This window comes from Serinus canaria, chromosome 20 (assembly GCF_022539315.1).
Source record: "Serinus canaria isolate serCan28SL12 chromosome 20, serCan2020, whole genome shotgun sequence".
NCBI lineage: Eukaryota > Metazoa > Chordata > Aves > Passeriformes > Fringillidae > Serinus > Serinus canaria.
Window position 1 is genome coordinate 11698740 of NC_066333.1, and position 70987 is coordinate 11769726.

Consider the following 70987-nt stretch of genomic DNA (forward strand, 5'->3'; position numbering starts at 1 on the left):
GTGCCTCCCCGGCGCGTTTCAGGAACAAAGAGGGCTAATAAACAGCGTTTATTCGTCGCTGGAAAGCGTGGTTTGTATTAAGCGCCTTGTTATCCAGAAGCAGCGTGGTTTTTTAGGCCTCTACTCCGTTTGGCCTCAGGGCTGCAGGGGAAGCCCTCGGGCCCCTGGCCGCCCCTGCCCGGCTCCCAGCGCCGCCGACAGCTCCGGCCAGGCTCGGGGAAGGGCAGGGAAGCGCTCCCGGGAAAAGGAGGAGCTCCCGGGGCCGCAGGGCTCAGAGCGCAGCGTTACAGCGCCAGGGCAGCCCTGGGAACCGGCATCGAGCTGCAGGCAATACTCGCTTTTTAATGAATAAAACCAGAACTTCAGGTCATCTCAGATTTTAAGACATCCCTCCCTCCCTTTCTTAAAGGTTTTGGTTACTCGTTGGGGTTTTTATGTTTGTTTTGGAGTGGTTTGTGGTGGTTGTGTTTTGGGGATTTTTGTTTGTGTTGCGTTTTGGGTGGTTGGTTTTTACTACAATGTTTTAAAACATTTCTTTGAAATTTACAGCATGGTTTAATATAGAGTGCAGCTTTACTGATAGCCCTAGGCTAGTGTAATTACAGCAACGCTACGCTTTCGCTCCCCTTTCTCCTCAGGTTGTTTTAAACATTTGAAAAGTTCCTAAGAATTTATAAAGCATTCCTGTAACCTGTCAGAGGCAGGAGTTTGGGATGCCCCTCTTAAAAGCAGAAGTATGCTGGTTTTAAAAACTGGTAGTTTATGTACACTAAAAAGTATTAATTGGACTTTATACATACTGGACTTTCTACATACTGGACCTCAGGAGGAAATGCCATTTGAAGAAATAAAAAGATTCCAAAGAAAATTCATTTCTCACACCAGTATAATCTACATGATGCAGTGCACCTTTCCCTCACACAAATTCTTTGTATCCCGTTATTTGACTTAATAAATGCCAAAAATGCATAAGGTGGCTAAAAAGATCTAGAATTACAAGAGTGTTGTTCTCTTTCTGGCACTAAAAGCAATATCAAATGAGTGATGTGTATGTTAAAATTAACACTCCTGAGCAGGACAGTGGCATTCACTGCTCTGAGCACATCTGCAGTGTTTATACCACACCTTCAGCTGCTCCTGTCCACCACAATCCCTGTTCTTCTGCTCACGTGCTTTACCACCTCCCATCCTATTTCATCTTTTTTGTTCTCTATCGTCTTTCGTTCCATGCCAAAACAAACCAAACCAAACCCATACCTGTATTTAGTACAAAACTCTTAGTTTTGCATGATACAAGGGAAACCTGCCAACTCCTTCCAGCCAGGATAATGGGACTCATTTTTTAAAGCTTCAGCACTGCAGGGCAATACACTCAAATACTGCTCTTGTTCTTTAAATTCCTTCTCTTTTGGGGAAAGAATGGTCACATAACATCATAAAGGGTGCATTTTCTTTTACAGGAAACTAGATTTAGATGGTCTTATTATTTTTGTTCCTTGGGGAGATGGGGGGGGGCATAAATTTTAGCCTGAACTACAGATTATGTCATAACATTTTAGAACTCAAGTCAGGAGAGAATTGAGTTCATACTTTGCAGCTTTCTTGGCTGGTACTGTGGGAAGGTTACCTTCTTTTACCTAATCTCTTAACTTTTATTTTATAAACAGATTCTCTCTGTAAGCCAGGCAGTCTTGGAGCAGTAATTAGTAGAAAAGACAAGCTTTATACATATCAGTAAGTTACTTGCAAACTAACGGGCGAGGAGTAGGAGAGAAAGCTTTACACAGCATATAGTCATGCATAATAAAAGCCCTAAAGTAAACAACCATAAAGTGTTGCTTCCCAGACCTTTCCCAGTTCTACTTTTCCTGAAAGAAGTACAAAGAAGCCCCTGAAGCGTTATGATCCACCTCCTAAAGAAGTTGCCAAGATGTATCACCTTGCCCTAATTGGAATCTCTGAAAGTACCTGTTTGTATTTGAAGGACTCGCCCACGTTTTCAGCCAGGCTGAAGGCTTTATAAAGCACAGCATTGTTTAGGTTAAAAATTTATGAAGTCTAATGAATGTAGGTTGTCAGGTTTTTGTTGCATGTAAATAATGTGTGTACATTTAATGTCGTGCAGGTCAGATTCACTGAACTGGGTGTGCATGGAGGCCACCTGCAATACCCCATCCCCATTCCACAGACAGCTCTCACTGGGGACAATTCAGCCACAAGACTAAAAGGCAACTTCATGCCCACGAGGGTTTTTGATTAACAGGGGAAGATTGGGATGAACTCTGCAGGGAAATGCTGGACAGCACCTGAAAGCTTTGTACTGAAACAATTTTAAAGAACAAGTTCATTGGTTGCAAAACTTCTACTTAGGAAGCTGTGAAAGTGAAACATTCTCATTGTGTATGTGCAAACCAGGTGGTTTGCATTTAGTTCTCAGATTCCCTGTGCAAACATATGCAAATGTTTTTTTCTCTCTATTCGAGCATATTCCTTGTGTCTACCTTTCTTATGCTCTCCCTGATGCACATTGATGCCATCTTAGACAAACCCATCTGACACTATTCAAAAGCAGTTTGTTCACATCTAAGAGCATAACTTCAAAATTGCAGGTAACGAGAAATTTAAATTATTCCAGGTCTCTGTTAAACAAAAGATGACATGGTATGTGTTTCCTGCATAGGAACTGCAGCCACTTGCTTAGTAAAAACTTGTACCCAACCTTTTCATGTGAAAGAGCAGTTCAGAAACAGGACTTCATGTTTATTTAGCTTTTGAAGGCTGCCCTTAACTCAACGGGTTAGATATGCATCCCAGATTAAAGCAACCAAACCACATCTTTTAAGCATCATGTAAGACAAGCGAGTTAACTGCAGCCAAATCCGTATTTTTGAGAACTACTAAGCACCAGAGCAGTGGTTTAAAAAAAGCAAGCTACCAATCAGCTGGCTGTATTAACAAACAAGAGAAGATCCCTTCCCAGCACAACAGGCCCACGACACTATGCAGATATTAAAAGCACTTTACAGTTTTGATGGACAGAAACCCGGCCTAAGCAGTTGAGAACTGTGCATTTCATGCAGTCTAAGGTAAAAACAATGTATTAAGTAACTTGGCCCTGATAGAATTTGTCAGGCCTTGCCCTGCTTGACAAGCCTGTGTGTGGCCTGCAGTTTCTCAGGCATGGTGCTGCAAAGGAAGGAAGTGTTACACAAAAGCTGCATTCTCTCTGCTGTTTGCCCCCATCCCTTCTTTGCACAGGATCTTCTGCCTTTGTGTGTACACAGACCAGGGCAAAGCTCCAGTTTCTGCACACCAGTAGTCAGGACTTCTGGAAAAGCTATTCCAGTCATTTGTACGTGTAAGCTATTGCTTACATTCCTCTTCTATCATTATATTGCTACAGAGACTATTTTTTAAGATGTGGAGAATTTTGGAATCACTTATCAACAAGCCAGCATATTTATAAACAAAGCATTTTATTAATAAAATGTTTACACCTTTTTTTTTTTTTGCACAATACATCAGACTGGTAGTGATTTAGCATGTTATTACACTATAAAAGTTTATTATGAATACTTAGGCTGAAAAGGCTGTTTACATTATGTCAAATCAACATTTCTTTATTTGCATTCTATGCACTATACGGGAGTGTAAGGACTCAAACAAAAAAGAGAGAACAAAAGCCTGGTTTTCCTCATTAGCATCTACAAACCAACAATACAGACAAACCTGTACACGCTCTCAGGACCAGCCCAAGAGAAGACTAAAAAAAAAGTCTCAAAACATTCATAAGCTTGGGAATTCATCACTACAATATTTCATCACTAGTAATCTGACTACACTTCATGCAGTGAAGCAATGGGTGGGAATTTGTGCAGTTTACAGTGCTGCAAGTGCTCTGTAACTTTGAGCGGCTTAAGTTGGTTTTAGTAAGAGATAATATAGTAAGAAGGCACAGACCTTTCAACCCTTGTAACAGGTTAACCCATCCTAGAATGAAAAGGCAGAATGTTGTTATGAGTGACAAGAATTGCTGATACAAAGGTTAACCTTTACACATTTTACAGGCAAACATACACTGCAAGAGCTCTATGCATATCAGGTTATTTTTGTATCCTGAACACACAAATGCAATTTCTCATACAGAAAAAACCCTTTTTTTCTTCATTGTCCTCAGTGTGGGGGGTACAAATGGGAAGATTGCCAGGAAGTCTTAAGCATCTTAGCTACAGAAATGCAATCCATTTCTGTGCCTTAAATCAATTAACTCACCATCAAAGAGTCAGTGTTGGATACACAATTTCAGAAAGAGGAAGTCCAAGAAAGAAAGTTAAAATACAGAAGAGTGGACTAGAGGCTTACAATAACTTGCTCCTCCAGGTGAATGTGCTTTTAGCCTTCATTATGTGGTAAAATACAGTCATGGCACAGGTCTCAGCTGCTGTGACAGTTTCATAAGGCTGTGCTAATGAATTAGCTTTTTGCTTACAAATATTTGCTGCCGTGACAAATACTTCTAGAACTTTGTGGTAAAAGAGACACTCACCACCTATCCTTGTCTAAATCCCGTAAGGAAACAAAGAACAAATTGCCAAGAAAACATAATGGATTTAATAGGAATTACATACTGTAATGTGAGTAACAGTGAGGCAAGATAGTAGCAGTGAATCTATCAAGGTGTCAGAGTTACAGAATATTCAAGTGCAACAACTGGATGGAGTATCACACCCACAGTGATGAAGAGCATGACAGAAGAGTGGTCTGTGTCCTTCAACATTTGAAAAAGTTGGTTTGTTCAACAATACGTATGTGAAAACATCAACAAAAGCCAAGCAAAGAAAACCCCAACTTTCTTCAAAGAATATCTTTACAAAGGTAATTAGCTCCTTAAATAAAATTTATACTTAGTGTTTAAGCAAAAATTTAGGAACATCAATTTGCAGGTTGATGTAACAGGAACAGCAAAATTGTTTCTTCTAAGAAGTCTTGATTCTACACCAAGAAAACTCATCCTACTGCCTCGATTCTTCATGTAAAATAGGGAGTAACTCTGAGCCATTAGAACTTTTCTAAGTATTTCTGAATAGCTCTTTATAGCATGTACACTCTAACAACACTATGTTAAAAATCCAGGGTTGGGTGGGGGGGAGGAAATGGAGGGGGGAAGGAGGAAAAGAAGAACCTAAGAACATTTTGACATGTCAGAGGCTAAGCTCATCAGTATTCTCGAATTTCAGGATAGTCTTATATCCTTAAAAGATTTGTATCTGTGACACTTTAGGGATCAAGTCTGGTAATACTTGTTCAATTCTTTCCAAGTCGTGCATTTTTGACAGTAGCTGAGCAAGAAGTGGTTTGCATTCAGACTTTTGAGACCTCCAGAATATTAGAAGGGATTTTTCAGAAACAAACATTAGTGTCAGAAGGCCTAAAATAATTTTAGGGAACTATGTTTTGGCACCTGAATTTTTGTATGATATACAAATATGCATTTTCAAGCATATTCCTTTTGACAAGCTGGAGCCATATGACTCAGAGGAAAGCTAACATGACTATTTTAATACTAGAACCTGTATTTCCATCTTACATTGGTAATTCACACCATCATCATAGTTCTGTAAATCTTCTGTCACCTACCATCACTAGGCTGTGATCTATTACCAGAGATGGGATCTGAACAGGAAACACCAACAGTTTTCTATACAGAACTTTTTTGCAGATTTTTAGAGACTTAATTCCAAGTATACAATTCTTCTGCTTTGAGTAACTGACTTGTGATGTACAAACCCTCTCAGGTGGCTGTACAATGACTCCCTGCTAGAAAAGTTTGTCCTTTTCTCTCAACTATGAACCAGAAAGCCATTTTTAGAGGCTGTAAGTATTCAGGAGTGATACGTGAAGCCTTTTTACAAAATGAGCAGTCAGTGTGGAAGTTGAAGCCAGTGAATTATGCAGGTTCTCCTTGTGTTGGAGATGATTTCGCCCTGCTTGTCTGTGGCTATTGCTGCTGAGTGAGGTTCACTCCAGGGTGAGCAGCTCCACACTCCAGTTCTGACAGCTTCTGTCCTGTAAATCATCCATTCCTGTGCAGATTGCTGACACAGCTCACCACAAATAGCCTACACCATCCTTAACACACACTAAAGACTGTTTCACAAGCAAATAATTCAAACATCACTGCTAAAGCTTCCTTTTCCATCTAGTAATGTGTTATACTGGAACTAAACACTAGTGTGAAGGAATAATTTAGCCTTAACAGTGTAAAAAAAAGAAATCTTGCTGAGGCCAACTTTTAAACCATTCAAGATTTTCACCGTGAATTACTTTTTGATAATTAAAATGAAGCTTTAACCAAGATTGTAGCTCTCCCTCAACCAGGTTGAAGGATTAGACTTCCAAATCAATAAGTAGGTCCTGTCTCCTCTCCTCTTACTCTCTTCCCAAGCAAGTAAGCAATCCTTCTTGAGCAGGCTGGTAGCATTAAATGTAAAGCAACACATCAAAGACTCCAGTCTGCATAAAACATCCCTCTACACCATTAACTGTCTGATCCTGCAGCACTTGAAGGGTCTCACTGATGTCAGCAGGGACCTGGAGTGCAGTGATTTGTTGGACCTGAAATAAAGTCTTTACCTTCACAGTAACATCAAAAGTTGTTAGAATTGTCTTAGAACTTTTCAAAGCACCTATAACAATTTTCAGTAGTATGATTACTAAATGCTTAAATGTCAGTTTCCAAATTTCACCTAGTTGGGTATTTGATATACCAATTTTCAGCATGTGTATAAAATACCCTGCAAAACTACCTGCAGCACAGATTGAGAACCTGGCAAGTCAGCTAAGTGACTGTTTCAAGAGAGGGTCAGATAAGATACCTTCCAAAACCTGGAGAGCACATTCAGGTTGCTCCAAAGTTTAAGAATGAAACATTTATCAAATTTAATTTTTGTTCAATTCTATAACTTTCATGAGAAAGAAGTGGTGGTGGTCAGAAGTTGCAACAGTCATATTTTTTCAGCTAAAAATGCTCTGGATCAATGATATAACATACACCTCATTACATTTTTACATACATGACACTTTGCCCTTTCAAACGTGTTCTGCAGAAATTAATCTGTGCCATGTGCTCTGGGATGACCCTGCTTGAGCAGGGAGGTTGAACCAGATTACTCACTGTGGTCCCTTTCAACCTGAACCATTCTGAGATTCTGTAATCCCCTTTGACAGTATCTGAAAGTTGAGTCTCTCTGATGAGCTCCACTCATTAGACAGAAAGACATGGTGGAATAAAACTTTAATCCTGAGCTTTTTTAACAACTTACCAGGAAAAAAGTTATTAAAAATTTGGCTGGAATGGTTGATAATCTGCACTCCAAGCACTCCAATACCAATGTATCTCCAAATAGAGAAGCTATGTTAGGATAAAATATAATCAATTCCAGCAAGCCTAGTGCAAGATCAAAGCAGCTGACCTAACAAATTATTAATACAAACGAAACCACTTTTCTCTACCAAAAATGAAACAATGAGCATGTGCATCTCATGCAGGGAAGATTTCATTCCAGCATTCAGCAGGGCCAGTGATCAATAAACACTTATCTGGACTCAGAAGAACTTACATCAACTGTCTGTCTTTTTAAATAGTCAAATATTAAGAAGCAGCCTCACTCCAAGGCTGGCAGTTTGAATAATCTGGAACACTGGCTGTTACACTTTACCTGCAGCAATTCAAGATCAGAACTGCAGAAAGAGTAGGGTGCATACCCATGAAGTTGGATTTCTTGGGCTCTCTAGAAGCATGGAGCCTGTGGGGCTATGGCAAAGAAGGCAGAATTGGCAATGCAGGCAGGGTAAAGAAAAGGCATGACAAAAATGTAGTCACCAAATATCACTATATTTGGACACTGACCTGTCCAAAAACCTCAATGTACCAGTTTGCCTGTTCTGATCCAGCTCTCCAAAAATTTTCAGTAACACAAATGAATGTGAAGTACAAGTCCCTTCATTTCTTACAATTTCCTTCAGAGAAAATACTTGAGATGATAGAAAACCAGATTAAAAAAAAAAGAATAAGCATCATCATGAGCTCAGTTGGATACTATAGCTAACCAGCATATTTTAGTATATACTCAAGTCTATTAAGCTCTTTTTCTTCAAAAGTATAAAAGTTTCTCACTAGTGCTGGTAAGAAACAAAAAGTAAAAATAAATAAAATAGCACAAACAGGTATGGTCAACCTATAGTTTAATTGAAAGCCTAGTAAAACCCATACAGAATAAGCTAAACACCGATTTGCTAAAAACCCTCACAGATGAAAAACCCCCAGGAACCAAGAGGTAATGATCTACATTACCACATGTCTTAAGGTTACTTCCTATGTGTATTTTTGTGCCCAAAATAGGAAAGACTGGGTGCACCCCAGATGAAAGCTTGTTCAACAGACAGACCTCGTGCTGCCCCAACAGGATGTTCCATTGGCCCTTTCAAATGTCATTGAAAGAGAAATAATTTCATCTGCCTCTGGATGAACTCACAGTGACAATACCTAAAATGCAGGAAAAAAACCCTGATGGAGATTCCCCAAGAGTTTATCCCTAGGTGTGGAATGGAAGGAGTGTAGAAGACTCTATTATTTTTTACTGTTTTTACATAATTTATAACACTTTAAACACTGGTCTCATAAATATAATATGAACACTTTACACATGCCAAGCAATTAAAAGCTTTCCCCAAAACCTTGTAGGTCTTATCAGAACCACTGGCAGCATCTGTTTACAGCATCTCTTTTTAGTCAGTAACCATTTCATTTAGTCAGATCTACAAGTAATTTTCTTTAACCAATATCTTAATATTAAAAAAACTTGTAACAACAAAAAGATGCCTATAAGCATACCAGTTTGCCTTAAAGTGATTACAGTCAGCATGAAAAAGAAGATTGTCTGTGGTTTAACATCTGTTGCTTGTGTCCCCACCCCCAGTGCAGATCATCCTTAAATAAAAAGTGCAAATGGGATTTGGGGACTGGATGGACTGATTTGCCTACTATTTGTCTTCAGTTGCTTATTCTGTAGCCGTCTCACATCAACTGTCCCATCATACTTTGGAGTAGCTACACCAAAATTTAAAATAAGGCTCACTGAAGAAAAGGAAGAAATGACATCTAACTTCCAGACTCCTCCTAACCCAATCTCCCACAAAAGTGCTCATTTCCCTTTTTACAAAACCCTCCCAAAACCTTGTTTACAAAACTATGAAAACATTTCAGTTCTACCATCCACGTAGTCACCTTCCGATCAAGCAAGGCCAAAGAAGTGAAGATGGATTCCCTTAGAATGCAAGAGACACTGCACGCCATGGGAGCCAGCAGGCTGCCCTGACCACTGCAGTCTTTTCTGCGGGCGCACAGGTGTCCGATGAGCCGGTCCCTTCTTGGGGACCCCAGGTGTATGAACACCAGCAGATAAAGATCTAAGACTGATATATAAACCCAATGTCAACTATTAACTTCCAAGACCACCTACTGTATAAAGTTTGACTTTCTAAAGGGTCAGTCAACAGCAGCTGCGCTTTGTCACCGATGGCTGTCGTCGAAGTTTGAAGCCCTTCCCACTAGATGCGGGGTTGGTGTCAGTGGATGGAATTCTGCGACCTACAAGGAGGCAGGAAAAAGAAATATATAGGAAATGTTAGACTTGAAACTAATTCTAAGCATCCGGGGTATGCTCTGTATACAAAAATGTGCCTTCAATTAGCTGTAGGTCACTAGGGATGACATTCCTGCCCAGCAGGATGGCAGCAACCGTCTGTGTTATGTCTGTTAGAGGGACAGCTGCACAAAAGGACAGCAGAGGCAGTTTGAAGTCAATTTAGCAGCAGTTTACACTTCAGATTCATCCAGACCTGGACAGCTAAGCTGTAAAAGCACTTGGAGAATACTTTGCAAGATGCAATACCATCTGGAATAGCTTGAGAACAACCATCTTGACCTGGATTTCCACAGATTACCTGCATCAGGCTTAACAAAGGAGTGCTTGTAGAGAGAGCTGCTTTACTCATCTCATCAGTCTTTAAAATGGACTGTTCCTGGTTGAGCATTCTCTTCTGAGGAGGATTTATGACTTTTTCCCCCATAATTTATTCAAGATCAATTTTAGAGAGCAACTATTAAGTCAATAAATCAGGAAGCTAATCTACAGCACATAGTTTTTACATCAGCTTCAATAGCTGCTTCTATAGACTATTTTTTTCCTTAAGTCTGATGTTTCTGTAGTTAATACTGTTATCACAAACAGGCTGACACACCTGCACATTGGTGCTGCTACTTGACACATATCCTCCAAATAATATTGCGCAGAATTCACTTTGGAATACTGTCTGCTTTTTATTCACACATATAAAAAGTATCATTGTTGTCCTCACCACAAATGGGACAGAAAAGATTTGCAATTTAATTTAAAAAACCCCCAAGGTACTACAAACAAACTTGAGGAAAATTTACATACAGTGGTTGCTATTCCCCATGCAGTAGTCTGGCATTTATGAATTTTTGTATTTTTAAAAATACATTTTTTTAGCTTTAGTACAAGCACTAAGAGTGAGAACCTAATTTATTTTCTCAGATGTATAAAGTCTGGATCGTCCTCATGACATTTCCTTCCTCTTCCATAACCTTGGAAGTACTAATTGGAACATTCAATAAGAGACATGGTAAGATGACACTGACTTCTGACAGGAGTACCCGGCCTGCTATTTATCCAGCAGCATCACAGTATGCTGAAAACCTCTAGAAGGAATGTTTAGAGGTCATTAGGTGACCAGAAATTCATGCAGCTCATTTTGCAGTTTGTAGTCATGTCAGATTGTAATGACTTTATACTAAAGTCCGTAAATTTTCACCCAAACAGCCCAGAGTAATACAGAAATCAAATTTCTACTTAAGTTTTTTGCAGAAGAAAGCATTGTTTAAATACTTACTAATGAAACTGTTTAAATACTTACTAATTTCTATAAAGAGTTCATTAATGTTTATTGCATTTTTCGCACTTGTCTCTACAAATATTGCATGAATGGAATCTGCATAGTCTTTAGCATCTTTTTCCATGACTTCTCTGGGAAAAAAAAAAAACAAAGAAAAATTCATGAATGCAAAAAAAACCCATTACTCAAAACCTTAAGGGACAAATAAAGTTTTTAAGTGTCTCCCATAATGAATATTTTACCTGTTTAGCATCACAGTGCTCCCTGAAGCCAAAGCTGATGCTCATTCCTTACTCTGTCTCCCTGCCTTGAGGTATGAGCACAGTCATGAACTACCCAAGGCCTTAATCTATCTGACAACACGGCAGTGATTTTGTCTGCAGTGCTCTAAGCTTAGGTCTGCAATTAATCCTTCTGGTGTGTTATTCACCCCACCAGCTTTATACATCCAAAGCATTATTTCCAATCACGCTGTGCATTTCTTATGACTATTTACAAAACCAAAGTATCTCCCTACACTGCACAAATCATCAGCACAGCATTTACTTTGCATGAATATGTAGCTATAAAAAAGGAATTATTTTTATACTGAGCACACAGAGATGTACAAGTTATTCTGCACCCCAAAGTAGGCAAGTCGATGATTTTGTATCTTTCCTTAAACAAAATGAAAATTACAAACCCCAGTAGCTGTAGGGAGGTCTGGACTTTATGTTGTATCACTTCATGTACAATTTCTACAACACAGGCTACCTTCAGTAATGAGGGGCTTTAGGATATCAAGAGCATAGACTTTGAGCAGTGACTCAAATATTGCCTCTGACTAAAGTACAAGAAATCTTCCTCATTAGCTTGAAGAGCAATGTTTACACTTACGATGCCAGCTGAGCACATGAGATGTGAATTCGGCTCTAAATAATTTTACAATCTATTTCCTTCAAAAGACATGCTACTTCTAATGAAAGTTATTAGAGCTCACTAGATAACTTCTAGGTATTAACAATTTGTAAAACCATACTGAGAGCAACCTTTGCAGTGGTTCTTTAAACATATAACCAGCTGTCTCCTTTGAGACACCAGCTGTGGTGCCTTTTCCAGCAAAACCTAAACCCAAGAAGTTTACACACACCTTCTTTCTGAATTTTGGCTTACTTAACCAGGACATCAATAAAAAAGGCCTTCTTTTGTTTTTAGTACATGCCTTCCTGAAATTTTGGCTGTTCATAAAGTTTCTCAAGAGCTTTTCCCGCTCCCTGCAACTATTTTGGCCACAGCCAATTCCACCCCAATACTTAAGCAAGGAAGGAAGGCACCTGAACAAGCAAGTTAGAAAAACCTGCACAATGCTTTCCAACAGGCTTGGTATTTTTCCTAACAAAATGAGGTGCTACAGACTGACAGGGGCACTTCTTGTAAAGTGAGGTAAACAGCTTCTATTACACTATAGTTTCACAGGCAGTTTAGGTTTGTGTAACTTGGCACTGCCACCAGAAAAGGTAATCCTGTCTCCCTGTAAACTACTCATTCCTAACTCTGCTATCCCCACACCGTTATGCCAACAAGTGTTCATGGTGTGAGAAAGATAAATATACTTGGATCAGTTTTCTTTTTTTTTTTTTTTTTAAAGAGTTAGTTTTAATCTGGATCCATTTCACAGCCCAATTTACTGCCCAATCACACATGTACTCACACCAGCACAGGGGAGGAAGTTGGTGAGTCCATCCAAGGGCAGACTAACCACATATTCTGACAGCAGAAGCAGCTCAAACCCCATGTCCTCTGACAGCGGAAACAGCTCAAACCCCATGTGAAACTACAACACTACAGCAGAACAGCTTAAATTGTTCTATACCTTTCAGTTGCTCTAAAATCTTATAATGCTAGGGCTTAAGGAAAACCCTTAAAATTGACAGCACTATTTACCTGACATCATTAAGATCACACTTATTTCCTGCAATAGCTACAACAATGTTGGGAGGTCCATGCTGGCGAAGCTCTTTAACCCAGTTCTTTAGCGTTGAGAAAGTTTCCTAATGTGGGGGGGGGAAAAAAAAAAAGAAAGAAGACAGAAGGAATTAACAAATTAAGAGTCAGAACTGGCCCAAGACACAAATAAAAAAACCCAGAAATTGTAATACTGGGTCAAGATCAAGTTTCTTACCTCTTTTGTGATGTCATACACTATAATGGCTGCTGCTGACCCTCGGTAATACATTGGGGCTAAAGCACGAAACTGGAAGAAAACAAACATAAACCTGATCTTCCACTGACCTCCAGAACCTCACTATCATTAGTATTGCTATTGAAAAAAGGGAAAACCAAGATCACAGCAGTAAAAAACTTTCCTTTACAGTCCCAACTAGTCTGTGCAGTAGAGCACATAATCTCCCAGGAAGGCATTGTTCTCCTAAGGACCGGCAATAAATCGTGTGGGGCTCAGCAGCACCTACTGCAAACAGCAGGAAGGCAAACTTGATCTTATTTTGCCTAGATTAGAACCTCTCCCTTAGCAGACTGTCTACACAAACATGCATGTGCTCGACTTTAAACACCAAACAAGGGCAAAAATGCAGGGAGAAGCAAGGTCAACTTTGACTAAGACAAAAATGTTAAGAAAACTAGCATATATTAATTTTGATCTGAAACGTTCAGAAGCTGCTGTCAACTTCTAGCCCCATGGATCAATCATCAGTTTTAAATGCCAGAAATGTTGATTTCTTCAGAATCTAACTTATGGCTTTAAGGATTTTGCTTCAGTTTTCCCCTCAAATTTAGAAGCATGTTTAAACCAAAAAACTGCAAAAGCCCACAGCTGTGTGCCCTGTTAGAAGCAGAGCTTTAAGGAACACGCTAGATAAAAGGCTGCAGTAATTTTCTTGCAATTTTCAGAATTAAATTTACAGCAGGTCTATTTGCTTTGCAGGACCTGTGCCTTTGAGTGGACAGAACTTATGAATCCAGTGCTAAAATAAAGTGATAAAGTATGCAATCAAGTTGCATCAAAATATCAATGAAGCATTCTTAAGAACAGTGGGATATTCTGCCAACTTTAAAAAAGCCAAGACAACTAATCTAGCAACCAGAACTCTCCTTCAAAGTGCAGAGTAAACTGCATGTATTGGTTTTATGTAAGCATTATGATTTAGAGCTTTTGTGCATCTTATTACTCAGGGCAAAAGTAATGAATTGGATACAGTTTTTCATAAAGGCTTATTCATTTCTAATAAAATACCAATTTCCTTTTGCTTAGTACAGTTCAACTGAGAGCAATATAATAAATCATAAAAATCTTGCTATAAAGCAGGATTCCAGACCATTTACATTTGGCTCTAAAGTTCTGTTTTGAAAATAGGATTTTGAATGCAAAGTTCAGAATATAAAAATATTTAATAGTGGGAAAGGGAAACATGGGCAGGCATTCAGTTCACATTGGGACATAATCCCTCTCTTCCTTCTAAGTACTAAAATATAAAGGGAAACATATTTGGTAAACCACCACTTGGACTGGTTGCAACCTGGCTTTTTGATTATTTCACTATTTACATTGGGAATAAACCAACTTTCACTTGCTGATTTTGTATTACTCTCATTTCCTGTCTGCTAACACTTAGATACTTTTTTCCACCTAAGAACAGTCAGCAGATAAAATATATTAACAAAACAGATGTTACCAGAAACACTGGATTTTCCTTTTGCAACTTTACCAAAGACTTCAGCTTGCCCCCCAGCCTCCAATTTGTGTTTTGAGAGAATTGTTAATGTAATTATGCATAACGTAACTATGCAGGGAAACTCAAAACTGTTAGGTAAGAAGGCAAAAATCCTAATTACTGTAAGTGACCTCCTATCAATTGAACTTAGTGTAGAAGAAATGAGAGAAGAAATAAGGTATGTGTGTAAATGAGGTGTGTGAATGACTTGGTGCACATTTCCAGCTCTGGAACAAGGCTATCCAGCCACCCCAAAGCCACTGAGAGCAGAGGGGTGCCCAGTGCAGTGCAGCACTACTTGCAGCTGGGCTTTTGAAATGGGAAACAGCAAGCACTCCTCAAGAAGCCAGGACTGTGAATTCCATGCATTCCACATCATAGCCCAGAAGAGACATTTCAGTTCCAAGAATGGTGTGGACATTTTTAGTATTCCAGATCTATTCCACAGAGGGAATCCCTTCCATAATTCATTGGCAGATACGTTGCATGACCAGAAAACTGTGCTACAGATTTCAGGGCCAGGCAGGTGTACAGCCCATTTGTGACAGCAGTGACAATGCTGTCCTGCTCTGGAGAAAGGAACCTTTGTGAGGATACTGAATCATTTCAGAGTAAACATCCCTGCTCACGTTTCACTGATTTCCTTGGTTATATTGGGGTCTCAAGTGACTTCTCTCAGATATGGAATATAAACTCCACAGGTATCACAGCTCCTGGGTCAGAGTTCTGGTAAGACACCTTTCCTTTTTTTATTCCATAAAGATATCAAGCTTTATGGAAGAAAATTAAAGAGGTGTCTCTGAGAGTCCAAAAATAGACCAGGAACATGCTGGTCATGTACAGAGATGCTTCCTCAGATTAGATGTGCTGAAGCCAAATTACAGGGTCCTCCCATTGCTTGCACAGTTAAAGTGAACAGGATGGAATGCTAAAACGTAATGGATGTTTCCTGCCAAATAGTGGCAGGCATGTTTATAAAGCTTTTCATTTAAGAGTACCAACCTCTAAAAATTCATACTCTACCTCTCAGAATATCACTTTGGAGCAATAACATTCTAGAATGGGCTACGATGTTCACTTAAGACAAACTATTTACAGCAAATGCTGACTGACTGCTGGGAATGGAAGGGCTCAGGATATTTTTGATAACATAGATACCATTGGACATATTCCTGGGAAACATCCCTGACAACTTCAGTTTGCTTTATATGGTGCTGTTGGAAGGAAATAAATTGTCATTCAAAACTGACAGCACTAAATCACAATACAAATACACTTGAGTTACTTCCTAGTCATCAAGGCTGTAATCAAGCCAAAAAGCTGGCAACTCAGCTCCACCAGGAATCCTAAAGGTCAAGTGCCTGTGGATAGGGATGACTGAGGCTTTACAAAGTGTTTGTTTTGTTTGTTATTATTGGGGGAGTTGTTTTGTTGGTTTGTTTGTTTTTTTTTTGTTTGGGCTGTTTCTCAAGCCAATCCTGAAAAGCAGTACAGCTGTATTCGCCAATTGTTATCCTAAAGTTATAAGCCAGCCTTAGTCACAGTTACCTCACATCCTAAATAAACTCATCTTGAGTAATTGGCAGCTGCCAGTAGTTCACTTGCAGTCAAAAACCAGCAAGAATAAGCACTGTTAATACAGCTACTGTAATTCTACCACTGTTACTAGTAATCCATAAGCAAGCAAGTTCCCTAGCAAAGTCTTCTTTTAATTCCAAGTAAAAATCATTCAAATTAATTATCTGGTATTTCATCTGATTAGTCATTTTCTTCAAAGCTTTTGTTGCCTTCCCTCAGAACTATGCATGCTGCAGAGATCAAAACCCCAAACTACCAAATTAAAACTTAAATTTCAAAAGAGATTCCTCACACAGCTTCTAACACCATCAGATTTGATCAGTAAAACTTTACAAAAGAATAAAAGAGTAGTTATCACCTATAAGGCTGCTTGAAACTCTGCTTTGGAAAGCCTAAATCTACATCCTACTCACATTTACAACCCCAACAGTGAAGCAAAGAGAATGTGTTAGCAGTTGTATATTTTTCCAGAATCAAGGCTTTACTTGTACTATGAAACATGGTAATTCATCTCACTTTGATTCTTGCGTTGCTGCACTGACTGCAAATATTGCAGTTGAAGGTTTAAAACTCAGCTAGAAATGGTACTAGAGAGAGCTGCTGGCTTCCCTCAACACCAGCCTGGTTTGCTGTGGAAAGACCATTCCCTTTTGGTGAACCTAAACCCAGACTATTGTTTCAGAAACTCCTCTTAGGTAATCTTCGTTACCTTTACACTTAAATCATGACAACAATGAAAAATAAAAACATATCTACAGCACCCACATCTTGATAGGAATCTGCACAGAAAGAAGCATTCTAATACCTGTTTGTAAAACCAGATCACTTTGTGACTTCCAGCGGCAGAGTTGAAAACAACCCAAGCTCTGGCCCAGACTTTCTCCACAAATATTAATTTTACTTACCCGCTCCTGTCCAGCTGTATCCCAAATCAGGAATTTATGCAGCTCATTTTGATACTGTACAGTCTTGGTCATAAATGAGGCTCTGAAAAGCAAGACACGGTTCATGCTTTTTGAGAATATAAATACATCCTTAGAACATTCATTACCACCATGAGCTTTCAAGAAGGTTCACATTCCAATAAAAGTGAGCCTAACTGCATTTCAACAACATCAATTAGCTGATGTATTTCTGCAATGAGTGAAGAAAACCAAAGTGATAGGATATCTCTTGTAAAGCACAGCAGAGACTTTCACTTCCTTTAAGACTGCTGCAAATTATGCATCAAATCTGAATTCTCTGGTCAATATGGAAACAGCTTCCTAAAGCATAGATTCTCACTAAATTTATCTTACTTGGTTCTATAAACCAAAACATCCCCGTACAGTCAATCTGAACTGAAAAGTTGTGTTTCTGTAATTCACATCACAACTAAACCATCCCCAGTGGTACCTGACAAGAGGCTAAATGCTTCTCAAAATCCTTTGACAACTGGGTCAACAAAACCCTTCGAACTGGAGTTATCCTTGATGACTTTTAGTAGAAATAATGTCTGTTTTGTTATTAAATTTCCCAGCTGCTTCTTCTAGCCAAGTAGGCACTATAATTTGTTTGATATTCCTTTTTGATGCTATAATGAATATTCTGCAATACCTAGAAGTATATACTCGTTAAATCTGCCCTCAGCATCCTGAGGGGAGAAAAGCTGCAGAATTCTGACAAGGCTTCTGCAGCTGCCCATATCAGAAATTGAGCAATGAACACTGACAACAACAAAGTGTGATTGCTCAGCTGATTCTAAGAGGAATGAAAACAGGACAGGAAACAAGATTGTATCTCATGAACTCAAAGACCCAGGGAATAAAGTTAAAACATTCTCAGCTTTAGTTTTGCAAGATGCTCAAAAAGCTCTTATAATCCTTACTTTGTCCTTTCCACCTACTATTCTCAATTGGGAACTAAAAGCAAGGCATAAGAAAAGGTAAAAATTAATTTACTTTAAGTTTTTGGAGTGTGTATCTTGTTGGAGCTTTACATAATCCCTACATCTGGGCAAGTTTTGATTCTTTTATATAGCAAATTACCAAAATACCCGTTCCCAGAGCAGTGAATGATTTTAAGGCTGGTAAAAGATAGATTTTCAGTCTGTCACTTCAAGCAGCTACAATGATCTCAGTACTGTCAATAAACCTCTGTCAACAGAGAAATTTAAACAAAAGTACACTTCTACAGACCATTTTGCAGTTCAATGTCCGTATTTATACTCAAAAAAATAAAGGGGGGTGTGTAAGAAAGAAGAGAGATCACGGAGACCCCAATTTTTCAGAAGGACAGGATGAGACACAGCTGATCTTTATCAGCAGGATCTTTTTTGGTAGAAGCTGTAGCAGAGCCTGTGTGACACCACACCTGAGACAGGAAGTTGTACTGACACTCCCACACACCTCTTGGCATCAAGCAAAGTCTGTCCTCCCCTAAGCCAAAAATTGATTCTGATCAAAGCAGCTCAAAACACACCTGCCAAGCTAAAAAAAAAAAAAAACAAAACAAAACAGCAAAAGAAATAAAAAGATCTAACCACTCCAAGAATTCCTGATGCTTGCCCTTCCTTCTATCCATTCTAAGATTTGAGATCAATATGTTGATACTCTGAGGCTCAAATTTCAAATATCCCCCTTACCTATGAGACCAACTGCAAAAACAGTTTCATCAGTTGGATTTGTGTGTGCATTGCATACAGATGTGTAACAATTTAACTAATTAATGGTGAGACCTACCTAAATTAGTATGTTAACCACCCTCAAAAACCTAGGAGACTTAGAGTACTTGAGTCTTAAAAAAAATGAATTGGAAACCATGGAGTGGCATAATGATTAGAATTTAAATTTAAGGGTTGTGCATGAGAAAAGCATGCTGTTCCTTTATAAGAAGCATCTGAAGTGTAATTTATTCATTGTTAGCTTAGATTAACAATACAAAAATGGGTCCAGACCTTACATATGAAAATGGAAGCTGCAGGAGTGCTGAGAACACTCCTATGTGTCCTGAGGTAGCTCACAAGCTTAATTAAGGCTGCAGTTATGTTTATTACCACATTCAGCTGCCACACACGAAGAACTCCCAAGTGATCTATTCAGGTAATTTCATTTTATTCTTGCATAAATCACATTTACTTCATTTAGTTTCTTACCCTATTGTTGGGTTGATGTTGGGATCAAAGCTATCTTCAACAAATCTCCACACGATACTTGATTTGCCCACACCAGTGTCCTAAGAAAAGAACAGAAACAATTGAAAGTGGTAATAATTACTATAGACAGAGGATTCTTTTTGTCCTCAAATCCTGCAGTACACTGCACTGAGTAACACAATCCTGCAGAGAATCTCAGAGAAGTTGTGAAATACTTCAGGTATTACAATAAGTTAGTAGAAAATGAAAGGTCTGTAACAAGCTAGTCTTCTAAACAAAATTGTTAAGATTTATTTTTGAAGAACCACAAAAATCTGCATTTACACTTACTATTACTCAAACTTTGGGCTTTTTTACAAAGCTATGGACACCTTCCAATGGAACAGCAGTGGGAAAAGACCACTTTTGGTAAAACATACAGCAACTGAGTACAGCTTACCAGGATAGAGGACTGGTGGAGAACATGAAATTATACAAGTGTGACACATGCATTCAACCTCTGACTAATGCTGTCCCACCCTGCTTAATGAAAGACTTGAAATTTCTTCTGTGACACACCTGAAACAGGTTACTAATGCAACTTCACAGTGCTAAAAATGGTGGAAGAGGAAACAAACCATGAAAATTCTGGATTGTGTATCTTTGCACCATCAACTCCATGGTTAAAAAGCAAAAGATATAGAGAAATCCCATTTGGAAGTGAAATTAAACTTTTAGTGATACAATGCTTCTCAGTAGAAGCTGGACATTTGAAATTGTATTTTATTTAAGATGCGTGAAGATAAACTTTTTGCTTTACATTTCCTGAGTCATAAAAACTTTAAGAAATAAACCCCTGAGGAATTGCTTCACTGAAAATGAAATTTTACACCATTCATGCTTTTTCTCCCAAATCTCCTGAATATTGCAGTAATTTGGGTACACTATGTACAACTATGTTCATCTTACCAAGCTATTTTCCTCTTGAGAAAAAGCACATTATCATAGCTCCGTATCTTACATTGTTTGCAGTCTCATTAATCAGAGCAATCTTAGAAAGATAAACACAGATGTGGTTCCTGGCTCAGGGAATTCAAGGACAAGTTTTCCTGGGTGCTTAGTCTCCTTTTCCTCTGTGACAAAAGGTTTCTCAGGCCAGGCGAACACAAACAGTAGTTACCCCAAATACCTTCACAACACGAAGGGCACGCAAACACATAATCTTTCCCTCTGAAGGGCAAGGTGGCCATTTAAAAGCAGAAATCGACTCTGAACAGAGGGTTTCGATGCCGATGGTGACACCTCCACCTGTTCACTGTGGGGATCTCCAACCAAGCCAACAAGCAGCTTCATAGCCTTCAAATTTTTAAACTTCTGCTTCGCTTCGCTTCACGTCTCCTCCTTCCACCACCTGCAAGACTTTCCTGCATACGTTCCTACAATATAAGTTCAGGCTCCTCCCTCTCTCCCACCAGTTTGATTTAAGGTGCTTCTATTTATTTAGGGGACTCCAAACCCGAAAGGGCCTGGGAGGAAAAGGGAAGCAGGCATTGGATATTCATGCTTCCTCTCTATTTTTTAAAAAGGAGAACAGGGCAGAAAAGGAGCGATATTGACCCATGGCAGACGCCTCCCTCGCAGAGGGGAAGGCGCGTCCGCCCGCTCCCCTCAGAGGGACGGGGCGAGGGCCGGGCAGCGCCCGGGGAGAGCGCCCCACGCTCGGCACCTCTCCGGGCTCCGGCAGAGGCTCTCCAGGCTCTGAAAGAAGCTTTCCGCCACCGCCACAGAACCATTCCAGTCTCTGACAGGGATTCTCCGCCATCACCAGAGGCTTCCCGGTGCTCTGACAAGAGGCTCCCCGCCACCACAGAGCTTTTCCAGCCAGCCTCACATTCCGCTCCCACCCTCTCTCCCGCCGCCCGGCACTTACCCCCAGAAGGCAAACTTTCAGCTCCCTCAGAGCCATGGCCGGGCAGGCAGCGCCTTCAGCGAGCGCCTGAGACGCGGCCCAGCACGATCATCGCCGTCCCCACGGCGGCCGCCCCCCGCCCGCCCCAGTTACCCGCACACCGCGCTCCTCCTCAGGCTGCGCGGACGCGCCGCCATCTTGGGCGGCCGCCGGAGTCCCCGCCCGTGCCCCCCGCCCGCTGTTGTCCCCCTTGGGTGCTGAGGGACCACTCGACCCTCGGCAGCCGCTGCTCCTTCACCCGGTGGCGTTTCGGGGCTGACCCGGCGACAGGAAGCACCCGCGGCTCCTCCCTGTGCCCTCCCGCTCCTCCTCCTCGCCCATGTCCATTTCAAGATGGCCGGTAAGTGGGGCCGGCGGGCGGGCGGCTCAGCCGGAGCTGCCGCCGTCCCTCCGAAACCAACCCCCTGGTATCTCTCTTCTGTTTTTTGTTTGTAGGGATCCCTTTGTATTTTGTGGATTTGCAGGATGACTTAGATGATTGTGAGTAACTGTTTTTTATTTTTCCGCTCCCTGTTCAGGCCCGCGCTCCCACCCTGGGGTCCTCCTGTCGCCCTCTTTCCCTCTCCGCATTTTCACCCCGGTGAGGGCGAGGGGAGGATTTTGTGGCAGTTCTGGCAGGTGAAGGGTCCCGAGGCGCTGGGACCATCCCCGCTGGTTCCAGTGGCCGCTGGCCACGGTGTAAACAGCAGCTCCGGCAGCGCCCGAGCCTGGGAAAGGCGCACGGGGGGACGAGGGGATCAGCCCCGCTCCTGTTGTCAGTGGGCATTAGGATACTTAGCCCAGGGATTGCTCAGCTGAGCCATGACACTTTCCAAAGCTGTAGAGGCTGTGAGGACGCGTTTTCCGCTGCTCCTGCATCCCGGGGATGTGCTGCGAGCGCACCTCGGGATGAAGGGAAGATCTCCGTGTGTGCTCCGGTTGGATCGCACAAACCGGTGGGTTTGGGCTGAGTACCGTGCCCCGGTCCCAGAGCAGGGAACGGCTCCATCACACACCCGTGTAGTCCAGGGCTGTGTTCCAGACGAGCTGGACACCTGTCAGACGTGAACCAGCCTGCCAAGCGCTGTGACTTCAGGAGATAAAGCTTTGACTAGCAGTGATAGGAACTTCTGTTGCCTTAGAAAGCAGCTAGCGCTCACCCCACCTCTCTCTGTGGGGTGGCTTCCTCAACACTTTGGATTGACTTTCCATTAAAAAAGAAAGATGTTGTATTTGTTTCTTGTGTGAAACTTTGTTTCTCACAAGACTTTTATTGTTTGATACTGCTTGGAAAAGTGAAACAGGTGGACCTATCCCACCTGCCTTCCCAGCTAAGCATGAGAAAGGTGGTTTTGGGAACACCAGGGGAAATGTTTGAATACAACTGGGCTCGAAAGTCTTTCGTTTGGAAGATGTGCAGGGACGTTGCCTCTGTGGGAGGAGCTGGTTCTGTGGAATTCTGTTGGATGTTGCTCTCAGTCCTTGAGGTTTCTGCTTTTCCCTAGTAGGTAGCAGTGTGTAAAGCGTGAGAAGCAGAAATAAATGCAAACTTCAAAGTAGTTTTCTTATGGGTTTTGGCCTTGGACCATCCCTGGGAGTGTTTGTTGTCCATTAGTGTTCACTCCTTGGCTGTTCTGTTTAGACTGTAACAGATTTGTCTGCTAAGTTGATTAAGAAGCTTGATGCTCGTAAGGCAAAACTCAAATGAGTAAAAATGTCCAGATAAAGACATTTTTGCCATAAGTGGTAATTCATAAAAGAAGTTATCCATTCCAGGATGAGCATGTAAATAAATGTACCTTTTAGAGCTTTATGAAAATTGAATTATGTGATTTAAAATTATTCTTTATGTTAATTATTTTGACATTACCTTTAGAATTGTGGAATCAAAAGCTCTCTGTTGTAGCAGAGTTCAGGTGTCCCTTGACTAAGATACTGTTGTGCAGAGACTAGGCTAGCAGAGAGTTCAGGATGTGTTTTAGGAAAGGCTCAGTGAAATAAATCACTGGAACTGGATTCTTACTTGCTTAAGCTGGTGAAATGGTGTCATGCACACTGAAGATCAATTGTGTTGAAACAGGAAATCTAAGGACTTATTCTGAATGTGGAAAAAAGCTGTAGTAAAATCTAGCTAAATTCAAGTGCAGCTTAAAACTTGTTTTTCATAAGGTAATGGGTCATCTGGAAGAAAGTATTAGCTTATTTCTGCCCTTTGTGTAATTAATAAGAAAGTATTTAAATAATTTGGTTTTCCTTCTACAAACACCAGGAGGGAAAATTACCTTCTTGTGCTGATGAAACCGTTGTGCTGGGTGCTGGTATTTACTGGTTTGTGCTGTGAAATCTGAATAGTGACACTGGGTGATGACATTGAATTGCTCCACTAGGTCCTGTGACCCTGAGTTTGTCACACCTCTGAGCAGCTTTTAAGCACAGTGAACTCAAGTTCATCTGTGAATACTGTCACATTTATTTCTGTTTATAGGTGAACAGATTTCAAGCTCACTTGTTTGATCTAGTTAGAGGGGAAAAATACTGAATAATAGATGTATCTGTGAAGGAACATTAGATAAGAAATAATAGTTCAGTATTTGGGGTTTGCTTTATAATACTTGGTGTATTCTGAAACTTGTGAGTATCCATGGTGTCCTATTTTATGGAAGAAGAAAGCTAAAATTCTTGAGAGAAGACAAAATGGATTCTGCCATGATTATTCCTTACTTATGTGTAGTGAGAGTGTATGGAAAAAATTTCAGGTATTTAACTCTCAATCCTGAGCATAAGTAGTGGTGCTCTGTTTTCTCTCTGCTCTTGGAAGCACTGGTGTGTGCTTAAGTACTTTAAATGAATAATGGAGCTGCTCTGTGCAGTAAGATTAAACATGTACATCATGTTTACAAAATTAGTCCCAGGTGTGGTATTGTAGTCAAAGTTAGAACTGGGATTTATTTCATTGTTGTTTGAATTTGTAGTAATTCTGAACTATTTGAAGAGAACTAATAGCTTTAATTGTTAAAGTGTTTCTAATTAGGGACAGGTGGGAACTAGGCAAAGCTAATAACAAGTATATTGATTCTAATCAGTCTTTCTTTGTGTAACAAGTGACTAACCTCAAAAATCAGCTACTAAGTGTCTGGTCTGTGTATTTCAAATATATACACTATAATTGCACAGATGTAAGGATGGCCGGAGTTTGTTGCAACCTCAGAAGGGAAATCTACAATGCTACAGACACTGTGTAACTCCCCCTGAGCTGTCAGGGACACGGCAAGTTTCTTCTGAAGCAGCAAATCTGGATGTTCCCTCTTCAGATGCCTTGACTGGGGGGAAGTCCTGGAGCAGATTTATCCCAGACAGACCTGGGCTCTGTAAATTGTTTACACTTGTGCAGAAAAATGTTTTGAACTAGACAGACCCTTGTGTAAGGAGCAGGCATGAGAAACAATAATGACCAGTGGAGGGGAAATAAGGGCGTCAGTGCAATATGTCATCATTTTAAAAAGCTGGGAATAATTAGCATCTGTTTCCTATTGTGTGGCTGTGGGTTCACTTGTAGTATCTGTGTGCACAATTGAAATGTTGATGTTTAATCTAATCCCACAGTTCTGTTTGTTTGAAGTCTGTTGAAATTGTTGAGCACGTTGTCTGTGAGAAAAGCAGAATTTTGAACTTCTGTAGTATTTTAACTCACCTGGGTTCCTTGGAGACCTTGAACCAATCTGCTTTTTTCCCCTGGAAACCCAGATACAGCATTTTTCTCCAAGTATGTTCAGATGACTTCCTCTTTTACTGAGCTGTATTTCTGAGAGTGTTTTGACTTTTGCTGAATAATTGGAAAGCAGAGTTTTACATAGGAAATGTTGGGGAAAAACTGAGGCTTGGAACAGAGGATTTTTTTAACATAAAAATTGATTTATAATAGGTATTAATGGAGTTTAGGCCAAAGAAGTGGCTTCTTGTCTTCAGTGGTTGTCACTGTCAGCACATGTGCTGGTTTGTGAGATACTTCATGCATGTGAGAAGCTGTGCTGGCAGAATTTGCATTTACTTAAGTGTGATCCCAGTTGCTCTATTTGTGTGAAAGAAATGTGCCTGGCTCTAGGAGTGCTTGGGACAGCTGTAAACCCAGAGCAGCAATATTAACTACTCCAGTGCAACTCTTTCTGTGGAGTTCCTGTATCCAGTAGATAAGAACATTTATGTGAAAGATTTGTATTGCAGGTACATGATTTCACTTGGTTGTAGGGATGAAGGATTAAAATAAGTTTGCAACAAAGTTCTCCCGTTCCCTTTCCTTTTCACAGTCATACCTCCTGCCTGTGGTCTGTGATGGTGACTCTTAGACTTGGTAAGGCACGTTGTAACAGTTGATGTAGTAATATTTGGATAAAAATCTGAAGCTGCAAATAGAAAAAAGATTCAGAGAAGAGTGGGTTCACACATTAAAAAAAGTCCATAGTTGATAGGTGCAGCAGGGAGCTCCCAGCACGTTCATAAGTACTGTGAAGTTGAAGTTTTTTTCCCCAAGTCTGTTTGATTTAAGTATATGGGACCCAGTAACTACAGTGAGAAAAATGTACCTCAGGAACTTTGAAACAGACATAAGAATTTGCTGGTTTGCTGGTTTAAAGCAATACAGTTTGAAATTTGCTATGATTATTAAAATTACAATTTCTTCTAATGGGATTTACTTTTCTTTTGAATGTGTGGGTCGGTTTGTGATGTGCAATTGTGTCAGCTGAGCCCTCTTAACTCAATGCATGTGGATCCTCCATTGAAAGGGCAAAGTAAAGTGTGTTTAAAGCCAAGGATTTTGACAGTTAAATTTTAAAGCTTGAATTTACACATCTGTATGCAAGTGTTGTACTCAACTTCATTAGATACAATTTAAGATAATTTTGTAAGCTGTTTGCAGTGATGTGCAATTACTTTTCTTTTAAAGAAATAGTTACTGGTTTCTTGTATTTTATATTGTAACATCTCTTTCTGACTCTTGTTTTTTTTGTTTTTTTTTTGTTTTTTTGGGTTACTTTTCATGTCTTTCAAGTTGGCTTTGAAGATTATGGACCCGACTGTGATAGCATGAGGATAACAGCATTCCTGGATATTCCTGGACAGGATAACTTAACTCCACTGGCTCGTCTAGAGAAATATGCCTTCAGTGATAATGTATTTAACAGGTAAGGGCACAGCAGGCACTCTTGGTGGTGCCTGAGTGCACTGTGCATGTTTAGATGTTGCTGTGTCTTTCATTGCTCTCCCAAATACATGCCTGATGTTATTTCTATTTGAATAACTTGTAAAACACTTCCATGGAAAGAGATTTTTCAATCTTGGTTATCAAATAAGATCTCTTGATTCCATCTTGATTTTGTTGGTATGTGGAATGTTCAGAGAACAGCTTGATCTGTTTTATGGTGACATTTACATTTGATGAGTTCCCCTTGCATCCCATCTAAGTGTCACTGGCTGGATATTGAGGCAATTGTTGTGTTCACTCCACAGGCAAATTATTGCCCGGGGTCTTCTGGATGTCTTTCGAGATTTCAGTAACAATGAAGAAGACTTTCTGACTGTAATGGAAATAGTGGTCAGGCTCTCTGAAGATGCAGGTTTGAAAGTTTGCTTTTGTTTGTTTTTTAATTTGTGTAAGTTATTTTAGGTAAATTGCAACATAGGAAATGCTGACTTCCGATTTTGAGAAAGCAATGAATGAATGAAGGAAGTTGAATCATCTAGCAGGAAGATCTGTCAACAAAAAGATTCATTTTTCTCTTGTTTTTGAAATATTTTGTATGGTAAATGTTAAATGAAAGGCCTATTCTTAGTATAGGGCCCAAAGCAACATTTTTCAAGAAATTTGTTAAATTTGATTTGTTATATCTGGTGTAAGTGGCACAGAGCAGTTGTGTGTTTTAATAGTTCTTGTGCATACATTCATGGTGACTGGATTTTCCAGCTTGTGATCTCATTTTATTGGATTGATTTGGGAACTGATCCCAAGTCTCTGAACTGTGATGATGTATGTAAGGCTATTCTGTTTTATTCAGCTTTCCTTTAAGAACAGGCAATCTCAGTGATTCTATTTCTATGTTTTGGTTATTTTAATTTTCCTCTGTTGTGAAAACATAAAGAAAAATGCCACCTTTTTTTTAAGCTACCTGATCTTCATTTCATATTTACCAATTAATCTGACTTGTATTTCCAGAGCCAACTGTTCGCACAGAGCTGATGGAACAGATTCCTCCTATTGCCATCTTTCTACAAGAAAGTCGACCAAAATTCCCAACAGCATTTTTTGAATACCTTATGCCTATAGTAGTGAGGTACCTCACAGATGTTAACAATCAGGTAGGAAAAACAGACAACAGGAGTTGAATCCTTGGAAAATTCTGTGTGGTTCAGTGAATTTAAGGCATGAGAAAGAGATAAGAAGAAATTCCACACTGGTTGATATCTGGCTTTTATGTAGTGCTCTGTTTATTGGTTTCAGTACATTCTGCTAGGGAGGTCTTATTTTTTTTTTTTTTTTCTTTTTTTTTTGTATTTTTGTTTTTAATACTTCCCTTAGCAGATAATGGGAGACTTCAGGATTTGCCTGACAGCACATGGACAGAATCTGTACAGGAGTCATGACTTGAAAACCCTGTCTTCTACTTCATCTTTGTTTTATTTTCAGAATGTGATGAAATGTCATCTAATGATTACATTAAACTTTAGTATTTGTTACTAATTCTTTATGGTAATAAAACCAAGATTTTTTTTTCTGGGTTTTATTTTTATTTTAGCTTATACCTGTGTATTCATTCAAAGGATAGAGGCTTTTGTTGTTCTTGTATCTGTAAATGTTGTTTTTATAGTGACAAACTGGTTTGTGTGTGTTTGTTTATAGGTCAGAAAGGCAGGCCAGGAAGCACTGCTGATATTGCTGGAACAAGATCTGGTAGCTCAGAGTGACATTGAAAATAAGGTGTGTCCAATTCTGCTGGACCTCTCTGCTCCTGACAGTGATGACGAGTACAAGGTGGAAGCTGTCAATGTAAGTTGATAACATAAATTTATAGTGGTGATTAAGTTAAGGTCCAGGAATAATGCTGACATTAAAAAAAGGAAGCCATCAAACTTTGTGTTTATTCAGTAAGATATTTGGATTTTTATTTTAACAAAACAAGTCTTTAATTTTTATTCTGCATTTTTGAAAATATCAGATTTAAAGAGACCATCTTTATCCTTCAGGATGCTAAATAATGTCAAAATAGCAGCTGAATGGCTTTAAAATACAATTGGTCCTTGGCAGCCTTTTTTAAAATTCTTGTTAGGATTGTTACATTCTCCAGAGTGTTCTTTACGTTTGCTTTACCAAGTTTCACAGTAACGTTGTAGAAATGTGACCTGATCTCTGTTCTGAAGCGTTTTGAAAAAAACATTGCCTGGTGACTTTCAAGAAATCAGTTGACTCCACAGAAAAGTGCTGGTGTGTAATTACATTTCAGCATGGATATCTGACACTTGACCTGTAAAATATTTTACCAGCTAGATTTTCCTCTTCCTTGTTTGGGAGTTGGGAATTGCTTAGGCAATTTTCCAGGATGACATCTGAGCACCAGATGCCTTTTAGGAGTTTGAAAATTTGTAGGAAAGTCCTTGAATGGTTTCTTCCTTAGTTGTTTAGCATTCTATTACAAAGGCAAGCAAGGAATAAAGCTTATTTTTTGTGAAGGTAGAAAGCTTCAATATTTTTTGAAAAATAAAACCAGAAAGATGAGGACTGTAATCTGATGATGTTTGTGTAAGCATTAAAACCCTGGTGCATCAGAGCCCCTTGCTTTCCCCTTTTGCAAATACAAGAATTACAGCAACTTCTCCCAGAAAGTGGGAGCTGAAAGGAAACACCCAACCCAAAGCACATGATTCTCACAGCAGAAACATGGTTTGTGTTGGTAGAGGAAACTGATGGTTCCTCAGAGAAAGCTGAATTAAGGAGTGTGTTGCTTACTTCCTTTAAATATACACTGTTAACTCCTAAAATTCCTGGGCATCGTTCCTGAAAAGTGTGCAGTGGTTCACATAAATAACTTGTTTTTCTTGCACTCCCTTTTTTTGTCTCCTGCTGTATGGCAAACTTCTATTTTATTGTGGTATCTGAGCCTCCAGAGCTGGGACTGTGCATGTTTTAAAGCATCTGATCTGCTAAAGACCAATCATTTTCTTGCATGCTGAAGCTTGGGATAATTCTAATATGCTTCAAGAGTATGGATTTTGTAGGATCCTAGTGCAATGGAACTTTTGTCTTCTTTATACAAAATGCCAGTGTTTGCCACATTGCAAACACCTTGAAAACAAATCTATTAGTAAAAAGTCTATTTAAGCAGATAAAGACAAGGAAATAAAGGCAGAAATATTATATTCTGGCATAGAATGATTTAAAGTAAAGCTGTGTTTGTGCTTTACATAAAACAGGTGTATGGAAATACAAATAATGGGTAGCAGTTTCATCTGTTTGATTGTAATCACTGTCTTGCTCTCTGAGGTAATTTTTAGGAGGAATATTTAGCTGTGCTTAAAAGGTTTATAATTTCCTTCTCCTTACTCATATTCCTTTCCTGATTTTCAGATAATCTGTAAAATGGCTTCTATGTTGAGCAGAACAACAGTTGAGCACCTGCTGCTTCCTCGTTTCTGTGAACTGTGCAGTGATGGGAAATTGTTTCAAGTCCGAAAGGTTGGTGTGTGTCCAGTCCTAAACCACCTGCAAATGAGTTTGTTCTGCTGTTCAAATGCTTTCCTGCATGATTTAGTCATAACTCTAGCTGATGGACTTTCAAAGCATCTGGAAGAGAAGTTTTGGTTTATTGACATGGTTCTAGTTTCTGTGGTTCAGTAAAGAAACAGGTAATAGACTTTGGCCAGTAGGTTGGGTTCAGTAGTTAAACGAGTCTTGCCCATTTAATAGTTTTGCACAATGTTTTTTTGTAAGCTGCTGTGCTTGGTTATAGGATAGTAGCAACTTTTATAATTTCTAGCATCTTATTTCAAAATTCAAAAGTTATAGACATCCTTTCTTTAAAAAGAAATCTGTTATTATTGAAAGGAGAAATTCCCAAAGTGTAAGACTTATTTTAACTCATGTTTGAGTACAAAAGGAAACTTGTAGCATAACAAGTATTAAAATACTTGTGTAGACTTAAGGATCACACCAAGCTTCAGCAACATAAGCTGCAACATAAGCTGCACTTGCTGGAATTTGAGCTGCTTTTATTGCCTTCTAAATAAGCACAGAGAGTGACTAAAATGTGTATGAACACAGCTCTATCTTAAATTATTTCAGATTTTGCCAGCATCTTTTTCCAGCCTGAGGGGATGTCCCTTTTGCCTTAATTAGAGCTTCTGTAATGGCCTGTAAATGGCACGAACTTGAGACCTTGATTAAACTTTGCTTCAGCAAAGCACTTAAGCCACCTTGAGCCAGGGTAGTACTGTCAGTACACCTAAGTCCTGACCCTGGTATCATGTTCTGGCCTGCTTTGGGTTTGACAGCTGCTGCTCAAAGTGATTTAAACTTTCATGTGGGTTTATTGTCCCTTCTGGTGGTTACTGGAGCAGATGATGCTCCTCATGCAGAAACCTTTATTACTATTGATCCCAGAGGCATGTGGTGTATGGACACTTGCTCCAATGAGTCTTTGTTTGGATGAGTTAATATTACATGATGCAGTTACAGGCCTGAAATTGGAAGAGTCAAAACATGTGCAGTTGTTTGATGGGATAAATAATGCATGGTGGAGTTGATAATCAAACTAATGCCCTTGAAAGAGACACAGCTTATTAATGACTTTTTATTTCTTAGATTTGTGCAGCTAATTTTGGTGACATTTGTAATGCAGTTGGGCAAGAAGCCACTGAAAGACTGCTGGTACGTAAAAACCAAATCAATTTGCAAGACCTGTATTTCTCAGTTCAGAAAGTTTAATAATGAGTTCCTTTAATGTCTTCTCTATAAATTAATCAGTGTGCATGCATTTTTTAATTGATTTGGCTAAGTCTGTGGTTGCAATTACAGAGCAAAACTTGGAATTAAGAGAAATGCAAAGTTCTTGCTTTGCAAAATGTGTTTAACAAAGTAATTGACAGCAGATTTTATATATGTGTGTGTGTGTGCGCGTGTGTGTATATACACATATGTTTATGTATACACACACACTGTAGAATTACCATTTCATTTTTCCCTGAACTAGATCATCAAATCAATTCTGATTTCAGGGAAAATAGGCCATTAATTATTCTTTCTTTCTGCAAATAGTTGTACACACATTCCTAACGGAATAAGTGAGAGACAGATGGGTTTTATTCCAATTCCTTTAATTAGTGTGTGCATTTAACCTGTCCCTGTTTCGTCTGTTCTTTACTTATTGTCTCCAGTTTTCAAACAAATACTTTGATATTGCTGCAGTGTTTGTTTAGTCTTTAATTAGTCTTGGATTGGCTTATTTTTGGCAGATTCCCAAGTTCTTTGAGCTGTGTTCTGATAGTGTGTGGGGAATGAGGAAGGCTTGTGCTGAATGCTTTATGGCAGTGTCTTACACCACATCCCCAGAAGTTCGCAGGAGCAAACTGTCCCCACTGTTCATCAGCCTGATCAGTGACACCTGCAGATGGGTGAGTAACTCCCTCTGGAATGGATGCCTTCTCCCAGGCAAATCCTAAATAAATAATGGGCAAGTTTAGTAGTGCTCTGAAGTGCATTTGCTGAAACCAGAGCTTAATGTGCTAAAACCTAATCTCTAATGAGATAGTTTGTGTCCTCTCTCTCAACAGTTTATAAAAGTAAATACTTTTCTGAGAAAATTTTGCTCGTGTTAAATAGATGAGTTGAAGGTAAACAGATGTCCTTCAAATTTATAACTTCCAGAAGATTTCTGTACAATGATTGTAGATATATGCTTAGGTGTATCACCCTTTGCTTAGGTGTTATTTATTTGGTAATTGGTTATATTTGGTATTAAATGAAGCTTTTATATTAAGAACCAATTGGTTCTTACTGAAAATTGCACCAAATTTAGATTTTTCAACTTTGTGAGAGTTGCATGAAGCCTGACTGTTGTTCTCCACCACCACAGGTTCGTCAGGCTGCTTTTCAGTCTCTTGGCCCATTTATTTCTACCTTTGCAAACCCTTCAAGTGCTGGTCTTTACATTCGAGAAGATGGGACGCTGAGTATCCGACCACCAGCACAAGATGTGAATTCCAATTCCTGTCAACCAAGCAGCAATACCACTTTGATGTCTTCCAGTGCAAATGCTGCATTGTCCAGGTAAATCCTGGGAAAGGTGTGATGTAGTGGAAGGGGTTAAAAAAGGGGGGTTTTGTTGCTTGTCAAAGCTAAAAATTCAGTTTGAGAATGCAGTTCCAGAAAAGGTCTGAAGACTGAGATCACCCATTTTGAGTGTAACCACATTGCTGAAAACCTCACTTTGGCTTCACAGGAGGGCAAAGGGAAAACTGGTGAAGCAAAGGATAGTGGTAACAAATTCTGTCTTTCTTTAGAGAAAATCTTCTGTTGTTGCTGCTGTCTTTTATGAAGTTTTTAACTGAAAACTTCTTGTTACAGAGTACTTAAAATTTACTTTCAATAACTTTGTTTCTAGCTCAGAACAACCAATGGAAATCAAACCCGAATCATCGACAGAGGACACTTCAGCAGAAGTTCATACAAAGCTCTCTGAGGACCTAAATAAAAATTCATGGGAAGAAAGTTCAGATTGTTGTGCCAGCCCTGGAGAAGATGTGTCTGGCTTGTGTCAGGGTGACAAAACTGCTGCTGGTGCCACTGAAGGCACGAAGGAGAGCAGTTTTCCGGGGCTGAGCTCAGGGCTGCCGTCTGCCGAGGACGTGTTTAGCACGTTCCTGTACTGGCGCCCTCCTCTGCCCGACATAAGTCAGGACCTGGAGTTGCTGCAGTTCAAGGCTGAGAAGCACAACGATGCCTGCTCTGTGCCATGTAATAACTGTGTTGCTAGCAATGAAATAAAAAAGGTTCTAGAAAGCTTACAGGAGCACATAGATGATCCAGATGTTCAAGGTGAGACTCTAGGACAGTAAAATTGTGTTTTCTCTGAGCAGGTTCTCTGGCCTTTACAAAACACTTTGGCTGCATTTTAATTAGCTTGATCTTCATAGAGTGATGAACCTACCTTGAGTAGTAAATTATATAAATTATATTATATTCCTGGCTTCTGTTTGCATGAAAAATAAATTGATGTAACTACAAAAGGGAAAACAGCTTGTTAAAGACAGTTTTAACAGGTTTTGAGTATTGTAGGTACTGTGGGTTTAGTGACAGTGCTACTTGTTACAAGCTGAATTCATCTAATATTGGCTGACTGAGAATGGCCCTAATTTTAAGTTCTTCCTCCTTACCCACCTGAAACAGGCCCTTTGTCAAAAGCATTGAGAGGGTATTGGCCTGATAGTGGGATCTGTGCTTCATGGACCAAATCCTTGTCACCCATAGTCAGCTCAGTTTCTTGTTTTCACCAAGACTCTTGAGTGCTCTGCAGTAAAATGCCTTTTCTTTCCAAGAGCAAATGTTTGCTAATACAGCATTTGTGTGCAGCTCCTACTGGGCTACCTTTTATCTTTTCAGATGAGTTAATTACAAGTTTAATGCTTTTAAATGCAGAAAGGAGGCTAAATAATCAGATTTTGCTTTATACAGCCCAGGTCCAAGTGTTGTCTGCTGCTCTCAGAGCTGCTCAGTTTGATTCTGTTGGTGACTGTGATGCCAAAAAAATGGAAGAAAGTGGTGACGATATTCAGAACAAAATGATTTTGGATGAAAGAGTGGTTTCAGATGCTGCCTGCAACCAGGTGCAGGGGGACACTCTTTCATCCCCTGCCTCCCAGGATGACATCAGTGACCAGTCAAGCAGCAGTGTGCTGAAAAGCATGGTAAGTACACGTTGTGCTCCATGTCTGAGCTGTTTGGGGTTATCTAGTCCTGGCATAACTGACTCACTTTTGATCCAAAGCCTTTGAACATTACTAGACCAAAGCTATCACATTCTACTTACTCTAATTAACAAAAGAAAAGCCATTAAGGGTTATAAGTTCTGTTTGCACACAAATGACCCAGGAGGTAAAGTTTTGCAGTAGTCTTGTGCAAGTTTTTTTTCTGATTAAATTCTGCTGAATATAATTTAATTTCAAGAATAAAAGCTATTTAAAAGTAACCATCCAAAATGTGTATGAGTGTTGGGTTTGAGATGTTAGATTGCTTTTTTTAGAAGTGAATCTTAACTACTGCTGCCCTTCTTGCTGCTACAGTCTGTTGGCCTCAGTGTGCAATTGTTGTCTCTTTGTACTTGCATTAACACACTGAACAAGGCTCTGCCTGTGCAGGGCTGTTCTGAATCTGAGCTCTGTTGTTTTGCACTGTGATGCTTTGAAATAGCCCAAACAGCACCTTCATTTCACTACCTGGTACCTTCTTTTACAGGACTCAGAGGAACAACAAAGAGGAACCAGTGTCTTTTTGAGGAAAGAGCAAGAAAATAATCCACCATTTGAAGATGACAAGTCAAAATTACAGGTGATTAAAATGGCATCTAATGGATTTAGTGGAGTAATTCAACTTACCCTTAATGTAGTGGTACTTTCTGCAATGGATCAGTTGCAGAATGTGGAGGAATGCTCCAGAATTCAAGGAGAACCCTGTTTTAGATGGGAAAATTAGGAACATTTTGTTGCCTTTTTAGTGCCTTAGAGGCAACTTGTGCAACCAAGGTGGGCACTGACTGTCCTGCTCTGTCACTGATTCACCGTTTGGCATCACCATAGAAGGAACTTTCAGCTTGGTGGATGCAGGGTGTTGATAAAACTGTAATGACTGTTCCTTGCTGACTGCTCTGTCCTAATGAGAGGACAAATAACCATTGGAGTCATGTACCCTTGGAGAGGGTAACACACACAAGGGGTGTCGTGTCTCTTGTTTTGGTGCTGGCTGTTTGGTAGAACTGTAGCAGCTGCTGTACAGCAGCTGTATTTTCTTTCTGCTCTTGAATGGAAGTGTGTCTGTCTGTAGGACATCATTCCTCAGCCTTTACTGGACCAGTACCTGTCCATGACTGATCCTGCTCGGGCCCAGACTGTTGACACTGAGATTGCCAAGCACTGCGCCTACAGCCTGCCCGGGGTGGCCCTGACACTGGGCAGGCAGAACTGGCACTGCCTCAAGGACACCTATGAGACACTGGCTTCAGATGTACAGGTAAGAAAAGAAAGTTTTGTTACAAAAAATCAGAATTTTGAGGAGGAGATTTTTTCTTAAGTCTGTACTGTAGTTATAAGATCACATAATTTCATATAGAGGAATAAGCGTGCACTAAAAATATAAAATTCCAGATTTAAAGCAGACTTCATAAATACAATTAACACTTTCTACTAGCCCTGTTTGTCCTGCTCTCTCAGTCCTCACACAGGGGTAGTTTAAAAGCTTGTTTATTGTAGTCATGGTGCCTCATGGTTCCCTTGCTGGCCCATTTGCAGTGGAAGGTGCGGCGCACTCTGGCTTTCTCCATCCACGAGCTGGCTGTGATCCTGGGGGATCAGTTAACAGCTGCTGATCTGGTGCCAATTTTCAATGGCTTCTTGAAAGACCTGGATGAAGTGCGTATCGGTGTCCTCAAACATCTCTATGACTTTCTGAAGGTAGGAAAACGTAACAAATTTCTCAACATAAAATTCTTTTCTGTCTCCATTATATGAAGAGTTTTTGAATGAGCTGTGCATGTCTCAGTATCTAATCAATGTTTAGTTTTTCACCATGCTACAATTTTGTGTTTGTGCCTCTTTTCCTTCTTTTAATGTGCCTCACTTCTCTTTTCTCCATATCCCAACAAAACACCAAGCTGAAAACCCTTTGTAAATGTGGTTGTAAATGCTGCTGGCTGTTGTAAACTGGGAAAATCGACCCTGTAGCAATTTGTGTTTGGGGCTGGGAGAGAAGAGAGCAGATCCTGGTGGGCTGCTGTGGAATGCACACAGATCCTCAGCTTTTGGTTACTCACTCTCATATCCAGAGATGGTGCTTTGGGTGTTGCTAAAGGGATGACTTCTTGTACTTTGGATGCCACTGGTGTGTGTCCAGGCACTCAGCTGACTGTGCACAGTTTTTAGGAAGCACCTTGTCATTAGTCACTTGCTTTCAAGTAGGAAAATGCACACAGGTGTGAATAGTGACACACCAGACAACTGCAAGTCTGAAGTTTTATCAGTTTTATGCCAGTAATGTTTTTCCTTTAGCTACTTCATGCAGACAAAAGGCGAGAGTATCTTTACCAGCTGCAAGAATTTGTGGTGACTGATAACAGCAGGAACTGGAGGTTTCGTTACGAGCTGGCAGAGTATGTAATTTTGTTAACTTCTGATTTTTAACCTGTATTACTAACTTGGAAATAAGTAATTACATTCAGAAGTTAGCACATCTCGATTAGAAGCTAAAAGTTTACAGCCTTTCTTTAGGAAGGAAAAAGCCACTGGCTGTTAGGGTTATCTGGGGGGAGTTGAGGATGTTTGGGGTTTTTTTGGGGTTTTTTGTTGGTTTTTTTTTTTTTTTTCCACAAGTTGTCTTGTAATGTGTGAGTAAAACTTAAATGCCTGTGATTTACTAAAATGGAGATCTGGTTCACTTGCAGCTGATGAAACATGACAATCTGATAGATACTATTCAATGAAAATTTATTAGTTCAAGACTCTCTTGCAAAAATTAGTGAAATGCATGTAAAAAGTAATGTTTTTAATGTGTAGGAAAGAAAAAACAGTTCTTAAAAAAAGTAGTTGGTTTTTCTTTTGGTACTTCTATAAGACTGGGTATATAACAAGTAGATTAACATCCCATAGTTGTTTTTCTAGAAGCCTTGTAGATATTTGCAGCACCATTGTAGCCATAGTTTGCAGACAAAGTCTGACATTTGTGTTTATTTTGTTACTGTGTTTGGCCTGTTGAGGACTTGCTCTCCCTTTGTAGTTTGGCACAACAAACTCACAGTGGTACAGAAGTTACACACACCAGCTCCCTGAGCCCTGCTGGGGAGCTGCCACTGCCTGGGCTCTGTGTGGCTGCTGGTTCTGTGGCTGGAGTGAGTTCTGTGTGGTTCTGGGATAGGAATTGTTTTCTGAAATGTAGATTTCTACACTGAGGTAAATATTCAGTGTTTGCTTTGCAAGAATGTACAGGGTATTGGTTTGAAGCTAAAAAAGGCTTCTCATGCTTCTGTTTGTAGCTTTTGTTTATTCTTTTGGATAATGTTGGTACACTGGTGTAGTTTGGATCACAGTTTCTCTGGGCCTCCCTGATGAATTAAAGCCTGTACCTGTAACAAGTGAAGAGAAGAACAAACTGCTCAAGGGCTCTGTAGTAACCCTGGTGCTTTGGTGCTCCTTCCCCACCTGTAAGAGCTGGTGAATGGCAGCAGGCTGGTGCTGCACTTGGTACAGTTAATGGTTTCCTTTGTGTTCCAGGCAGCTGATCCTGATCCTGGAGCTCTACAATCCCAATGATGTCTATGACTACTTAAGGCACATTGCACTAACTCTGTGCTCCGATAAAGTTTCAGAAGTTCGGTGGATCTCCTTCAAACTGGTAGGGGTTTTAGTTCACTTCCTGGCAGGAGAGCAGGAAAATGGTCCTGGAGAGGGTACATGAAATCATTGTATTTTCAATCAGTAGGGTGAATAGGGATGTTTTGATAAACACAGGAATCAATGTGGAAAAAAGCAAAGTGGAAAATTTATAAAATATTTTGAATTGTCAGACTGCCACAGGTACTGAAATTTTTCTCTGTGGTTATATGTGAATGAGAAGTCCTTTGAAGTGAATGAAAGCCAGTATGTGTAATTTGGAAAACCTTTCCCCAGTTCTGGGGGGGAAAAAAAAGCCACAACAAACACAGAACAACCAATTACTGATCTTTCCTCAAAGTTAAGTTAATTTGTTATGAAGCCTACAAGCAGAGCTGACTACTTTGAATACAGTGTCCCTTGCAGAATTCAAATGAAATTGTCTTTTTAAATCTAAGGGCTGAAGCTGAAGTTTCATTTCTTCTTTTTGTTCCCCTCCTTTTCCCATTCCTTTGGCTCACAGGTTGTAGCAATACTACAGAAGTTCTACGCAAACAGTGCCAATGCCCTGGGATTAAATTTCATCAATGAGCTCGTAGTGCGGTTTCGCCACTGCTCCAAGTGGGTTGGGAGACAAGCCTTTGCCTTCATTTGTCAGGTTGGAATGTTCTCTCTCTGTTTCTCTGTGTACATTAAATTTGGGGTTTTGCAGCAGTGTGGGCAAAACTGAAATTTGACTCAGTTCTTTGGTTATTTTTGGTTTGGTCAGAGTCAGTGTGGTCTCAGTACTGGCATCAGGCTTTCCCACCCCAAGCTGGATCCCTGTCTGGGTCTGTGCTTCCAGCTGCCACAGCTGGTCCTTGGACTGTCTGGTATCCCAGTGGCAAAGCCAAGAGTTAAGTCCCAAGCAGAGATGCATGGCCAAGAATTAAACAAATGTTAGGCTAAAGGATCACAAGAGCTCTTCACAACACCAACGGCTGCTGGATGCCAGGAACTATTTCCCTCTTTATTGCCACCACTCAACCCCTCCAAACCAAAAATGCTTACTTGGGTAGCAGTGAGGAGCAAGGGTTGAACATTAAAAGGGAAAAGGGTGATGACAGACAAGAGAGCAGCATTCCTTAAAATATTCTTGAAAGAAATTAATTTGCTCTTCCTGGCCCATCTTTGGCTGAAATTCAAAATGGTGAGATACAGGGTGAGGTGTTCTCATTCAGAGCTTTTTTAACAGGCCAAATTAAGGACAAGGTGAAAAGTAATGAAAGGAATGGCAAATAGTGTATTTTTTAACATAAATCTTGCTTTTTCTGTTGTGTGTTTGTCTCATAGGCTGTAGTAGAAGAGGAGTGCATGCCTGTGGACCAGTTTGTTGAACATTTACTCCCCAGCCTTCTAAGCCTTGCATCAGATCCTGTGCCAAATGTCAGGGTCCTGCTCGCCAAGGCTCTCAGGCAGACATTGCTGGAGAAAGGTGTGGTCCTTCTTTTCCTTGGAAAGATCCAGCACCTCGGGCTCTCCTCTGTCAGAGCAGCTCTTGTAGCTCAGTAGGTGCAAGGCTGTAAAACAGAGTCACGCACTGTAATCTAGGATTTAAGTTCAGATTTGAGAGTACTCGAGTGTCTTTGCAGCCTCGGAACGTGCGGCGCTGCCTTGGCCGGTGCTGCAGGTGCCGATTGTCCCCACACGGGGGCGGTGCGGCCCCGCGAACCGCGCCCGAGGCAGCTCTGCCTTCGGGACCCAGCCTTCCTCCTGAGCACCTGTCTGGGCTCTTCTGGGGTATCTCAAATGTAATTTGGGTACTGCCCTCTGATTATTCAGAGGAAGAAGCACAGAAATCTCCTATCTTTTTTGCAGAATAAAGTATGGAGAAGTGTTTGCAATGCATTGTACAGTAGCAGTTCCTGTTGCTCATTGATACATTTCTATTTAAGGCTTGGCAAAAAAGTTTATCTTAGAAGTATTTAAGTACCTAATAAGATGAATCAGAAGCAGCATATTTCGCTTTCTCTGTCAGCTTCCTTAGTTTCCTGTAGTTTCTGTAAGGAGACTGTAAGCTGGATAAGCTGCCCCAGATGGTTTTGGCATTCTCTGTATTTCTGCACTACTTATGCTCTAGGGTTTATTCCTTTGGATTTGATTAAAATTGTCTTTTTTTCTCCCCTTATTCCAGCTTATTTTAAAAGTGTTGGCAATCCTCATCTAGAAGCTGCAGAAGAAACCATTCTAGCCCTGCAGTCTGACAGAGATCAAGATGTGTCTTTCTTTGCCACCATAAAACTGAAACAGGATAACATGGACAATATCACCATTGAAAAACAAAACTAAGGAGTTGTTGTGCAGTGAAGGCTGAACAGCAGGAATGGTTTTTCACCTTGTTTCTGTTAGTGTGAGTAATGAGGACAGATAAAGGTGGGTTTTGTTACCTATTTGAGCAGGAAAGGGGGTGTTGAGAAATGTTACAGTCTTCATTTCATGACCTTGTTCCATCTACAGCAGTGTGTTTGATTCCTGTGAATAATTCCTTCCTTTTGATTTTCCCTTTATAAATGGAGGTAATAACTCTGACCTCACCTGCACTTCAGTATTGTCTGTAAAATCTTACACCACACTGTGTTTAAGCCTAATTGGAATTTACATTTCATTTTTTTAACAAAATATTTCCATTAGTACAAGTTTGCTATAAGCTTAAAAAGATTGCTAAATCTTAAAACCTGATTATAGCAAACTTTCTTGAAGTTATTTCCTCACTTTTATTATAATCTTTATATTGTTCCACCTACTGCATTTATTTGAAAAAAAAAAGTGTATATATGTGAATAGTTTTGAATTGTAACAAAAAATAATGAAGAACATAGTTCTGTATCAGTGGAAATAGTTCAAAAATAATTTCATTTTTTAAAGTAGTTACACTGCTAGAATTAAGCATTGGTTGGTCATTTTATGTGTGATATTTTTCAATGCACAGAGAGCTCAAGATTCTTTGTATATTGTGAGGTTTCTATTAATTTGTTCCTTCTGAGCTATACCCTTACAGTGTTAACTGATAATTATAGCAGCACTTCTGACTGCCCTTGCAGGTGTTCACAGGTCAGGTTTTGTTGCTGCTGCCTCTCCCAGGAGCAGGCAGACCTGGAGAGTTCCTAAGTGGAAAATTCCTCCTTCTGCCCCAGCAAAGGTCACTTGAGTTGAGAGATTCAGTTCTGCAACAGGAGCTGGAGCTGTACAAGGGTATTACAGAGAGATACAGGCTTGAGTCTGTTTGTTCTACATGCACACCTCATTTAACAAACACCTTTTAACCTGCCCAGTGGTTAAACCCCAAACAGCTATTCCTAAGAAACAAAGGAGCTCTAAATTCTGCAAAACCCCAGTGGGGAAATGTTCTGGGGAAAGGTGGTGCCACAGTTTGCTCTGAACCTCTGTGGGTTGTAGGGCAAGGTGTGGGGCAAACACCAAGTCAGACATGTAAGGTGATGTGGGATGTCTCCTGTCTGTTGGAACAGGGGCTTGGAAGAAAGAGCAGAATTGTGTGAGTCAAATTCAGTAGCCTCAGAAAAATTATAAAGCTTTTGCTTCTGCTGGACCCTGTCTTCTTTTGGATCCCAAATCTGCAATAATGTGGGTCCTGGAAAAAAAAAACAGTTTTTTTTTAATTGTGGGTTGAAACTTTGTCCTGCTCAAAAACTAATGCTTAAATACTAAAGAAATGGTTTCATGTGATAACAGTTACTTTCTTTCTGAGAGCAGAGTCCTTTCTCCTCAGCAGATCTGTGTAAATATTCACCCTTATTTCATGTTCCATAGTAAGTAGTTCACATGGGGGAAGGTTTTCACAGAATACCAGTTTTGGTTTTGTGTGAATGTGGCAATACAGTGAGTAGGTTCCTCAGCCAAGTTCTGTATTTTGGGAGGGCTCACTTTTGTATGAGTTAACCAGTCATGTATTATAATATGTACAGTATTTGTAGCAAATTGTTTTCTTGTAGGGTCACAAAATGCTCTTTGGAAGTTGCAGGCAGAAATACACCACTGCTATTGCAGCAAAATGTAAACTCTGCAATATTCTACATTTAATTTTTTACATTTTTTTTTATAATTTAAAAAAAATGCTTCTTCAGTACAGACTTTTTATGATTGCAATTTCTTAACAAAAAGACCCCTCAAGTTAATTTTTTCTAGTTCTAATATCTTTTTCTAATGCTGGCATTATACTGATATTTTCTAACAGTTCAGATTTTCTAAGGCCTTTCTGACAAGGTTTCACTTCTGTTTTTTATTATCAGTTCATTAAATTTCTCGGCACTGAACAGATTATTTTAAGTGTGTGTATATGTAAGTATGTTTGAAATATACTGTATATAAATTAAATACCTTGAACATTAACCCAACCCAGGTTGCTGTTTGTCAGATCACCTTCAATAATTACCTTGACTTGCAATAATCCACTGGAAAACACAAGCTTCCATAGGGTTTAGCATGTTTGGTTAGTGTTCAGTAGGAGTTTTTAACTAGGATGTGTGTAAAGGGTAAGCCACCAGCTATAAAAGTCCATAAAAGGCTGAACAAAGTTCTTTGTTTTTTAACAATATTCTGGTACCTCTCTGGCTCCCAAATTCAGGTCGGTTTTGAGCGAGGTGATTTCAGTCAAGTTTTTAAAACCTCTGTTACACCTCCACAGTAGCATGTCCTCATGGGGGCCAGCATAGTTCTAGGATGGGTTTTTTGTAGGCAATGTGCAGGTCTGTTACCCAGATTTACCCTCTGCAAGTTTGTCCTTTTGGTTTAGTTTTAAACTAGAAATGATTTCAGCATGACTAAAAGGCTGCACTTTACGTCTTGTCTAGACAAATGTATGCAATGAGTGTGTTCACGTGCAGTTCTCTGGGTTGTTTAAATTATGCAAAAATATGTATTTAAAAAGCCAGGTGGAGCAAAGTTAGGTAGTCCATCCACTTTCACAGCAGCAGTCTTCTCAGCATTTCTAGCTAAGGAACATGACAATAACAGTAGTTGGTGCAATATTGCTGGGATGCTGTAGGGAATGATCCAGCACTTGTGATCCAAAGCATGTTGGTCATGTTGCTTAGGTTTGAGCCTCACTTGTGGTCCTGGTGGGATGAGCATGTGGCAGCTGTGTCACTACACCGTGGTGTTTAGAGCCCAGTTAAGTGGGGACACTCTGGAAGTGTCACTCATTTGTCAGAATAAAGAATCTATGTAACTTTCTATTTGTATTTATCTCAATAAATCCTGTGACTGTTTTATAAATCAACTGGTGGTAACTGATTTTTGTTGTGAGAGTGCATTTCGTGGTTAATGAAACCTGTCCCAGGTGCAAGCACTGTTGGCTGTCAGACCAGGGCTGAGTGTGGAATTCTTTGTGCTGTGTAGTAAAAGAATCTTTAAAATGTGCCATCAGTTGCTGGAACTTCCCCTGCCTGTGGGGATCTGGAACTTGCAGGGAAGCCTCCTTCCAGGCTCAGGCAGCACCAGAGTTTTGTGTTCTTGGCAGCTTCACACCACGGCTGGTCTTGTCTTACCTGTGAACTCCAGTCTGCTGCACATCTCCCTGTGGAAGCTGAGTGTTGGAACTTGGGAGCAGAGACCTGTTCTTGCTTTGGCATTGCACAAACAGCTTTTTAGCTCGGGGAATTTTTAAGGAGAAAGAAAGAGAAGCTGTTGTTACACCTGTTCCATATTTATCAATAGACACCAGAGGCTCAGAACGCTGTGGCAATTGTTACATTCCCTTCTTAAAGTGAACCAAATGAACAGAAATTGTTAAATGCCAGAGTACAATACAGCTTATAAAGCCCAACAGACATCAGGAAACTGGTGCTGATTGGGCTCTTACATGTTTTCCTGTTGCTTAGGAAAAGGAATTGTAGTCAGCTTGCAATCTCCCTGACATTGTTCCTGATGGAAGCAGACAAAAAGTACCAATGAAACAGAAGGGCTGCAATTTAGTTAATTTATGCAAAACACAATCAGTATTCAAACTGGGAGTTACCAAGCAGAAATGTATTGATAGAAAAGCTAAAATACTCTGTGCATAAATTGTGAAATATTAAAACGGGATTTCAAAGAGACTCCTGGAATTCACATAACTCTAGGCGAGAGAAGATTCAGGAGGGAATTTTGTCAGTGTCAAATTCATGAGGAGGGGCAGAGGGGCTGTGATTTAGTCCTCAGCACTCAGGCCATGCCTCCATGTGCTGCTCTGCTGTGGCACAGGAGCTTGGAGCCGTAAAGAAAAATAGAAAGAGCTTTTTCAGAAGAGTGATTAGCAGGGAGGATGATTGCTTATGAGGGGTGACTGCTAAGGAGCCATGGCAGGGAGAGGATGGGGAGGGAAGAGCAGTGAAGAGATGGCAAAGGACTGAGAGAAATGGAACCGCAGATGAACTGGGGCACACAATTCAAAGATTGTCTGTAGCATGTCCACACATTCTCTGCCTTCATTTTCTGAATTTGCAGTGTTGGGTTGTAACCACCAACTGTGTTCAAAGGCAAGCAGAAGCCAGCAGTGAGCTGTGCCTGAGGATCTGCTGACCAGTAAGGTTTAGGGAGGGTGGTGGTTTGCAGAGGGGAGCCAAAAGTTATTAATTTCCTACTCTGCCTCCAGCAGCCTGTTTAGGTTGGTTTGATGCCTAAGCCAGGCTGCAATTGAGGTTTGTGCTTTGGTTTCCCTTTGGGTTCCAGTGCTCTGTACACTGTTCTGTTTGCAGCATTTGCTGGACATGACTGTCTGGTGTGGGTTGCTGGTGTTTTTCTGGAATTCCTGTGTGTACAGGAGCTAATAAAGGAACTGTCAGCTCACAAAGCCCATAAATACAGTTCTACTGGCTTGGGATAAGAAATGCAGAGATCCCTTGGCCAAGCCTCTTCCATGGAATTTCTGATGCTATTTCAATTCATTTGGTTTCCAGTAGCCAAACAACCACTGGGGTCAAGCAGAAGTCAAGATATAAAAATTGATGGCTCTGAGCCCCCTTACCTATGAGCTGCCATATGTTAGAGGAATGATCTAGACCATAGCAGTTGTCCTCTGTCCCCTGATGAGTGTTTGTATGCATAATTCAAATGTGTGCATGTGTTTGAATTCCAGCTTTTATTGATTGAATTGGACTCTGATAATAAACAGTATAAATAAATCAGAAGGGAGTTAAAGGACTGATGTGCTGGGGGGTTGGAATTAAAATGAGTGCAGTGACCTCGAGCAGGATGTAATTTCAAAAGTGCCTGAAATATGCTGATGGTATGAAATAAGGCTGGGGAAGTTGGAGGGAAAGAGGAACAAAACAAACTCATTCCAAATGATTTGGATTTATCAGGATTACAGGCAGGTAAGTAGCTCATGCAGTTTATTGTAGGGAATAACTGAGGTAATGAGACCAGGGACCGAAAGTAATGACAGTGCAGTCAGAGTGAGAGTGGTGTGGAATGTGGATCAGAGCCTGTGGGAGGGCAGGTGCAGCACTTGTCATTGGTGTCAAACATGCAGGAATCCTCTCACACTGCCCTGGCAAAGCACAAACCTTCCAGAGGCTGAGATGTGTCTGGTGGTTTGTATATGAAGAGAGGAGAATCCAGCTTTTGATGTTACAGCAAACATGGTCTGTTACAGAGCTGCCTAATTGGTCATCACACTGATTTCAGACTAGAAAAGTTAAAAAATGCATTGTTTTGGGCTGATGAGGCACAGGAAAGCAAAGAGAAATTGGTGAATCCTTCCAGTTGGCTAATCTAGAGGTGGATTCTGTGGTTTTGAAAGTACTTGTTTTCTTCTGGTTTTCTTTCCTTCTTTTTAGTCCTAATGTCTATTTTAATTTTTTTTTAATGTTTCATTTATCTCCTAAATTGTAAGCTTTGGATTTTTCTCAGTTGTGGCCAAGCAGCTTTTGAAACCAAATCAAAGGCAGAAAGAATAAAAGGAGAGCTCTGTGTTGAATTCTGTCAATGTCCTCACAGCTTTTATTGTTCTGATAAAGTCCATATTAATTGTTCCTGTTTAAAAGGGCTTTCTCTAACTTGACCTTTTACACTTATTTTTCACTGAAGAAATTAGATATTTGAAAATATAATTTTCCTGTTTTACCTTTTAGTGCCCCAGTTTTACATATATCCTGGAAGATTCCCAATAGTCCATAATTTCCAGTATCTTAATGCCTATGATTAAGGGCATATCAAAACACAGAGACTTCTCTCTTCCTTTGAGCTCTCCATGCTGCATCCCATGAAATCCTTTATTGTCTGGGAGCCACAGCTGAGTAAGACAGTGAGGAGCTACAGGGAAACCACAACTGGAAGGACAGAATCTCAGGCAAGTCACAATTAACAATCTCCTACCCTGTCATATCAGAATTAAATCAGGAGTGGGGAAGGAATCCTTGGGGAAGTAAGAGATGCCCTTGGGATTTTTCTTTTTGGAGTATTTTCAGGGGTTTGTGGCCTCTGGTTGACATGGTGCCCCTGCCTGGGATACTGGGAATGTGCTGGATGCCCTTTGAGATGAGCTCTCCCCCTGTGATTTTGATGTTGTTACAGTAATAAGGACAGAAGGATGCCCTCCATGTTGTGATATCCATTGGTTCTCCACAGCAAAGGATCAGTGTTGGCTACAGTCTGCAGCCTCAGAGTTCTGTTGTCAGCTTGGGCTGTTGTCACACACTTAGCTAATACCCTCCAGTAATTTTATTTCTTATTCACATGCACACTTAATGTCCTTAGTCATTAGACTGAAAAATGTTAACCTTGTCATAGTTAGTGACTGGAAGCAGAAAAGTCCATTTAATTCTCAGGGGAATGAATTCTAATTTTCTGCTTGTCAGAAAGTGGCATTTTACATATTTTTCTCTTTTCTTCCCCACCAGTTTAGTGCTAAATTTAAATGTGTATGTCATAGGAATAGACCTTTAGTCAGTGCTAAACACCCCAAAAGCCTTGGCAGGGTTCCAATGTATGAGAGTCTTGACCAAGAGCTGCTGCTAAAGCTCATTTCAGGCACTGCAGAGAATGGGGGGGGGTGAGAATGAAAAGTTGAGATAAGAGGTCAGCTCAGAGGGCACATTAACATTGCATGTCAGGATGCATTTTTCCCCCAGCAAATATGGATGGATGAAAAGCAGCTCATCTGGAATAAAATGTCCAATGAAGAAATAAATTATGTTAATCAAGCAGACTAGTACTAATATTTGTCATTAAGATGTGACATCTTCTAATTAATGTCACAAATTACTGTGAGCCTTTAAAAACCACACTGGTGGAAAGGGAAGTTCTCTGCAGATACTGTGTTCCCTGATCTATGAAAGAGAAGAGCTTGTCTTGAAAAATAGATGGCATTTATGGCAAAGAGAAATAATCCTCCCACAGATTACAGCTGTTCACTGCATTGTTATGCTGGTGGTCTTATCTCATCAGTGGATGTTTTATATGGTTCTTTTTATTTTATTTTTTGGATGCATTTTCATAAGGCTGTTCTGAGGAGGACATTGTGTACTGGGAGCTGGATGGCTTTTGAAAAAAGAGACACCACTACAAAGAACTCTGAGTTTAAATTGCAAAGATGGATGAAGTAAAAATGAGGGATGGTTATTTTGCTTTTTACAGATGGGAGCTGAAGGAGGGGAGGTGACTGTTGTGGCCAAAGTCACCCTGGGAGTCCCTGGAATTGCATCCTGATCTTTGAAGTGCAGTTCCAGTGTTTTGCCATATATTGTCTTCTGTTCCCTTGCTGCTGAGTGTGGATTTGATATGCACATGTTTAATGAGCCAAGCATGTTCTGCATATGTTTAGCCAAATTGTGACCTCAGGGACACGAGGGGAGTGCTCCCTGGCTGGGTAGGAGAGCCTCCATGGCTGGGCTCATCCAAGGACTGCAAAGCAGTGTTGGCATTTACTTTATGAAATGAAAGCTTGGTGTTTTAGCATCTGTGGGTTCTGGAGAGGCCTGGCAGGGCAGTGGGTGACGCTGCATGGCTGATTGTGTGACCCCTTGTGCTGTCTGAGCACCAGATGCTGATTAATGATTAGTAACAAATTAACAAATCGATGCCACAGACAAATAAACATCCATTACAGGGGGCTCTCAAGTCTGTCCTCTGGGGGAGAAGGCAGACCTGCAGGCATCACATTCTTCATTGACACAAATGCCTCTGGACTCTGCTATCCTGACACATTGCAGAGGGAATGTACCCTTGAGATTAATTGTATTCCATAGGTGGTTCAATATGTGCTGGCAAAAAACTGACATTTTGGGCTTAGTTTGGTTGTATGCAGATGTTCTTGCAGGGAAGGTGAGTGGTCAGCACAGTCAAAGTGAGCTCAGGAGGAGCAAGTCCTGCCCTGAAGGGGTTTATCTACAGGGACTCATTTCAGACAATACTTTGAAGTCTAAAGATAAGATCTCATTGCCCAAGCTCCCTCTGTAGCTTTGTGGAGAGCAAGGATCCTGTGGTGTATCTGAATTTGGACTGCAGTCCTGAATCATGACCAGAGTTTAAAAGTAATGCATGTGGCACATCAAACACTGCTGACCTGAGCCTCTCTCAGCCAAAATCAGGCAACAAACTGAGTTACTGTGTTGTCAACATTAGGCTGTCAGAAGCATAAAAACTTCTGTGCATCTGGCCTTGTTTTTGAGAAATAAAAAAGCATTTAAAGTTGGTGTGGTACAGGAATGTGGAATGCAGGTAATTAATGCCCTTGTAACGACCAAAGGGAGAATTCAGACTGAATTCAGATGTGGTTTCTGAATCTGTACAAACACCTACAAATCCAGAATGGGACAGAGGAGTAAATAAATTCCTAATTGGCCTAGCTGATTTTTCCATTCTTCTTGCATAAGAAATGTGTCTGCAATTCTGTGCTATGCTTGGGGCATAATTTATGTATTGCAATAAATAACAAGTATATGTGTGCATAATTAGGAGGGACAATAAAGAAAAGCAGTTGATGAAATTGAATTATGCATAATAAAGCTGTAATTTTTCAGGGAAGGCTGAAAAATTAGTCATCAGGAGAGAAAGTGAAGCTTGTTTATTTTCTTAGTGTTGTGAGAGACCTGAACTGGGACTTTGTATTTTTATGTCTCATGGGGTTTGGGCAATAAACCAACATTTTGGAACTTGAGCTACAGGATAAACTTTGCAATCTGCCCTTAAGGGGACTTCAGGGGGCTTACAAGACAATGCTGTGTATTTATCTACTTTTCCACAATAAAAATGTATAAATCTTCATTATAGAGCCCTTCTTCAAAAGATAAAGATTTGGCTCACTAGGTTTGAAGGGCTATTCTCATATTTGGATGCTTTTACACATCCATGACCATTCTGCATGTGCTTTATTCAGCTTCAAAACAAGTTCACCAACACTGCCAAACACACACATGAGATGAATGTAAAATACATTCCAAATGATTGCAGTATTTATGTAATTTGGTGTTTTGTGTGTTCCAGAAACCCTCAACAGCTGGTCAACCCCAGCAGCACCAGTGAGCTGAGAGGGGCACAGGGAATGCCAGGGTCTGGCTGCCCAGCAGAACCAGCCAGGTCCTGCCTGTCACTGCTGCCAGGTAAGGATGGATTAGCAGTGACTCCAAGAGTGCAAGTGAAAGGAAATGGAAAGCAGATTTAGGAAATTCTTTCTCCTTTGTGAGTCCTTTAAGTATAGAATTCTGCATCTATGCCTGCAGGGCGTTTTCACTGAGATTTGTTGAGTTTGAAGAAGGTGATTCCCTCTCAAGTTAAAAAGCTCTGGCCCGAGGTGAAGGAGTTAGGCTCAAGCTGTCCATTGCTTGTGGCTATCCCAGTAAAATACTGATTTGCTCAGCACTCCTACTTTAAACAAGCAGAAGGGCAAACAAACATAGTGAGAAACCTGGTTTGGTCAAATCTATGGCAAGAGCTTTTCTCATCTGCACATAAGTAACTGGAATTATTGTGGACACAGCTTCTGGGAGAGCAAAAGCATCAGCAGTGCTCTTTGGGAGCCAGGCTGTTGCCCAGTGTGCATTGAAGTGTGTTCCCTTTACCTGGCACCTGGCTCAACACTCCCAAAGGCTGTAGGTTAAAGTGAATTTTCCTACTTTAACTATTCAGGCCCATCTCGTGGAGCAGAGTTCTCTGACCCAGCAGCACCAGTGCCCCCGCACTCCGTTGTCCTGTGCAGAAGCAGCAGAGCCAGCCTGACTTCCCAGGCCTTGCCCTTAAGCAGCAAGGGCTGGTTTGTTGCCACAGAGAGCTCCCAGCTTGGCCTGTGACTACAGCCAGGGAGGAAATGAGGTGGGGGAGAAGGTCTCCATGTCCAAGTGAGCCCATAAACCTCCCTTCATGCTTCCTCACGTGTCAGTCAGTTGGACCTGTCTTCTCCTGAGAGACTGTAAATATGTGGGGTTTGATCTTTAACCAGTGCAGTGCCAAGATGGAATCTGTAAGGCACGTGATGGGAGCAGAGAAATCACACAGCTTTCATGAAACAAAGGACATGGCTGGGCTCTGGCAAGAGGAGCATAATGGCTGTTTATTTTTTCCAGACAGGGGCTGGAGCTCACTGGGGTTTTTTGGGCTCTTGCTTTGTTTTTGTTTTGCTCCAGCTTTTAAGGATGAGAATGTTGTGTCTGACGCGTGTCAGCGAGCAGAGGAGATTCACGAGAAGAGCTGGGCTCGTCTTGCTCCCCGGTGAGGAATAAAAGCATTGCCCGTCTCTCACTTCGGGAGGAGGAGGAGGGGCTGCGGGAAGTGAGAAGGCATTGTCAGGCTCGGGTCGGGCTGGAGCATCGCGGATTAGCCGGGTGTCACTCGGCAGCCTGGAGGCATCGCTGGGAAAGCCGCAGACAGAAATCAGAAATGTGCGTGCAGGGGCTGGGGGCGAGGACTGCCATGGCTCATTTGGGTACACGGCTGCTCTCCACATTTATGATCTTTTGGGAAAGCAGTCAGGAAAATGGACTGAATAAATAGCCCTTTATGAAGGAAGCAGAGAAAATGGCCACTTCTTCAGCCCTGTACTGGAACTCTAAATTATGTTGTGATTAGAGCTGTTAAAAACTTAGATTAACAAGAGTTGTGTCCACATTTAATCCCACTCTGGTACCTACAAATCTGATATTGCAGCCAGCCAATGGAGCCAGAAAACTGAAAGTGGTGGGGGAGTGAAGATTCTTTGTTCTGTTTATTTCTTCATGGTTGTATCTGTTTTTGTGCTTTGAAATCTGCAGGCTTATTTCAATATTTGTGAATTTTTAGTTTATTTCACTTCTTTAGTGAGGCAGATAAAGCAGTGAGGGGCAAAATATGAGGAAAGGTGCTAAATTCAGAATCACTTGGGCCAAATACACAACCTGTGACCACAAGGTGTAAAAGTGTTAATTTCCATTAATAAAAGCACATTGTCTTGACCCATCACTTCCAAATTTCAGCTAGATCTCAACTGGAACTGCAGACTGCAGCTCACCTAAAACAGGACACATGAGGTTTACAGAATTGTTATGTTTTAAAATTATTTCTCAATATCATTAGTCTTTTCCATGTATGACTGAGGAACGATGTTTTGTTCGCTTCCAACCCAATCAGTTTCACAGCACAACAGCATCAATTTCCAGTACAGTTAAATTTACTCCAGTATGGTCCTGTGAAATGGTCTGACATGCTTTCAGCTAAATGACAATTTGATGGGATGTGAAAACCACAGGAGTCAGGAAGAAGGTAATAGTCTGTGAGCAGCCCTTATCTGTCTTGCTACAAGGGCTTGGCTTCAAGGGGAACAAAACACAACACTGAGGAACCTAAAGCAAGGAGAGGCTGGGCTGGACTTCACAGGGAAGCAGAGGTTTCTGGTCTGGTTGCCAGTGACTCTGTTAGATCAACGTTTGCCACTTTGCTACCTTGTACAGTGTGGAAGGAACCCAAAAGAATCCTTCACTAAAGGAGGAAAATGATGTGTGTGAATGGGGAGCCTTATGCCTCTGAAAATTATAATATAATCTACATGCTCTGTTTTGTAAGGAAACAATCTCAGAACTAAAGTTACCTCAGGCAGTTAATAGGATGAGCTGGAAACAGGAGTTTGTTGCTCAGGCTTAAGACTGCACTGTGTCATTGGGATGTCACAGATGTCACTGCAGAGACGTCTCATGCAGAGCACTGAGGTTTATTCTCCAAGCCCCCTTTTAGGCACTGGATCACTTGTCTGTGCACAGGCTGTGGCTGCTTTTCACTTTGGTTCTTTCCAAATGTACAGCAACTCTTGTACGGTGATCACAACCTCAGCAGTGCTACTTACTCAGAATCACCAGCAACTACGATCTAATAAAAAAACTTAATTCTCTGCAAAATGCATTTTAAATAAATAACAATCTTTTGCTCTGAGCTCCTGGTAAAGTATCTTATATTAATGAAATTATAAATAGCAAGTGCCAGTTCTGTGCCAGTTCTAACAGCACAGAAAAGAACACATTGTGAAGCAAAACACCAGGTTTTTGTCCCCCAATTTTGTTGTTTGTTAAATGTGAAAAAGAATTTTGAGTTCATTCTTATCACCTTAAATACAGCTGCCATTTAAGCCTTTGCTGTTATTTCATCACACACCCAAAAGAGCACCTGCAGGGACACATCCTTGGTGGCAGATGTGGGGCTGACCTGTTTCCACCTCCGGCACTGGTGCCTGGGTATCAGATCCAGTAACATTTCTGTGTGTGTAGTTCTGAAAGGCCATCCACAGCTCTTCTCTAAAATGAGTCTGTTAGCAAAGTTTACCTGAAAGCAATACTAAAGGCCAGATGGCTTCAGCTTTCTCAGAAATTTTTGTCAACCAAGGAGTTGCTCTGCAGCTCCCTGTGCTCCCCAGAAGCTTTGCAGAAGACCAAATGAAATATTGATTGGAGCATCAAAGGCATCTAAATACACTTCCATCTGTTCTCATATTTTGGTTCTGCTAACACTTTTATACAGAATTAAAATTGTTTAGACTTTTGTTGCACTTTTGAAGTGATTCAATTTTGTTTTGAAGCATTTTCTGGTGTATGAAGAATTTACTGACATTGTCCTGACCTTGGAGACATGTGATATATTACAGTGTGCAGTGGCATTTATGTACCCAAACTGGCTCCAATACATAGGTTAATTTCCACAAATTAATGGCCAGGTTTCAAACATAACAAGGTGATACAATAATTCTGTAATGATCTTTAGGATTCATAACTGGGGCAGATGACTGGACAGTCCTTTGTCAGCTGCAACTTCTACAATTTTTTTTCATGTAAAATGTTAGAAGTGTTGGGAAAAAAATAGTCAGGTTTGTAGTTTCACATAACACCAAAACCCTGAATACATGGGACAACTGACAGATTTATGACAAAGAAATGACTTAAAATTTTAGATTATATTCTTTGCACATCCCAAATGAGTGTCTATCAAAGTATCTCCTGAAGTAAAGGTACCGTAAATGGTAGAATGTACAATACAAAACCCTTAATGTCAGGACAGAGTTAATATTCGGACATTGGAATAAGAGTCAGGAATGTCCAACTGTACATGCTGGACAAAGAATTTATTTTGGTTTTCAAAATCAAACCATGCTCATCTGGATTTCGATTTCACTTCATACAAACATCCAATGGGTATGTGGTGCTTTGATTCTTTAATATAACTCTTTAAAAGCCAGTGGAATTCCCCTTTTATTTGGCCTGAATTAATGTAATTTAATTGCTACTAAATGACATATCAATCATCATTATACCTGTTTATATAAATCAGACAAGAATAAGATCTTATGACCTCAAAATAAACTGAAGAACCACATACCACATGATTAAAATAAGCAAGACATACAAACCTGGCAATGACAAGAAAGCACACTGAATTTAAATATTGTTCTTACAATTATCTTGGTTGTCCAAAGAACAGTGTACACAGGTTATGGTTAGTAGCTAAACTACAATTTAACTTCAATTTCCAGAGTCTGATTCCAAGTTATTCTTTATTCTGGTTTTTAAATAAAGTGTCTGAAGTTACTTCTGCTATGTGTTCTCCTTCTTGGGTAATCTTTCCAAAGGATATGACTCACTTCTCCATTATTTGTAAAGAGTATGGAAAAAAGTAAAATATTATTATTTTGTGGGCATTTGGAAATGGATGTAAAAAAAAAAAAGGTGGGATGTTGATCATTGTGAGTCATTTCTTGGGAAGAAGGGAAGAACAAACACTGGCTGCTGCCTTACTGCTGTGAACACCAAGGACTTAGTGCTGACTCAAGCAGTAGATATTGATGGCTGCAGAACACAAAGGAGATCCTGCAGCAGGCTTAAAGAGCAAAACCTTTTCCCTCGAAGTGATAAGGAGTTAGAGGGAGCTGCCTGTGTTGATTTCCTGGAGGCTCTTTTTTGCTTAAACAACCTTCTGGTGTGAGCACCTTGGTCAGTTAGAATTATATCATGATAACAGTTGCTGCAGCTCAATGAGTCTCCTCCTGGGTTTCCAGAAATCCTGGCAAACCTTCAGGTGCACAATGAAGAGCAAGAGTGACCTCAGGGCACTGAGGGAGCTACTCCAGTAACTCCAGAGCAATCACCTGCTGGCTCTGAGCATCTTTCCCTGGTTGGTGCAATTATTGCTATACATAAAACTGAAGCAATCCTTTGTAACCCATTTGCATACTGAATGGAAAAACCCTGTTTTGATACCAAAACTGATTTTTCACAGTGATTCAGGGTCACTGTGGCCCTTGTGTACTTTATTTCTATACTAGGAACCATTCACTTATGTGTGTAACTGCACAAAATACCTGCAAAGCACACCCAACACAAACCCAGTATATTTTATGAGTATTTTATGAACAGAGGTTCTCATGGAGAAACAACTATTAAAACCTGCATTGTCATTCCAATTTCCAATGAATACTTTTAAATTATAATCTTATTAGTGATAATAAAAATAGTATGTGCTCTGTGATCTATCTGAGTTTATTCATTGTTATTTCCAAGTTACAAGCAGAAGCTCTGAAGCAGAGTTAGCAGCCTGGATGCCAAAGATTCAATGAAGTAAAATGAAACTGTTCACACTTTACCAAAATGATTGTGGATTTTTACATAAAGAACAGAAATGCACAACAGTCCAACAGTCCACTCCAGGATATTTCCTTAGGAATGCAGATGGCTCTTTGTGCCTCTTTATTTCATAATGTCACTCAGAGGATTCACATGGTCACTTCATTCTACGGACAGCTCCTTTGCAGCTTTGGATTTCATAATGTTCAAGTGCCAGTGCTGGAACACTTGATCTCCAGCCAATAAATCCATGGGTAGTTTTAGGTACTGGAGGAGATGGAAGCACCTAAAATCAAAGTAACATGCAAAACTGAATGATGAAAAGGTTTTTGGTTGAAGTTCTGCAACATTGCCTTTTGTGCTGTAGTGTTCTAAAACCAACAATCAAGTCTTTGTTTAGTAGTGTATGTTGGATTTTTTTTCCAAATTTGGTTCAATACTAAGGACTTTAATTGCTTAACATTATTAGAATTTTTGTATTATTATTATTATGTATGGAAAAAGCTCAAGCAGAAGATCATCATCATCATCATCATCATCATCATCATCTTTAAAACAAATTAACTTCAGTAAACAGGAGAAACAGTGTTTCCTCCTTGCTGTAATATATTTGGTAGCAATGCAGCTATGAAATAATAATTTTAAATCCAAATGCCGAAGATATTACTGACCAAGCTGGCTTTTACATCAAGAACTACTTATTCATTCTACCTTTCTTCTACTTTAAAAGATGGGTGGGCAGCAAATTAATCTGCAACTAATCTAGCTAAAAAGGAAACAAAACCAAAGCCAACAGAGTCTGTTCAGTGACTGCTGTGCTTACTTTGGCTGAATCATCTCAATTGGGCACGTTCTATCATTTCAGCATCTGGGGACTTAGCAGAGAAATACACAGCAAGAGAACAATGTTTCAGTTCTCTTGCCAGAGTTGCTTCACTTTGTTCTTTGGCCAAGATTAGAAAATGTTTATGATATTTAGGTGGAGCAGTTCCTCAGAAAAGATAATTTTTATGGCCAAAAGTGCCACCCACTGAGCAGGATAATGAAGGAAATCATGTCCCACTTTTGGTCTGGGGGAGGGGACTATGCAGGAGCTTTTATTAGTCTAACCTAGAGAGAACAGATCTGACTGTTACCACAAGGTAAATGTGCAGAAAGACAGTTCTGAAAAGGATGTATGAAACTTCACTCTGAATATGTAAAGGGTGACCTAAATCACAGCCAGCCCTTCTCTTCCTCCCAGCTCTGAGGTGAAATGGAAACTCTGCTCCAACGTGCACCAGGCTCTGCATGCTTGGGGAGCAGCTGAAACCTGCAGGATTTGTTAATGCACCAACATCCTCACGGGGCTGGGACTCGCCTGGAACTGCAACTGGACTGAGATTGGAGGTTTGGGACAAAACTGAAGAACAAGGAGCAGCAATGGCAGAAATGATGCCATTTCATTGCTTTCCCACACTCAGCACTAGCTCCTAATTTTTATTTTAATTTAATCTCAATAAAAGCTTTTACTACTTCCATACCTTATCTACCCACCCTTGGAATCCTTTGAAAGGAAGCTAGTTCAGCAAGTAAGAACTTCCAATCTCCTTTATTTCCCTAATCTTCTCTAAGTGGACTAACCTTCCTTTTCATTAGCATATTCTGCTTCCCCATTTGTAAGTTTCTCTCCCAATGTCACTTCTTTAGCTGCCTGTGGACTCAACCTATTCACTGGTGATCCTGACACACTGTATTTTTAAATTAAACCATCAGTCACATTCTACTCTCCAGCTGTTTGACAGCTTTAAGACCCTGAATATATATATAAATCATATAAAACAAAATAATTATGACTTGGCTTATTAGAACTGGCTTCTTATTAATTTGTGGTACTGAAGAGGACAGTGGTATTGTCTCTGACAAAAAGCAGACTCTTAAATAAAGATAGAAAAATTACAACCATATCCAAAGGGCAATTCCTTGTCTTAAACAAATGCTTTTAAAGCATAGTTTGGCTTGCAAATGCAGTTTACTTTGACCTTTAGTTAAAGACCCCTCTCTATAAGACAACTGGTTTTCAGAGCTTGTGTGGTTTCTTAAAACAGATGTTTCTGTATTGCAATTTTAAAATCTAATTTTCTAACCTTAGTGTATTTTTCCACGGGTGTCACAGGTCGAACCTGCAGGTGATCTGGAAGCTGTAGCTTGGGCTTTGCAGCTTCTTTCTTTTCAGGTCCAAGCAACTAAAATTAAAACATATTTAATAACTGGACTCTTCATCTTTGGAAATATACTATAATATGTGAAATTCACACCATTCCCCTCATTGCTGCAGATGAACTTCCTGTTCTTTCCACCTCAAGCAGGATTATTTATTTCAGTGCTTTGGAAATTACTGGACTTTTTTTTGTTTCAGGAGAAATGCAAACTTCATTTCTAACTATGCAGAGGCTGCATCAATCCTGTTCTTTAGCAATGAAACGCTGTGATTGCAAATGCAACATCATGTGCTACTGTATTCTAATATCTAAACATCACTGAGAAGAGACATCACTCCAAATATTTTCATTTGTTGTAGATTCCCCCACTGACAATTTAATTAGCTGGAACCTTTTCCCCTAGATTTTTAAAATACCATATGGAGAGACAAAGGGGAAATATTTTCCTGTCAGTGTGCATCTAGTACTTGTTAGCACTATTAGGAGTCATGCTTCTCAAGAGAAATGTATCAGAATATGCACAGCATATAAATTACCACTTGATGTATTTTATTCAGAAGAAACCGGAATATTTGAACCATTTCAAAAGTAGTGCAGCTGCTACCTTGGATGTCAGCGTAGTAAAGCATACTCAGTACACTTCTGGTCTTCTGTGCTCTCATAATTTTGTGTCCAGATAAATTTGTGCTCAAGTAGATTTCATGTGGTGCTTGTCTTATAAGCCATATCAATGCCATTCAATTTTACCTCCTCAAGAGGTGTTTTCAAAAATCCCCATTTCTCAGCCCATCTTTTTGCAGCGTCTTTTTCGCTTTCAACACGGTTTTTCCTGAAACCAACACAAAATATTTAAGATTACTTTGAAAACTTTAATTAAGAAAAGCCCAAACACGCCAACCCGAACTATTGATGTCACAAAGCATAGAACTTTAGCTGGAATCTTTAAACTTCCATCTCAAAGCAGCACGTGTATAAACAAATTATCGTTATCTGACTCGAGCTGATGGGAAAATACTGTCCAGACGTTGGAAACACTGCATGTGAAACAGTGAACACTGCATGTAAACACTGTTTTTACACACGTAAACGCTTTTAAATCATGTTAAGAAGCGCAGGAGGTTGAAAAGTAAGCACCAATGATGCTTTCAAATATACTTTCATTTACTGTGTTGGCTGACGAGATGCCCCGAGCCCACGGCCGGCGGGGCAGGAGGGGTGCCCTGGAGCCACCTCGAAATCGAAATGACTTTGACACCAAGGCACGCTGCACCCAGCGCACACGCTCTTTGAACACAGCACAACTCTTTCAGCGCGGAGCTGAGGGCCAGGAGGGGAAGCTGGACAACAGCAGCACAGCAGCGGTACTGCCGGGGCCGGGCGGGCTGTTACCAGTTGTTGTCCTTCGCTATGAAGTTGGTGGGCTCCATCGGGCCGGGGCCGCGCCGCCTCAGGCCCGCCGCGCTCCGGGCTCCGCCGCGGCCGCTGGGGCGTTGCGGGGCAACGGCGGCGGGAGGGGCGGGAACTCGTGTGGGCGGGCACAAGATGGCGGGAGGGGCGGGAACGTGTTCGATGGAATGGTGGGAGGTGCTCACACAACCTCAGAGGGGAAGGATCCCCTTCCCTCGTCCTTTGTGAGCTCTCCGGTGGCACCACTGCCATGTCTCAGGGGGAAAAAGCGAAATAATTCCCTCTCGCTGCTTGTTCAAGGCCACTCAGGCGGGCAGAAGATGGCGGCGGGGGGAGCCCCGGTGGGCGGGCACAAGGTGGGCGGGAACTCGTGTGGGCGGTGCAAGATGGCGGAGGGGCGTGTCCAAGGTAATGAGGGGGCGTGTCATAACGAGTAATAAATTAATGTCGGGAAGTGCAAATATAGTGTTTGAAGGGAGGGATTGCCTTCTATTGTCTCTTGGAAGCTCTTGGGTGCCACCATGGCCATTTCCCAGGGGAAAAACAAGCAAAAAATTCCCACTCCCTGCTTTCTTGAGGCCCCTCAGGAGGCCTGGGGAAGCGTTAGGTAATTTTTTTGGAGCTTCTTTTTAATCTGCTGTCCTGTTCTGGGTTCTCTTGCTACACACTGAAATTGTTTTTTGATAATTTCATTGGGAAACAACACCAGTCCTTTGATACAGTGTCCATTGAGTCTCTTTTTCTCATAAATGTCCTTTAGAACCTACATGCATATGTCAGAAGTTCTGAGAAAGATCTCAACATATTTTATGGCTTCTATGTGAGAGCTCAGAATATATTCACAGCTTGTAAAGGGTTCATTGTGTTCCAATATATAATTTTTTTTGGTAATTTTATTTTCTTGCAGCTCCTGGATAAAATATTTCAACAATGAGTGGAGCCAGCTGGCTCTTTGCCCTCCTGGGTTTAAATGGTTCCCCATCCTCTTTCATGTTGTTTGAAATTGACTTGAGTAAACACCCTGGAAATAGTTAATGGGACTCACACTACTGGGCACTTATCCTTATTGGAAAATAAATGCAGAAAGGTTTTGACTTCAGCTGAGTGGTTTAGAGGCAGGTGTTTGAATGTTTAATTATTAGACTTCTTAAAAAAAAATCCAAAGTACCTAAAGCACTTAAATATTTGAGTACAAGGAGACTATATACATTTCTTAGTTATTTTCAAAGTACTAAGAATGTCTGTCTGAGTAAGAGGAGAATAAAAATGCCTTCTGTAGTTCTAAAATAGCAATTAATACTGCTCTTCTGAGTCTCTGAAAATCATTAAAGTATCAACAAATGGAATATTTCACTCACATGCCATTTCTTGATTCTGTAATTGATAATTAGGCTTGCAATTAAATCAGCTGGGTCTCCTATCACACCCATAAATGCTTACTCATTGTCCTACTTAATTAACTCCTGCTGCTTTGTCGCTTTTATCTCAGGAGTTTTCTTACTGCTTTGATGCTTTCCTTGAAAAAGATAATTTGATAATGTAACAGTAAAATCTGTAGTTTACCGTGTCAGGGCTTAAAGTGCACCAGCATTTGTCGAGAAGAAATGAGAGATGAAACTTCTTATATTGACACAGTGGAAACAGAGCTTTGTTGTGTTCAAGTTCAGTGTGTGGCAGTGAGTCCCGAGCATTCCCTGGTGCTTTGGCTCTGGCTGGATGTCTGGCAGCTCTGTAGAGGAGCTGGCAGGGCTCTGCCTGGCCTGTTGGGGTGGAAAAGGGCAGCAAAAGCCCTCCACTGATGGCACATAGCAGCAGGGAGGGAGGGGAGGGAAGGTGTCCCTGAGGGAACCTGCAGTGGGGTGCGCCAGTCTGTGTGCCCTGCGTGTCTCAAGGCCTGCACCTCACACCCACAAGTTCTATCTTCACGTCTGAAATTTGAAGAGCGGCTTTGTTATTTTCTTTCGGCTGCTCTAATCTGGGGTCTTCCCCTCCACATCAGCAATGTCAGAACCTCTGAAAGTGATGCTCTCTGCTGAGGTGTTGATATATCCATTTATAGATCCGTGTGTATCTGTGCTTAGGCTTTTGCATTAAAAATATTTACCAAAAAATATTAGGAGGTATTGGCAGTTTTGTGTTTGCTGCTCCACAGTTTGCAATGTCAGGTGTGGAAGTCTAAAAGAGGAGTATTTGAGCATAAATTCAGTGCCTTTTTGTAATGTTTTTACATAATATTTCAGATGTAGGCAGCCTGAGACTGCCTTGTTATGATTACTGTGATTTAAGTAATGAAGTCCCATTGACACAGACTGGTTTCATTTAAAAAAGCCCTGCTAAAGTCTATCACATCAAGAACATGTTAATTGGAGTTCCTGAATTTCCATTTATGAACGTAATCCAACAGCCTGGTTAGAATCATTATATGTTGTGGCAAAATTTAGAACTCTCATCTTATTGTGGCTGTAATTATCTAGTGGCTTTTGAAAAAGTGAGGGCATGTTTGTTTTCCCAATGATAATATATTCCTTTTTTTTTTTTATCCATAAAATGGCACTTAGAGCTACAGCTTAATTTCTGTGCTTGAAAAATTCAATAATTCCTTGATTTTTTTTTTTTTTTATTTTGAGCAGATTCATTCCTTTTTTATTCAAACTAAAGATTTGCATGAGAGACTGCTTTACAGTAAACCTCATGGATACACTTATATTTCTGTTGTACTGGGTGGAAGAAGTATACACGACTTCCAAACAAGATTATTTGTTCTCTGGACATGGAGAACCTTTGTCACTTTCAAACTGGAGAAGGTGTTTGCATTAAAATCCCCGAGTCCCAGGCATTGTCTCAGAGCACAGAGCTCCCCAGTTGTGGTTGCAGGGAGTTGGTAGAATGCTGCCCTGCTGCAGTTTCAAAGAATACGGCCACCACTTGTGGCCACTGGAGAAATTTCTTATAAATGCCAATGAGCAACACTTAACAAAACTCTCCTGCTGGTATGAGAACTACCTAGGCACCGTATGAATTAAAGATGAAGGAGAAAGACACAATTTTAAATTTTGTTGCATTGTATAAACTGAAATCAAACTCTTCATGGTCTTTGAAAGTATTTTTTTGTTTCAATGCAGCTCATGTTTGAAATCAGAAAGCGTCTCCTTTTTTCCTTTTGCCTGAAAGGCAGGGGGTCTGGGACATTTTAATAGCTTTCATAGCCTACTCTGCAAATATATTATTGCTGCACAATAGTTTCTTTGCATGAGAATTGCTTAAATGATTCAAAAAGGATTGGAAAATATATTTCAAGTTTTAATTTTATGCGCAGAACATTAATGAGCAGTGCCCCTTAGAGACTTGCTGTCAGTTTAACATATTCACAATAATCTCAACACAGATGTTATTCCATCGAAATCCTTTTAGAGGGAAGAAACCAGCAATTTTTCCTTAGAGAATGTCAGAAAATATGTTATTGTTGAAAATTACATTTTGATCCCAGAATGCTATGTAAAAAATCATTGCTAGGAAGAATAAGTAGCACATTGTTTCTGAGGTAAAATGCATGTGAAACTTTCTTGACTCTCCTGTAAATTTTAAAACAAGTGAATGTTCTGTTAGTCTCATGCAATTTTGCTTCCCTTGAGGGTGATTGCAGGCAGTGGAGGGATATCAGCATCTAATTGTATTCTAATTTAAGAGTGTATTTGTTATGGGTTTAAATTTCTCCATTTGTAGCTATCACATGATGAAGTTATGGTCTCTTTTGGACATTTTCCTCTGCATTCTCTGAGCATATAAATTAAAATACTTGCTAGAAAGAAAGTACAGTTGTTGGAAAGCACTTTAAGTACCCTTTCTGTTTTGTGTTCTGTGATATGCCTGTGTTTTCTTTTTTCTCTGGTGCCCTCGTGTTGTACTCTGCTTGCTTGGTCTTGCCTGAGAACATTCTGAAATTATGCTGGTACTATAAAAATGATAAGATTGTAAATATTATGTTGCTCAATATTGGAGGAAAAATTTTCCGTTCCACTAAATCTGAACTGAAGTTGATCTCCAGTGGAGAAGCTGTAGCCAGTTCCCTGGAGAGACCCCAGCCATATGGGAGTGGTGCGTAGGTAATGTGAAAGAGGACATTTGGGAAAGTGTTGGATGACTCAAAGCAATGGTTCTGCAATTTTCCCAGGTTCTAAGAACACTTCTAGGACTGTGTAAGTAAAAGAATCATAGTTGGGAGTGGAGTACAAAGTGCACCATCAGTTCTGTGCAGAAAGAGCTGGTTGGAATAAGTCCCATCAGGTTTTTCAGAAGTTGTTTGGAAGAGTAGGAGGGTGAAACATGAGGGTGCAGTCCACCCATGACCAAAAGCAGGAGAATTTCCAGTCAAAGAAATGTTTGTTTCCAGATCCAGTCAAAGAAATGTTTCAACCTCTTCTTGGGAAAGAAGCAGCTCCTACAGCCCCTTAGTAGGTACTTTGACAGAAGGAAAGGTTGCAGTTACATAACACAAAGTGGGATCTCGGTTTCCAGTCTATTTTATGAGCCCTGCTGCACAGAATGGTGAAATGATGAATGATGAAACGGTGAAACTTCAGGGTACTGCAATGGAATATCCTTTATGAAAATGTATTTATTTTGCAAAGGTAGATACCTTGATCTCCAATAGCTTTTAATTTCTGTACTCTGCCATTAAGAACAGTACAGAGAAAATATCTGTTTAGATGATGAAACATATAGATAGAAAATAGCTGCAAAACTGTAAGAAAACACAAAAAAGACCAAAATTCCAAACATTTGCTTTAAATAGGATACCTTTTACTTAAAGTAACAAGCCAGGAGAATGAAATTCCATTCTGTTGTAGAGTACAAAGGGAAAGAAATGCATTCAGCAGCAATCTGTTGTTTTAATAGCAGCCATGGGAGGTCTTGGGGTTTAAATTATTCACACTGTCATACTCCTGTCTAGGTTCATCCTATTTTATACTTAGTTGCACTCAAAATGCTCAGCTTTTTGATGTATGCACTATAGGTAATGTTGCCATAGTGAAAATGGTTGTACAGTGCTGTAGTAGGGAACAGCATGAATCTTTTCCCAGTATCAGTAGTATTGATATTGGAAAAATATAGGCTGTTAGTATTAAATTTACGTTTTAAGGATCTTGTTGCTTTTCTTTATCCTGAAAGTAGGAAATATTTTTTTCAATATAGATTTGGAAAAAAGGTTTATTTTTATTAATTTCTTCATTCAGGGTTTGGTAGCTTTCTTTGATCAGATTTGCTGCTCCTTATGTAAACTGCACCTTTAAAACTAACCTGAAAGGTTCATTGCTGTAAGGAAAATCAATGTTTAAATAGGTGGTGTAACATGATATATGCAATAAATGGTAAATGATTAAGCACCTTAATGTATCTATAGACCTTGGTTTAATAGTGCTTTGACTAACCTGAAATATGACATATAATTTGACACATACACATCCCAATTCAATCAAAACCTCTTTCAGTGGCATCTTAAATAGTACCCACTCATGGAGACTTTCACATTAAAGTAATTATGGGGGAGGGGGGAGTGGTAAGAACAGAAAGAAAGTTTACTCTTCCTCTTTATAGTGAAAACAAATGTGTTTTTCTCCAGAATCTGCCAAGCCTGTGTTTTAATGATTTAACAGATGGAGTTGGCACATGTGAACCTGGAAGATGCATCTGTCTGATTTTTCCAGTCTGAGGATTTTTTAACTGCATTAATGGCACAGACAATGGTAAAATATCACCTCCCCAGGCTGCTTTGCTCTCCTAACACATAATGTCTTTTAAGGAAAAAAAAAAGTGATAGGAGACTGGGGTGAGCAAAAGGCCAGAGAAATGAGAATTTGAAAAGTTTCATATTTTCTGTCTTTACTGCATTAAGCTTTTAAGCCTTTCACTTTGAATCTCATGTGTATATGGTGTGGAAACAGAAATTCTTCCCAGGCAACATCATGTGCGATCTCAGGGTTCTATTAATTAATGGTTTTAAATAAACACCATTTAAATAAGGAGACCAATAACCACCAGTGCTTTGTCCTGTGTAATTGAAATTGAGTGTTGCTTTTCCAATTTGATAATTTTATTTTTTTGGGGGTTAGTTCTTGCAAAGGTTCTGCTCATGGATAACTTTAGATTTAGCAATCTCATTTAGTCACTTTACTGTTCATTCAAGCAGGCAATGCAGATGCTTAACTGTTTGAAATGAGGGCTTTAATTTGAGTTTCTTTTGGACTGGAATCCTTAGCACTCACCTTGATTTTCTGCTGAAACCAATGGAACACTTTTCTGTGCTAAAATCTTGAAGTTTCTTGGTTATTTGCACTGAGCTCTGGGACAACACTGCTGAAGCAGGACCAGATGACTCAGTGTGGTCCTTTCTAGCCTGACCCATTCAGTGAGTCTGAAATGCCTCACCAGTTCACAGGAGTGAACTAAATGGTGTCTCTGTGAGAAAGTCCCCTTTTCTGAGGAAGGTCTTGTCAAAGAGGCAGGCCAGTACTCCTGTGAGCTGCCTAGCTGCTGGCACTAACACTAGGCATAAGTGCTCTCCCTTGTGGAAGGGTTATTCATTCTAATTCTGTTTGTCAACAAAAGTGTTGTAATAAAATGAAATTATCTGCTCTGAGCTGTGAACTGTCCAGGACTTGCTTGAACAGCACCATGCTTTGTGGTTCACTTCAGTTTTACTTTACTACTGCTGAGAAAAAAGATTTCAAGAGGAACATATTTAATTGTTAATGAAATCAGCACAGCTTTTCAGTGTCATTGAAAAAAAATTAAATTACAGTGAAAAGGGCAGAAAAACTTTTGTAAATGTTTCAGTTTTATTTTTTTGCTGGAGGAAAAAGTCTAGTGATAGACATCAGACTGTACATCAGAAATGACTGCAGTGATGTGCTTCACCTATCTGTGTATCTATTGTTGATTCCAGACATCACACACTAGGATTTACTCACGGCTCAAATGAGGGATGGTATCTCTGTCTGTGAAATTTGCTGGGCCAATGTTATCACATTATGGGTTTTCAGGAGAATCTATTGAAAGTCCTCGCAGATGCCCCACCTGCACTTCCTGGTGACGTGGGGAAGGAGGTGGAGCTGTGGTTCTACAGCTGTTTTCTTCTCTCTTTCATCTCCTTCCATCTCTGTAGTACTCCAGGCTTGATGTCATGGACCTCTTTGAGCCTCTTAAATTAGTGAAACACATTAGGTAAACTTATTAATAGAGGCTGCTTCTCCATTTCCTGGCATTTTGTATAGCTTACCTTGCCTGTTTTATGTGTCTAATAATAAGACACTGCTCTGGGCTATCCACCATCATAGGATTCACAACCCCTTGGAGGTGCCTCTTTCACTTGATGACAATTCAGGCTGCCAGCTTCAAATAAATTCATAGCTTCAGGTTGTAGTTAGGCAGGCTCAAAACTACTTCTGCTGCCTGTCATCTAAGTACATAAATAGGAGGGTTTCAAAATGCCCTCACAAAGTTCTAGAAAAAGACTTGAGTCAGTGCGGGATCAGACACATTTATTTAAATTGTCTTATCCCTTACTCATGTTAGGTAGGGACAAAATTTATCTCTTGATTTTTAGTGAATCAGAAAGAGCGCTAAGAAACTCCTGCATTCAGAAGCACTCATGTCCCAGAAAGGAGGTGCCAATTTTCTGCAAGCCTGGGATACTGAAAATATCACTGTATTAACCATAGCAGATATTGCTGTTTATTTTCTTAATGCCCTTTTGTATTTTAACAAATGGCTGTAATAATTTTCATCCTCACTTTAAGGTTTGATTAAGTGGTTCATTGTGTTCTTCCTTCAGAAGGAAATGTGTTACTGATATCCCTTGGTATGAGTGACATATGGGTTCTAGCTGAAATGATAGAACGTCCTTTCATTTAGCAAAACAAAAGTATGCTTGGCACTCTGTTCTTCTTTGCTACTCTTCCAGCCAAATTTAATTTGTGAGAGTGATGTGGCTTCTTTATCATTGGTTATGGTGACAGAACTTCATCTGGGTGAGATTCTTCATGCTTGTGAGGTGAGGTCCATAGTGTGGCAGCAATAATGAGAGAGGTGCTGTTTTCTCTGTTCTCTTCTGCCAAAGTGTTTAATGTTGCAGCTCAAATCAGCCAACAAATAGAAAAGGATGTAAATATCTGAAAACATGAAAATGCCCTACTCTGTATGAGTTCTTTCATTCCTTTTGAATTTTCTGGTGGCTATTTTTCTTTTAAAAATTCTGCATTTTAAGATAATCTTCTAGAAAACTAAGGTGAAGGCTGTATTACGGGAAATTGCCTTGAAATGCAGTGATGGAAATTACTTACATTCTTCAGGATTCAAGCCAGTTAAGAAACTGGATGATTCCAGAGTTTTTTTGTACATGCTTTGCTGTATGTGAGAATACATCCACTATGAGCCTTCATTTCAAGCCCAAACCTTCTCTCAACACATTGAACGCTGTTATGAATGAACATGGTGCTGTTTGTATCCTACTGACTCTTTCTTCCTTCTGTGCTTGTCACAGCATTGTTAATCATGGGTGATTATTTTAGGAATCTTTGGAATGTCAGGTGCATTTTGCCTCTCCAACAAATACCAAATTGCAAGGCTGTTGCCAGTTCAGGAGTCTTTATTAGCTTTTAATTCCTGATTTTATTTTGGACACTGATAGGTAGGGTACTTTATTCATTCAACTGTAGCTTTTTACTGTGTAACTGAGATGAATTCCATCTTTCAGAGAAAAGAATTTCTCCATTATTGAAGGATGTTCTTGTATAAAAGCATCGAACACATCATGCAAGCTGAGTATAGATCATATAAATTTAGTGTCTGGTCTGAGAAAAGATGAAATTTAAAACTGCTTAGAACACAGGTGCTGCCTCTGAGCCCTAAGTTATCTGATTTGGAATTGATAAGTGTGTCCTGGGTAAGGAGAGGCAGTGTTGCCAATTTTAAGAAACTTTTGGGAGATCACAATTTTGTATCAGAGTACGTGCGCATATGTCGGTGGCGGTTGTTGTTAGGAAACTGTTTGTACTCAAGCATGGATTAGAATTTTTTTTTTTCCCAGTAATCTGTTGAATATTTTTTTCCCCCAAGGAATAGAACAATTTGTGTGGAAAAAGAAAAGGTTAGTCAGTATGCACATGTAACTACCAGCTTCCATGATCTTATAAACCTCATTTTTTTTTTCCCCACAAACCAATTAGAATGATGGCTTGACCAAGCCAAGTTAAAGTGTATAAGTTTATGCCCCACATATAGTCTACAGCGACAGGATTTTTTAAAAAAATAGTTAGATAAGCTTTAAAGTAATCTGTGAGTCAACAATTAAAATATAAAAGTAGTAAAATTCCTAAAAGAGGAAAGATCAAGGAAAAAAGTGTTCTAGATCAATTCTCTTCCTATCCCCAGTTTCAAATTCATGATAGAATTAGGTTTCATTTAGTGTTCTTCTTTGTAATCTGGGAAGGACATGTCCAGAGCGAAGAGTGCTCTGTTTGCCATCTAAGTTTACTTGGAAATAATGACTGATTTGTGTTCTGAGTGGAAATGTTGTCTTGCAGATAGATTATGGGTCTGGATCCTGTGGATCAACCTCAGGGAAGCTGAGATCTCATTGGAGCTTAGAATAACTGCTGTGTTATTCTGGCTAAATTATTTAAGGTTTCATTTCTGATCTAGAGAGAGTGTATAGCAATGTTTCCTTACTTCCGTCATTTACCTGATACTTTCTTAGGTATTCAGGAGAGGAATTCTGGGTTGATCTCTGTTTTGTAAAATATAAGACTTGAGGAATTGTGAGGGGACAGAGAGGACATTTGGGTATTAATGTATAATACTAATAATCAGTAACAAGTAAACCTTCCAGCTCTCACAATGTTGGCAGTTCCCTATTCCAGCAGACAGGTAAGCTCAGCAGTTTACTCTGGTTCTAAGATTATTGATTTATACTTTTGCTCTCCAGTTAGGCAGTGAACCAGGTGATTTGGAAAACACTTGTGATTATTTTTTTTTTTTTTTTTTTTTTTTTTTTTTTTTTTTTGTGATAAGAAATGAGATTTTCTTTTAAATAGCATGGTAGTTATAGTAATACACTTTTGTTGGGAATAATTTGACAATTAACACCAATGTAAGATAAACTTTGTTTTGCATCAGTATTTGTAAATATATCAAAACACAGGTACTGTGACTGGAAATGCCCTAAGGCAGCTCAGACATGGTGCCAAGTGGAAGATACGAGTGTCAGACTGACCCAATCCATGAAGTCTTTTGATTAAGATTTCTTTCACTGTGATCATGTAGCAAAAGAGAGTCAGCCAATAGAAACTTTTAGTACTAAAGCGTAACTGATGAAAGAGAAATGAACAACTCTTCCATCTTGACACTGCTGGTCACCATCTCCGTGGTGGTAAACACTGAGAGAAGACAAACACTTTGCAGCACAAAGTGTGACTAAATGCCTTTAAGGACTAGAAAGTGCTAAATGACCTTTTATCACTTTAATCACTTGGCTGGGTAGGAAACTTTTTAATGAAGGTCATAGGGTTGGAAAAATATCATAGATGATTGTGAAAGTGGCATGTTCTGCTCTTCCTGATTTGGGGTTTTTCCAAAAATTGTCTCTGAAACCAGTATCTTTTTCCTTGGAAGAAAATACTTCAGCACAGTAATAGTAACAGAATCTTAATGTTCTATGTGGTATCAGATGGTGAAGAGTGGTGGTTTTTTAAAGCAGTGGTTGGTGTAAAAAATCAGAATTTAAAGACTTTCTCTGTGGCAGTTGTTTTTGTAATTTTGTTTGAATGCCTTTAATCCTGTTCCCACTGTGTAAAATAAATCACTGGCATAATTACTGGTGTTCCTAAAGGCTGGTTGTGGCCTTTAGAAACTGGGCCAGAGCAAATAAAGTCAGTTTGACTGTACATTGCTTTTTGAAAAGGTAGTCTTTTTTGTATTTTCTTGTGAAGCAGTCAGGAAGTCCTGACTGCAGTCCAGTTACATCTAGACCCTGCACTGGTTGCTTATCCATATAATGACAATAAGAAGCCTCTTGGGTGACTTTTTGGGGGCATAAATCAAGTTATTTTCTTGTCCTTGTTTGAAACAGGAAAACTGAGTAGAGAGGGAAAAGCCAAGCAGCTCAGTTAAGAGATTACACTTTCATAAGAGGCTGAGATGAAGCCATATAATAAATTTTGGGCTGATGACCTTTCAAAGAAAGGCTTGGAAGCAGAGCAGAGATTAGAGGTTTGGCTTCATATCCATGTAGAGTTGCTTGGTGTAATCCTATAGGGAGTGAGTGATTGCTTGCAAGGGTATTGTGGACTGAAGGAAGAATATGATATATTGAAATTTTGTTAATATTTTTAGTTTGGAAGATTGGGCTCAAATAAGCTTGTCCTCTCATGTCCAATTACAGAAGTTGGAGGAAGGTTTATTCAGCTGAAACATTGTTGTTTTTCAGTTTTTGTTTTGTTTGTTTTTTTTTTTTTTTAATAGAAGAGCAGGAAGTTGTCCACTGCTGTCAAGAAGATGGTAATCAAGAGCAAGATATAAATCATGAGTAAAGTATTCAAGAGTGACAGATCTGAGGTAAGATGGCATTCAGTTTTCAGAGATGGCTGAGCTCTTTTTTTTGTGAAGCTGGAAGTACTGGAGGTTGTAATGGTGAGAGCACGTTGATTGCACAACCTTCCAACTCTGCTTCCCCTGGGCACACTGGCATGGGACCATGCTGCTAAGTCCTGTTATTGTCTCCAGTTCTATGCCCCCTCCTTTTGGTCTGTTGTTTTCTGCTATTCCAGGGACTCAGTTTACATTTACACTGGCTCATTACACAAGACTACCTTTAATATACATTGAGACTCCTTATACTGTAATTTGAGAGATGCTTTGTTGTTCCTTTCCTAATTGATGCAATGAGAGCTGTCTGCAGAGACATCAGTATTAAACATCAGAAGAGAGTTTTTGAAGTAGAGCGTGCATCTGATGAGCCGTGTGAGAGTGTTGCAGGGAAAGAGATCTATGCTGGCATTAATAAATGAAAACAGCCCACCTTGTTTGTACAGAGAGACAAATAAAACATTTGTATCCTTGGTGATTTGGATGCTGGCAGAGAAGTTTTGTCACTCCTTTGACTTCAGACACTGTCTTACGATTTTCTTTCAGAATATGGACCAAAGAAAAAGGAAGGCAAGGTCTGTTTTTTATTTCTTTACAAGTTCAGCAGGAAGACAGTGATTTGTATTCAGACACATCACATTGTTACATTACACAGTGTAATCTCATGAAGTGTGATAGGTCTTGAAAGATGAAAAAGTCTCTGCGGGACAGTCACTCTTTGGGACTTCACTTATCAGTTTGTATCATGGCTT

The 70987-nt window shown here is 40.0% G+C and overlaps 3 protein-coding genes across 4 annotated transcripts; 1 reads left to right on the forward strand and 2 right to left on the reverse strand.

The window, feature by feature from the left end:
- Positions 1-8227: 8227 nt before the first annotated feature.
- On the reverse strand, positions 8228-21443 carry RAB22A (RAB22A, member RAS oncogene family). Its single transcript, XM_009093139.4, has 7 exons — positions 21308-21443; positions 19399-19478; positions 17171-17252; positions 13139-13210; positions 12901-13007; positions 10999-11108; positions 8228-9649 (listed from the first exon to the last, which is right to left on the reverse strand). Exons 1-7 carry the CDS (start codon positions 21341-21343, stop codon positions 9552-9554), a joined length of 585 nt encoding a protein of 194 aa, XP_009091387.1. The 5' UTR covers positions 21344-21443; the 3' UTR covers positions 8228-9551.
- Positions 21444-21585: 142 nt separating this feature from the next.
- Positions 21586-43217, forward strand: LOC103818746 (serine/threonine-protein phosphatase 4 regulatory subunit 1-like). 2 transcript variants are annotated; one of them, XM_018917392.2, is made up of 21 exons: positions 21586-21686; positions 21782-21826; positions 25630-25673; positions 26373-26505; positions 26831-26937; positions 27534-27676; positions 28218-28364; positions 29940-30047; positions 31173-31238; positions 31823-31981; positions 32443-32636; positions 32971-33404; positions 34041-34273; positions 34821-34913; positions 35406-35591; positions 35870-36031; positions 36626-36726; positions 37844-37964; positions 38466-38600; positions 39275-39416; positions 40116-43217. In XM_018917392.2, exons 3-21 carry the CDS (start codon positions 25655-25657, stop codon positions 40268-40270), a joined length of 2838 nt encoding a protein of 945 aa, XP_018772937.2. In that variant the 5' UTR covers positions 21586-21686; positions 21782-21826; positions 25630-25654; the 3' UTR covers positions 40271-43217. The 2 variants fall into 2 exon arrangements, with proteins under 2 accessions (XP_018772937.2, XP_009091388.2); XM_009093140.4 differs by lacking the exon at positions 25630-25673 and having other exon boundaries at positions 21608-21686.
- Positions 43218-52747: 9530 nt separating this feature from the next.
- On the reverse strand, positions 52748-58666 carry C20H20orf85 (chromosome 20 C20orf85 homolog). Its single transcript, XM_009093279.4, has 4 exons — positions 58578-58666; positions 57936-58017; positions 57114-57212; positions 52748-55273 (listed from the first exon to the last, which is right to left on the reverse strand). The coding sequence occupies exons 1-4, from the start codon at positions 58613-58615 to the stop codon at positions 55145-55147; spliced, it is 348 nt and encodes a 115-aa protein (XP_009091527.1). The 5' UTR covers positions 58616-58666; the 3' UTR covers positions 52748-55144.
- Positions 58667-70987: the final 12321 nt, after the last annotated feature.

Excerpts from the sequence above, each read along its gene's own strand:
- RAB22A (XM_009093139.4), bottom strand. The coding sequence starts at position 21,343 with ATGGCTCTGAGGGAGCTGAAAGTTTGCCTTCTGGGG. Across the intron at positions 13,211-17,170 it reads ATACAGCTGGACAGGAGCGG|TTTCGTGCTTTAGCCCCAAT; the intron begins GTAAGTAAAATT and ends GTTTTCTTCCAG. Across the intron at positions 13,008-13,138 it reads TGTATGACATCACAAAAGAG|GAAACTTTCTCAACGCTAAA; the intron begins GTAAGAAACTTG and ends CCCCCACATTAG.
- LOC103818746 (XM_009093140.4), top strand. Across the intron at positions 34,914-35,405 it reads ATGACAAGTCAAAATTACAG|GACATCATTCCTCAGCCTTT; the intron begins GTGATTAAAATG and ends GTCTGTCTGTAG. Across the intron at positions 36,032-36,625 it reads ATCTCTATGACTTTCTGAAG|CTACTTCATGCAGACAAAAG; the intron begins GTAGGAAAACGT and ends TTTTTCCTTTAG.
- C20H20orf85 (XM_009093279.4), bottom strand. The coding sequence starts at position 58,615 with ATGGAGCCCACCAACTTCATAGCGAAGGACAACAACTG. Across the intron at positions 58,018-58,577 it reads ATAGCGAAGGACAACAACTG|GAAAAACCGTGTTGAAAGCG; the intron begins GTAACAGCCCGC and ends TGTTGGTTTCAG. Across the intron at positions 55,274-57,113 it reads CCGTGGAAAAATACACTAAG|GTGCTTCCATCTCCTCCAGT; the intron begins GTTAGAAAATTA and ends CTTTGATTTTAG.